This window comes from Meriones unguiculatus, chromosome 11 (genome assembly GCF_030254825.1).
Source record: "Meriones unguiculatus strain TT.TT164.6M chromosome 11, Bangor_MerUng_6.1, whole genome shotgun sequence".
In the NCBI taxonomy this organism is placed as follows: domain Eukaryota; kingdom Metazoa; phylum Chordata; class Mammalia; order Rodentia; family Muridae; genus Meriones; species Meriones unguiculatus.
In genome coordinates this window covers 71266410-71338498 of record NC_083359.1, presented here as the reverse complement: position 1 = coordinate 71338498, position 72089 = coordinate 71266410, and positions in this window count along the sequence as shown.

The window sequence follows — 72089 nt, the reverse complement described above, 5'->3', positions numbered from 1 at the left end:
TACTGCTCTTGCAGAGGATCAGAATTTGGTTTCTGGGGCCCACATCAGGCACCTCACAACTTCTGTAACTCCTGCTCTGGGGCATCTGATATCTTTCTTTAGCCTCTAGGGTACCCCCATGCATGAGCATATGCACACAAAGGCATGAAGATACACACATACATAACAGGCAAAGAAATCTTTAAAACATTAGGTAAGGTTCTGTGTTCTTCCCACGTTCTCTATCATAATACATACAGTGGGTATCTGTGAGTCTATTCACAGACTTTTTTTAAGCTTTCAGTCTGGGGGCAGAAAGGACATTTCTAAGTTACTTTCTAAAAATGGTTTCTACACCGTTAGTGATGTTTATCTCTTTGTGTATCATTGCTTTTCAGATACTTCACATCCTCTTGAAAGCTTCCCCTGGCCCCACAGTTGTGCTATGGTCATTTTGGAGTTCCCTTATTCATTTACTCAAGAAATTTGATATTCTGAAGGACCAATTGCCAGTCACACATCTTTGCATCTTAATCAAGTCCTAGAAGAGTGATTATTATTCACTTTAAAACTAATTATAATTGCTTAAAATTTTGTGTTTTGAGTGTTGTTTTCTGAATTTATCAGTTTTTTTGAATTTATTTGCTTTACATCCCAAGGGTGCCCCTCCTTCTTCACCTCTCAGTCCCTCCCATTGCCCTCCTTCTCCCTTCCCCTTTCCCTTTTCTCCCAGAAAAGGGGAACACCCCACCACTCCCCTCCTACCTCGGTATCAACCCTCCCCAGCACATCAAGTCACATGAGTACCGAGCATATCTTCATCCACTGAGGCCAGACAACACAGTCCTGCCAGTGGGAAGTGATCCAAAAGCAAACAATAGAGTCCACATTAGAAAGAGCGCCCTCCCCATCCACTAGCCAGGTGACCCACATGAAGATCAAGCCATCCATCAGCCACATATGTGCAGGGGATGTCCAGACCATGCCTGCTCCTTAGTTGATGTCTCAGTCTCTGTAAACCCCCATGGGGCTGTGTTGTTGTTTCTTTCTTTCCACTAGGAGTCCTGCCTGGCTGAAAGCTGGTCACTTCAGTTTCCATGTCCCTCTCTGTTAGGAGTCTCAGCCAGAGTCACACCCATATCTTCCCACTAGCTTACCCTGTTGGGGACCTCCAACTTGTCAAAGAGATGACCACCCCACTTAGTTCTCCTTTTTGTTCCCAGCCCTCTCACCTCCAACCCCCATTCTACCCACACCTGTGATGAAAAACAAACAAACAAACAAACAAACAAACTGAAAAACCCAAAATGCTCATATGGTTGCACACTATCCAAAAGAAGAGGGCTTAGCCGCCGGGTTGATGCCCACTGCCCATGTTCACTGTCTTCACATATGCTGGTGGTTTGTAGGAGTCTATTTGCAACAGAATAATTTGGCCATTAGTTTCACTCTGAGCACCAAGGAATGATAGTTTCACTGTTTGAAGAGAATGTCAGAAAGTCTGATTCCCAGCTAGTTCTTAGCTTTGGAGTCATTTAGCTTGAGAGATATAGCTCCTTAGCAAGGCATAGGGTAGGAGGTGATCAATAGGCATCCATGGTGGGATAGCCTGTGATAGATGTGGAATGTTTTAGACTTCATAGAATTAAACACAGGATAACTACAAATTACACCAAAACCACTTTCTGAAAACTCAAAGGAGTATAACATTAAGATTAAAACAAACAAACAAACAAACAAACAAACAAACCCACAGTCTTCTATACTGCCTGTGGGTTTATTAGCTAATTCAAATGGATATTAAAGGTAAATAATTTTCACAGATACAGATAAATCTTAATGTTTTGGTGCAATTATCTTTGGTCATTATCTTTTCTATAAAATGAGAATTTAATATTTTAAAAACCTTTGTATATTAGGATGGAGGACCATAAGGCATACAAAAACAGTTTAACATTTTTATTGCTGTCTGGTCACTTAGATGATAGAATATGCTGTCGTTTTCTTCTGGGAGATTAAGAAGAAAAATGCTTAAATTTTTCTCTAGTAAACTATTTCAAAAGAACCCTTTCCAATATTTCTGAAGTGGTAGATGTATTATCTTACTTCTGCCACAGAGATCCCTGAGCCCCCTTTCAAATGCTCTCAGTCAGTTTGGCTTATAGCTTTGTCAGAGTACCTGCAGGATTGCTATTGACCTGTTTCTTTAGCTAAGTCACTGCTGAGACATTCCACAGGCCAGCCTTGTTCTTTCAGTTAATTCCCAGGCACACATAGTCAACAGGGGCACTGTGTACCATGAGGACAATCTGTCTTTCATTGGCTGTACTTGCTAGTATAGGTCTTCTCTGATTTAGGAACTACTGTAAGCTCTTTGACAAATTAAAAGCCATATATATTGAATTGACATCCCGAGTGAATTGGCCTTTGAATTTGTAGTGAAGAACATTTTTAAATAAAACATTTTTCCCCCCTCTGGAAAAAAACAAAACAAAACAAAACCATTTAAGCTGTGTTGAAAATTAATTAATTAATTAGGATGGCCTGAGGACCAGCATTTGGAGTTCTAGCATGCATAGAAAAGCCTAGTGGCTGAGTGGGTGGGCCCTACCTGCTATTATGTGGTCCGTAGGCAGACTCAGGAGATCCCTGGGCAAGCTGGCTGGCTAGACTAGCAGAATGGGAAAGCTTCAGTGAGAGGTGCTATCTCAATAAATAAAGGGGAGAATGACTGAGGAAGCCGTTTACTGTCTGTCTCTGGCCTCTACACACACATGGACACAACTGCACGTATGCCCACAAACATGTGAACACAATATGCACACAAATATATGTGCACAAATCACGGACACATATACAATTGAAAAGTAATTAGAAAACGAAACCAGCAATAAAACTAAATGATGACAAGATATTTTTAGCATAAAGTTAAAAATAAAGGATAAAAAAATTGTTTTCCAAAACATTATTGGTATTTATATGAGTCAAGTGCCAACTGGGTGAAATACTTTTCAGTAACTTATTGTGTGTGTGTGTGTGTGTGTGTGTGTGTGTGTGTGTGGTGTGTGAGATGTATGTTCAGCAGTCATAGGACAACATCATAGAATTGTTTTTCTCCTTCAACCATTTTGTATGGTGGTCTGGGATCAAAGTCTGGCCATCAGTCTTATGCAGCTTTTACCCATCTAAACTTTCTCATTGGTCCCATTTGAGCAAAACACAGCAACTTGTTAAATAATTTTTATATCAAAGTAATATCGGATTTTTCATAGTGTGTGTATCTATCTCAGTTTAAAGCAGCAATCCTGTCTCTGGGAACAACGTTTGAAGTTATATATTTTGAGATGAGTATAGGCAAATCAATCACATCATAATAAAAAACTTTACTTATACATAAAAAAAGAGGCAACAGAGTGAAAAAAAAACCTTACAAGAATTATAGAAAATATTTACAAGTCATGTATCTGTCAACGGATGGATTTCCAAAGTTCATAATGAGTTACACAATTCACAGTACAAATACCTAGATACTAAGCTGAAGCAGAGGACAGAGGCTTAGAGGTTTCTCCAAAGAAGGAACACAATAAACAACAGGAGGATGAGGTGATGCCCAGAGCTGCCGATAACAAGGAAAGTGCAAGAGATTGCCTCGCGCCAGCCAGCCTTATTACTGTGAAAACACAACAGTGTTGGTGACAATGTAGAGAAATTGGAACTCTTGGCTGATGGGCAAAAGGGTGCTGCAGTTCCTATGGAAAGTTCTACAGGATTTCCCCAACACATTAACACTTAGAAAGTTCATGGATTTTACTCAAAATAGCTGAGAATCAGGATATGAAGAAGATATATCCTCTGCCATGTTTCAGATGACATCGTTTCGTAGAACTAATATGTGTAAATAATCTAAAAGTGACAGAGGCCGAAAGAAAATATGCCATAAAGCACACACAAAAATATTATTCAGACTTCTATGAAGAATTCCACCATAGGAGACAGTAGAGGTGAATTGTGGTGAGCAGAGTGAAACAGTGAGAAGAGAGACAGTGTCAGAACCCATGCCCATGGGAGGTGCCATCTCATCAGGAGGGGAAGCCACAGGATGCAATTGGAGGTTGGCAAGGCTGAGGAAGAGACAGATCTTTGTTGCAAGTAGAGCGTTTCTGTAGGGACGACAAACTCTGCTTTCAGCATTGAGCCTACGGTCAAGCGCATTTTACACTTGAAAAATTTTTTAGAACGTGGCTCTCATGTTATAGTCCCAGCACAATAAAGTAAAATCATTAAAAAGCTGTCACTACCCTGTCATGCCTTTGAAGATACAATTTTTGGTTCAAGTATTAGATGTTTAGATATCAGTTTGAGTTGTGCATGTCCTTTAATGAGAAATGACATTTAAACACAGCCCCTGAGAACAATGCTGCTTCTGAGCCCGGCAAATCAATGCTGTGGAAGAGGAGCAGAACATGTATGCGCTTGACTGCTCTGCCCTGAGCGTCCCTCAGCAGAAAAGCACTCTCCCCCAGACCCCGCCCCCCCAGTGCCCCGCCCTCCTCAGTGCTTAAGGGAAGGGAAGGGGGAAATCTGCATAACAGCTTTCTTCCCAGGTAGCTTCCACCCACCTCAGGCAACTGGGGAACATGCAGGGCCTTGGAGGCCTGCTTACCACACAGCCGCTGACTATATATTCAGTGAAGACCTTGTCTTCACTGAAGTGTCTGATTGTGCATCAGGCTATGTGTGTGTCTCGATCAGTTTTGCTTGGAGCGTCAGGAACAGGCTAGCGTGCGGTGCTGCAAGAAAATGCCTGTGAATCTAACTGCAACAGTGGGCTTTCTTAACTCCAGAGCCCTTTTGAAGGGAGCTACGGGGGTGGGGTGGGGTGGGGGGTGGGGGGGAAATGCTTATCACCTCAGCAAGGGACAGGATGCAGCAGGGATTTAATTGTTAAAATATTACACTATTTTCAAATTGTGATATGATAGATCCCTCCATATATTGCATATTCATATTATTTCCTGTATGCTATGAACATACATACATATATATACATACATGTCTCTATCTATCTATCTATCTATCTATCTATCTATCTATCTATCTATACCTATGTGTTGAGGAGAGAGAGAACAAGAGAGGGAAACCTACCACCTTACTTTCACGAATTGCCTCATCACATTAAGGCATTCAATACAACACCTGCTGGACCATACATTTGTTTGACTGATTGGACGAGGTCTAGGACTTAAGGCTGTATACCCTCTTTATTCAAACTCTAATGATTTTATGTTTGAATCTCACCAAAATGATAATGTTTAGAAACATTGAGAGTAACATTTGAGAAAATATTTGGTAACATGACCGGACTGAGTTAGTGCATTGAATTAACCGTCATAGCTGTGTAATACCATGATAGGAGGTTGGAGGGGACTCACCTCACTTTGGCACCATCAGTCCTTGGGAATACCCACTGAGCTATGCACAGTCATTGTCTCCTTGGTTGTGCTTCCTAGCTGTTCCAGTGTGTGGCTTCACACACTCCCGTGAGCACTAGAACAATACGCCGCCGAATCTCTGTACTGTGTAGTCAGATCAGAGCTCTCTGACTTCGTCCCTCACACGTGTGTAGCAGCTAGTCCCTGAAGGAGGGAGCCGCTAGGGGGCGTGCTGGCATTAAGCAGTGCCACTTCCTGCCGGGCCGCCAACGTTAACTTTCCTGGTTTGGAACTCTTCCATGCCTACCAAACTCCTCCCCTTTCTACGTCTGAATAACTTGCTCACAGTTTGGCCTACCTTGCTTATTATTCACACCTTTGCATTTCAGTCATCGATATTAAACAGGGCTGTTGTTCTTTGCTGTTTTTAAATATAAAATTTGTCTCTTCTCTTGTAGAACGAGTAAGACTAAAAAGAAAGAGCATGCACTTTTTGTTTGAGTCACTTCCTACATTAACTATAATGTTTTAGAAAATAACGAGCTACCGAGAACACGCTGTTGTCTGCAGAACTGATTGCTTTTTGTAGCTACTTGCCTTCTGAAAAGACTCCTCCTCAAGACTAGATAGATGACTAAGCACTTAAGAGTTCTCACTGATCTTGCAGAGGACCTGGGTTTACTTCTCAGCATCCACCACGTGGTCATCCTGTGGACATCCTCAGCACCTTGTAACTTCAGTTTCAGAGTCTCGGACGCCTGGTGCTGACCATTGAGGGCACCTGCAGACAAGCACAGGTATGTATATACATCTGTACACACACACAGACTAGCAGGTATAAATAAATAAAAAGAAAGAGTAAGAGATCCTCTGACTTTTGACTTTTATAGAAGCCCATTTGATATCTGCTCAGAGCCTGAGTCTCCCTGATGTTGAGAGTTTGTCCTGGTATTTAGAGAACGTCCCGGAACATTCAGGTAAAATTACAGACAGTTTTTCAGTTGTCCACTAGATGTCACCATTGACCATTGAACGATGACTAAGTTTCTTCAGCCTTGAAGCAGGTGTTTATAATGATTTGGTCCCTAAAATAGAAACTAGTCAGAAACAAGTCAGTAGACAAAGGTCATAACATGATTTTGAGTAGGAAGTAACAACTCTCTTCAGTGCAAGATAAACCACAGCCATCCTGCCATTACCTTCTGTCCCACAAAATCCTGCCGAGGAAGCGGGGGCTCTTGTCTGCTCTTTAGCAGGTAGACTACCAGAAGCTTGTAACCTCAGCTTTGCATTCAGAACATAACGTTTTCTTCAAAAGTTTTGTGTGTGTGTGTGTGTGTGTGTGTGTGTGTGTGTTTGATGTACACGTTCTGGGGGTGTGCACACATCATGCATTCCTTCGTACACGGTTGATGTTGGGTGGAGATCCAAACTCAGGTCTTCAAGCTTGCATAGTAGGTGGTTTACTACTTGAGCCATTAATCAGCTTCACTAGTCAAAATATCTAATTGGTCTTCAGTTCTCTTACCTGTGAGATGAGTGTCTTAACAATCTCTTTCAATTTTGAAGTGTAGTGTGTCTCAGAAGTTCCTTTCTCAGATCATAACTTCTTTAGAGTCTCTTCTAGAACTCATTCTGGAGTCCATCGACACACCACACTCCTTCTTTGTGCATACGTGATGGAGCCATTGGGAACTTTCACTTCTGCGGCCATTTTTTTCTATACTCTGAATAATGGCAGCAATGGAATATGAACTAGGTAGCTTTGTTCTCCTTTTTGTTTTAACGGTGACAATTGGATTGTCTTACTTTTAGTAATCTGGGCATTTATACAAATATACACACACCTATGTGTGTGAATGAACACTCAGAACTCCTTCTCACATAAGGAAATCTACTCTTTTATGCCATCTAAATTACACCAAAATTTTAGTTTACTCCCTCAAATATTTTTCTCCCAACCAAAAAGTTTCCCCCTCAGGTTTCACCTTTCAGTTACTTCACAGTCTTGGTTCATGGAACAGCCTCAGCAGGTAGAGGAAAGACTGTGCATTTTCTGCCCCCACCACACCATCATACCTTTCTCAGGAAAGTCAATACTTATCCTGCAATGTTCAAATGCCCCCAGTCTCTGTGGAAGCTAGGGTGTTTATGAAGTCTCATTAACATTTAAATGTAAATTATTTACTTAGGTTCTCGAGGTTCTTCGAGAAACAGGGTATAACTGTTTCTCAAGAGAAGAAGAATTCAGAGCGGTTGCGTTTGGAGAGATGGCTCAGCGATTAGAAGCGCTGTTTATGAAGGGGATCCCGGCTAACTTCCCAGCACCCACATGTCATGACTCACAGCTCCTGTATCTCCAGCTTCAGCAATTCTGGTGTCCAGTTCTGGACTCTGCAGGCACCTGCATTCACATCTGTACACATCCTCCCTGCAATACATGTATACACATAATAGCTTACAACTAAAATAAATCCTGAAATAAGAAGAGTGGCCAGAGAGGAGAATAAGCAAGCCACACTTTTGTAATGAGATGAATGTTTTCAGGGAATTTCTGCACTTTGAATCAAAATATGTAATATTTGTATTTACTTGTTATTTTACTCATGAAATTTCTCTCTTTGTGACAAAATGCTAGATGAAACAAATCTATAAGGCGTTTCTTTGGCTCATAGTCTCTGACTTTCCAGTCCACATTAGTTCCTCTTTCTTCGTACCTACTGCGGTACAGTATGTCATAAGCTATTTTATTTTTCCTCAGGATAACCAGAAAACAAAGGAGGGGAATGGGCATGCTCCTAAAATTCTAACTTCCTTCTACCCAGTTGTACTCTGGGAAGGTTCCACCCACTCCTAGTAGTACCTCAGGCTGGAGGCCAAGCCTTTGCTATGTAACCCTCAGAGGGATAAATCAGATCCAAACTACAGCAGCCACCAAGGACATACATTCCCTTCTTCTATTGCACATGGATTGAACGTGGTGTGAGGTAAGTTTCAGGGGGTGAATGAATGAGGTCAATGCTGGAATAAGACTGAAAAAAGAAAATTTAGAAGAAGAGAATTTGCATAAGAAAGGATGAACAAAGTGTCAATTCTTCCTTTCTCAGTTTGTTGAGGTGCATTTCATTAGTCATGTGAGTTTGAGTGTTACTGCAAGGCTCATTTCGATTGTGTTGAGACCTGAGACACACAGAGAGCTGATATCTAAGGTACACACGTACAGAATTATAGCAAGTGCTTATTGGAAATATCAGTCTTGCAGCTGACATGCATGAGCAGTATAGTTCTCTAATAAAAACTTTTGATTCTCTTTGAAATTCATGTTCTTTTATGCTTCTATATGGGTTGCAATTCTTTCTATATAATTTCTTGGCAACTTCAGATGATCAGGGACATTTCTCAGACTGCTTTCAGCTTGGAGAGAAATAAAGCAGACCTGTAGCTTCTCTGTGATGGCCCTTTGGCAGCTCCAGTGCCACCCTTTCAAGGGGTTAAGAGAAAGTCCAGGCTGGAAATGGAGCAGCAATTACATACCGACTGGGAAAATTGCCAGTTGTTCCTGGTCTCTGACCCTCTCTACAAGGTCCCAGCTGGTATGCATTTGAAATTTATACCTTAATCACACTTCATTTTTGACATTGTTTTGCATTTTTCAAAGAACGTTTAAATATATCCTTTCCCTTGGATATTATGTCCACTGTAGACCTACATTGGTAGGGCAGATATTATCAACTCTGTTTTATACATTGAAATCTAGTACAAAAACAAGCCAAAATTTTGTGTAAAGGTCACACAAAACTATGTTTCCTGTCTCCACAGTCGATGAGTGTTCAGAGGCAAAAGCGTGCCTGTCTGTTTAAAAACACAACCTTTGTCTCATTGTTGAGAGTATAACTCACCAAATCCTCTGAGCTCCAAATTAGAGACACAGCTGTTTCCCCCCCCCCCGTACCTGTTATGCCAGATCCTCCCCACCCCCAGCAAGTACGCCTTGGAAACACCTCCGGGGAAGTGAGAATAAAATGATGAATTAGTTGTTTCCGCAAAATGAGTAGTGAAATTTGTGATGGGATTTTGAGCACAGCTTCCAAGTTCCTCATTTAAATAGAAACTCCAAGATCATTATTCAGAGTGGCATGAAGTATCACAAATTCCGATCTGCATGAGATGCAAATTTAGAATTTCCCCAAGTGTGATTTTTATGAGTGCTTTATGAAAAAAAATATGATACTATGTTCAAACTAGTTGAAGTCCTTCATCAAAGGACCTGTCCCAGCATCTCAAATGCCTGACATTTTTGCTGGGGATTCTTACTGATTAAAGAGTATAGTATTACCTTAATGTATTCCCTGCTTCCAATTATACCTTGTGGAAAGCTATACTAGAGAGAAAAATGCTCTATTTCCTCTACTATTCTTTTGTTCTCCCAACACAGTATCACAATTTAAAATATTTCCTAATAATGTTAAACCAAGTGGTAGTTACATAATATACATGTCCATAAATTGTTTAAGATTTAAAGCACTGATGTTTGCATGTTTCTTCACCAACTAAGGAAGACTGAGCAGGGGAGTCTGATTAGCAGTACGAGTTTATGAGTCACAAATGGCCAAGCTCAAACAGGTAGATGCAGCAGGGTGCTAGTACACATCGAAGGAAAGGGCTGTGAGAAAAATTGAAAGGTGCAAGGTCACAGAAAAATGTAATTTCCTCAACCATCCTCAGCGGAGAGGCTGCATCTTGAACAATCAGAAATCCTGATGGGCCTGCTTATTCCACAGCTGCTCTCTCTGGCTGAAATTGAATTTCCCTTGGCACTCATGAAGCCAACTGGGAGCTTACATTTTTCCCTCTACAGCTTGCTTTGCACTGACTCCAGAAGCAAATGAAGCTGTTAACTGCCAGATAAAATGGATAACCTGTAGCTTTGAAAGGCGAAATGTGTTAACCCTTACTTCTTTGGGACACTTAAGGGTAGACTGGAAAGAAACCAAAGAATAGAGCCTCCCAGGTTCCATATCTGGTGCGTGAGGTCTTGATGACTCCTAGGTCTTTCTAGGACTTTGGGATTTTCAGAGAATATTCATTTACAGTAAATTTTTCTTTTCGTTTCACAGGAAGTTATGTACAAGGCAGGAACCTTGTTCACAACCTCTTTCTATAAGATATCCAGTGACTTGTGGATGAGAATATGGATTGTTGGTGTTTAAAGGGCTGGGATCCATGACTGGCCTCTCTCTATCAGTTTTATTTTTTTAAATTCCTATTACATGGAGTAGTATACCTCATAAAATGAAGTGCCATTTTTTTCTTTTCCTTTTCAGACTATAATTTTATTACATTTCTTCCTGCCCTTTTCTTCCTTGAAGCCCTCTCATATATTTCTCCTTGTTCTCTTTCAGATTTATGGCTTGCCATTCATTTTATTAACTGCTGTTACGTACATATATGATATGATATATGTCATATATATCATATATTCTTAAATTCATAAATAAATAAGTCTGGATAATGTTATTTGTATATATGTTTTTGGAATTGAGAGATTTGGTGTTGGGTAACTAATTGTTGTGCTCTTTCTTGGGGAAGACTATTCCTCCTGATTGAAACATTTCTTAGTTGCCTGTAGTTCCTTGGGTAGGGTTCTATACACTCACGGCCTTTCTGCCATCCACTTTAGCATGCCCATTGTCATCCTTGTTTTGGCAGTTGTGTTGGTGAGACATTATGCATGTAGCTTCCGTTATTACTAGGAGACACAATCTCACAGGAAACTCCCTGCTCATTTGGCTGTTACAATCTTTCTACTGCCTCATCTGTAGTGATCCTAGAGCCTAAGGTGTTGGCATTGTACTGTAGATAGATCCACTGGGCTCTGCAGCTTTGTATTTTTTTTTTTTAATTAGTTGTGGTTTTCTGTAAGTTTCCATCTGTTGCAAAGCGAAGTTTCCTTATGAATGTTAATGAATGTTATCTGTAGGTTTAAGGACAGACATTTATGTTTGTTGGTTTTCTTTTTCCTTTTTGGCAAAGTGGTGGTTATAGGTTCTCTTCCAAGATCCATGACTTCATTAGCTCTGTTAGTTGGAAACATGTATATACATAGACATACATGTACACAAAAACAATTAATAAAAATAATGTCAAATTTGAAAGAGAAAAAGAAGGGTTGTTCATGGGAGTGTGGGGAGAGGAAAGGGAAGGGAGGGTGAGGATGTAATTATATCAAATAATAGTAGACATGGTTTCATACTTGGTTTCCAGTACATGTCTTTCGTCTTGTTGAAAGGGTCTTAAGTCCAACTAGATAGCTGTGGTTATCACCAAGAAAGGCCTGCCAGCTCTGCCTCGAGGGTTATCATGCCATGCCAGTCATTTTTGTGACAGTTAAAATTTTCTTAAAAGACTGAAAAATCTTGAATAGATGCTATTACTGAATTTTTAATACATACGTTGGCATGCTTATGCTTATTTCCTTTCTCCTGTTAATATAATTGCATGTAGGGGAGAGGTGGTTCAGTGACCAAGAACACTTGCTGCTTTTTTTTGATTTATTTTATTTTATTTTTCTTTATTAATTACACTTTACTCACTTTGTATCCCCCCCCCCCCCGTGTTTTCCTCCCTCTTCCCATCCCAATCCCTCCCTGCCTCCATCCTTTGTATTCATGCCCCTCCCCAAGTCCACTGTTAGGGGAGGACTTCTTTTCTTTTCTTCTGATCCTAGTCAATTAGGTCTCATCAGGAGTGGCTGCATTGCCTTCTTTTGTGGCCTGGTAAGGTTGCTTCTCCCTCAGGGGGAGGTAATTAAAGAGCAGGCCAATCAGTTCCTGTCAGAGACAGTCCCTGTTCCTATTACAATGGAACCCACTTGGATACTGAACTGCCATGGGATACATCTGTGCAGGGGTCTTAGGTTATCTCCATGCATAGTCCTTGGTTGGAATAGCAGTCTCAGGAAGGACCCCTGTGCTCAGATTTTTTGGTTCTGTTGCTCTCCTTGTGGAGTTCCTGTCCTCTCCAGATCTTAATGTTTCCCACGTCTTTCCTAAGATTCCCTGCACTCTGCCCAAAGGTTGCCCATAAGTCTCAGCATCTACATTGATAGTCTGCAGGGCAGAGCTTTTCAGAGGTTCTCTGTGTCAGGTTCCTTACTTGTTCCCTCTTTTCTCCTTCATCTGATGTCCATCCTCTTTGCCTTTCTGGATAGGAATTGAGCATTTTAGCAAGAGTCCTCCCTCTTGATTAGTTTCTTTAGGTGTACAGATTTTAGTAGGTTTGTCCTATATTATATGTCTATATGAGTGAGTATATACTGTGTGCATCCCTCTGCTTCTGGGATAGCTCACTCAGGATGATCTTTTCCAGATTCCACCATTTACCTGCAAATTTCATGATTTCCTTGTTTTTTATTGCTGAGTAATATTCCATTGTGTAGATGTACCACAATTTGTGCATCCATTCCTCTGGGTTTGGTTCCCAGAACCCATATCAAATGGCTAAGACATTCCTGTAACTATCTGTAAGGGAAACAACACTGCTTTCTAGCATCTGCATATATCAACCAACATACAAACTACACACACACAGACACACACACACACACACAGATTTAGAAATAACCACCTTCATTATTTATTTTTGTGTTAAAACAACTTCTGCATTCCTCAACACTTCATTGGAAGTTTATGTTTTGGACATGCTATTTGATTCTTTTCCTTCCTTCCTTCCTTCCTTCCTTCCTTCCTTCCTTCCTTCCTTCCTTCCTTCCTTCCTTTCTTTCTTTCTTTCTTTCTTTCTTTCTTTCTCTTTCTTTCTTCCTGTTTGAAAAAGCTTTATTTTATCTTGGTCCAAGACTTGGAAGGAAATCCAGGTTGGTTAAAAAACTTCCTAGTTGCTGGTGTGGTTCAAGATGGCATCCAAGGCTGGCTGGTGCTGAGCAGGAGAGGGAGCTTCTTAGATCGCTTCCTTCCTAGTTGAGCTTGATAGTGAGCCTCTCAAAAAGACACTTGCCCAGAAATGGCTGGGGCACCCCAGTCTGCATTGCTTGTGGCCTCTGTAGCCTGCAGAGGTTGACCATCCATCATCTTATTGATGAGCTTCATGTCCTCAAGGAGAAAGTGGTTTCTGGAAAGTGACAGAGCTGTGGGTCTGGAAGAGCAGAACCCAGAACATTAAGATACAAGAGGGTCTTCTGGGCTAAGGCAGCATCTCCAGCCTCATGGGTTTCACTGCCGTCAGCTTGAGATAGCTTCTGAACATCCTGGAAGAGCATGCAATCCCTGAGATCATTTTGCAAATTGAGGAGACTTGTGCTTCTCAATTTGTAGAAGTGGCCTATACCTTCCAGAGCCACGTCATCCTGATGAACTAGTAGCCCAGAGTGGGGTAGGTAGAGAAAGCCAGCAGGTACAAGTTGACAGGCAGTTAAAGGAGACTTCAGCGGCAGAATCATTCTGACAAATATACCAGGTCATGGCTAATTAGCAGTATGGAGCTAACCCAAAAGAGGTGGTGCTGGCTGGGCCTATAAGCCAAAGGTGGAGGAGATGGTCCCAGAGCTTCACCTGTAGAGACTGGAAGGCTGTTGGAAGCTAACAAAGAGAGAATCCCTGCGTCTTTCCTGTCCTAACGCCAGAGGATCTCCAGGGTACCGCCTTGATTGTTTTCTTAAAGGCTTCCTTTCATGAGAACTATGGAAACTATGATTTGTTTTTCTGTATTATTGCTTTGTTGGCACAATGTCCTGTACTGTCCTTCAGCTTCAGCTCTTGTGCTGTCGGCTCAGCCTTGGTATACTCTCCCAGAGGGTAGGTCAAAGCATTCAGGAAAACATGGGAAAGAAGGCAGGCTCTGAGTCCGGGTGTCCTTGGAAGTGACCATGGTAACCTGGATGGAATGACTGACAGTGTTAGGAATCTGTCTGTGTGCTGGCACTCCCCTTTGCCACATCTCTTCCTCACCTCCTAGCAAAGTCACATTACTTTCTGTGGCTGTTGAATTAGACATCTTGATAGGGGCAGCAGTTGAATGGTTTTGAAAGTCATGGTGTTTATGTGTAGCCTGACCTCTCTCTTTGTAAAGGGAGAAGTGATGGTCTCATTGAATTTCTGTTCTCTCTCCAGAAGACTAGTTCAGAATATACTATCACTCTAATAATGTGAATGAAGAAAGAAGGCTCTAGGTCTTACAGCTCATAGCTGGTATTCATGAAATTTAATTCTTATCAAGTTCTATTACCTATTCTTAACAGATTATACAGAGTCCATACTTGTTGCTTTATATTTGTAGAAATACAAAGAGCAAAATACCCCAGTCTTTGGGAGGTTACCCATACCTTCAATTCCGCCTTTTCTTGAGTCATCCTTGTGATACCCGGGCAAGGGCTTTCTCAGTGAACTCTGCATTGGCTTTTCCTGGTCTCCACAACTTGAAGAACTGTTTCCACAAGAATCATTATTTCTTCCCATTGAACAAATATAGGAAAGAGTCAGCATCCACTCTATCCAATTGTGTTGCAATAAGCTGAGCTCTTGTGCAGCTTGAAGGATGGAAGCCAGAAGTGGTTGTTTGAAAGGGAAGAAAAATCTCTTCTTATCTCTTCTTTGCCAAAGTTACAAAGCCCATGTCATCTGTTGTGTGCCTCCACACAATTGGAAACTTCTGTCAAATAATCAGAACAAAATACAATGTTGGCATGTGTTATATGGAAGACAAAACATGACAGGATGATATGCTGTACAGGTCTGTGTTCCGTATGCTGTGTTCTCTCTGTGAGAGGTTAAGCAATGGACTCTTTTCTTCTCATTATAAAGGACCCCTGAGTAATTTTGCCACAGTCAGTGAAGCCCCTTTTCATGCTAGTTGAGACACTACTTTTTAATCTTAAGTCCCCTGAAAATAGGCTTTTTGACATCAATTTCTTGTGTGTTGAATACTAAGGTAATTGTTTTAGTTTTCTAAGATTCACTGAAGAGTATAGAAAAACAGGACTTTGGAGAGATGTCTGAGTTGGAGACTGGTTAAAATTACGAATTTAGATAGCTAAGGGAATGTCAAATATAGTTCAGTTGGAAAAAGCTGGAAAGATTTCACATGAGTAAATACTGTGGAAGTTTCCCTAGTACACAATTTGTCACATGAACAATCTAGAATTGCAGTAGGATAGGTATTCTAGGTGTTTTCACTAGCTTCTCTTTCAAAAGCTGACAGTATTGGTGCTTCAGTATTACACTAACATCCTTGTTCTCCTGTTCCTAATCCTTGGCTCCATCTCTTTCTCTTCTTTTCTCTTTAAAGCAAAAGCATCTTTACAGAGTAGTTCAGTTTTGTAGGCTTTTCTTCTCAGGATAGTGCTATCCAGTACAGTTGTGGTACATTTAAACGTTGTTTCATTCTTCAAATCAATTCATTCAATTAACCACACCTACTCATGATTGTAGGGCAAAAGATTTGTCTCGGACTTTAAAGTTACTGCAGAAGGGGTACATAAACCCATTTCTAGTTGTGGAGTGCTTTTTCAAGAGTTGGACACAGGCAATCTATTAGAATGATAGTCTTCAAAGTTTATTATTTTTAGTAATCTCTTCATCTTCTTGATTCTTTCTATTGGTATATGCAAAATTCTTAATCTGATATAATCCTATTGGTCTATTTTTGCCTTTGTTGCCTGTGCATTTAGAGTCTTATCAATAGAATCATTGCTTATACTGATGTGTTTCAATATTTCCCTTATGCTTTCTTTGAGAATTTTTGTAGTTTGAGGCCTTATGTTTTTATCTTTGATCTATTTTTGAGTTGATTTTTTTGTGTATTTTGAGAGATAAGAGTCTATTTTTTTCTAAATATAAATATAGATCTTCCTAAAAATCGTGTATTGAAGAAGCTGCCTTTTATGCCTGGTGTGTTTTTGATATGTTTCTCAAGAATCAATTAGTGATAGATACACGGATTTATTTCAGAGTTTCTTTATTTAATATGTTTCCTTTTAACAGCTAACTATACAATCAGTTTCCTAGTTCCAAAATATAAAAACATTTAGGTTAGCTTCAAATCTTTAGAAAAACACTACCAGCAAGGTTTTGAATATTGACTGTCTAAACCAGAGCAAGACTTCACATCATAGGCAGCTTGACTCAAAGTGTTACTTCCCCCTGAGATGTGACTTTTATATCCTTCTAACTTTTCATTTTTATTTTTAAAAGCTAATTGAGGCTACAAATTCAAACTAGCCTCAGGCTTCTGAGCTCTTCAGAAATGGGATACTCAGATATGTTGTAGTAGGAAAGGCATTCAGATTCCACATAGTTGTTTCCACTAGTGTCATAGTGATTTGGTGATACTCATGTGAACATAGAGTACCTAATGCCTGAAGACTAGCTAATACGCTAGGCAAAGAAAAACTAGGGACTAGATTACACTTTCTTATTTAGAAAAGTATCTACTTTTTTATCCTCACATCTCTTTTCTTCCCCTCTATTTCTTTATCTCTCTTTGTCTTCCAAAGAACATATAGTATCTATGTGAAATGTGACAATTAGTGTGACCATTATTTTATTTGCTTGAAAAAATATTGACATGATAGCATATGTACCCGTTCCTTGTAAGTCAGATTCAATATGTAAGTTAGGAATAACAGCATGAGGCGAACATTCATGCACATTAATTGGCATAATCTCATGTAAAGTGGGTCATTACCTAATTGTTCTGTTCTACTTCTTATGCAGATTGCATTTTCTGATAGTACATGTTCTATTTCATCCAACAAGATGTGAAAGGCAGAGAATTACAATAAGAGTATAGACAGATCAATTTATTTTCAAAGAAGGCCTAGCCAAGATTTTGAAATAAGGTAAAACAAAACGACAGCTGCCACCACCAAACCCTAAAAATACTGTCAGGTTGAAAAGTCTGTAGCCCAAGACAGAGAACGAAACTAAGAGTTTTTCTCTGGGCTGGGTGCTGTGGCACATTCTTTTAATGCCAGCATTCATGGAAGCAGAGGCAGGCAGATCTCTGTGAGTTTGAGCCCAGCCTGGTGTACAAAGAGAGTCCAGGATGGCCTAAAGTGCACAGATAAACCTTGTCTCAAAAACAAACCAAAAACCAAAAATCCTTCAAACCAGCAAACAACTCTTTAACAGTGGAAACCAAACAAACAACTCCCTGATGAAAATAATATTTTACATGTTCTTCTTCATAAGAACATGTTTTTTTTTTTAATGGCCACTAAACAGTGAAGTGATCTCATCATCAGAAAATAGAGATAAATTAGAAAAAGGCTCATAAGCTGAAAGATAGACAAAGGTCTGTGGAGTTTATCCATTAGGAAACATAATTGAGAGAAAATATAGTTTGATTTACCACTAATGTAAGATAGAGTCTCTGAGAGTTTGATAAATGTAAGTAACTCAGACTCATGGAATTGTATGGCTATCTCTTAGAAGCATGGCCGGGTGAATAGATTTTCTGTTTAATGGACAGCATTACCAGTTGAGTATATGCCCTTAAACTCTCATGAAAGAGACCAGAAATGTTAAGCCTATATGTTTAGTACCAGAAGACACACAAACCCATGAAGATCATCGGCATTCTTGATATAAAAGCTCTCTGACAGTGACTGGGTAAGAAAGTTAGTGTGGGGCTGTTGACACTGGGTATAGGAGAGAAAGGATTTCCCAAAGAATGTCACTTCCAGTATAGGACGTAATCAACTCAAGATAAAGGTCATTTTCTCCAGTATAGGAAGTGATCAACTCAAGACAAATGTTATCTTCTCTCCTGTTGGAAGTGATCAGCTGGAGATGATGTTTTGGAGACCAGAGAACATAAGGATGTCTCCCAAGCCTTTCTAATCCTGCTGAACAAATCTTTTGCTAAGGAGTGAATTCATGTGGGAACCATGATAAAACAGTAGAGAATTTCAAAGCTCCAGTTTCAAAACAAGAGAAGTTGTATCAGCAGCAGCAGGCAAAAGTGTCAGTGATGTGAGTCCCAACCTGGAGGATGTTAAAACCTAGAAGAATAGTGAGCAGGATATTTGTAGGGTAAAATTATAGATCCAGAAAGAAAACTGAACAAAATGCAACAGCAGTCAGTACAAACTACTCTTCCCTTAGGAGTTTTAGCAGACTGCCAACCATAGATCTGCAGTGGAATTTGTTTTGGGATGGTGAGACAAAGCTTTGGGGTGCAAGAAAGAGTAACACAGAAACTTTAAGAAAGCTTAACTCAGGCATTGGGGAAGCAATGACTTTGCCTGACTTTTATTGAAGTCATGAACAAAAAATTGTCTTGGAGTCTTACATGCCAAAACATGCCTGGTCTGGGCATCTGTCTTCAGGGAGACAGTTTTGTCTACCTTCAGGTTTGCAGGTGGAGAAGAAAAAAGGCCACTTTACTAGCTTCAGACAATGTGGTTCAAGCAGAAGGTTGGCGAAAAAAATCATGTGCTAATCTGAAATAGTGCACATCACATATATTTACAAGATGTATGCATTATATCTGTAAGTTGGTTTTTGCTTTGTTTTGTGACAGGCTCTCACTACATAATTCTGGCTGGCTTTTAACTCATGATGAAGAACAGACTACCCTCAAACTCATAGAGGTCCACCCACTCTGCTTTCCAAGTTCTGGGATTAAAGGTTGTTGCTACTACAGTCAGCCTAGAGAGATATTTAAATATTTAATATTTTAATTTTCTCAAGTTCAGAGGTCATACTATCGTGTTAAGAAGATAGTAATATATACAGCATGCTGATACAGTGCCATGCATAAAAATATAAGAACAGTATTTACTATTACAAGAGCCTTTGCATCTTTAGCTTCAAATTGGGCTGTTTGTTTATACATATGAAGTCTTTGGTTAGTGATGATGACTTATGTAGAAGGTGAAAATGATGACATTAAAAGATCATTTTAAAAATATGAAAACAAAATCCATGGTCAGCCTTATAATTTTATACACATTGATATTTCTCTATGTACAACCAGTGATGCCAAGAACTTGGAAGTCCTACTAGTGATAGGTGTACAATTATAGGGACATTACATTTATATGCTATATTAATATGCAGTTATACCATATATTGAACTGTGTGCTGCAGGACAAAATCTGTTCATACATATTGGAATCACCTAAGCATGTACACAACTGCTAAGGGTTCATTTGTTCTGAATTAACCTTAAATCTAAATGTCATCCAAAAAAGTTACTGAGACCGAGTTTAATACTCAACATTCTTGGTGCTTATTGATCCTCCCCAAGCAACACATATGGGAGAATACACATACACACACACATACACACACAGACAGACACACAGACAGACAGACAGACAGACAGACACACACACACACACACACACACACACAGAGAGAGAGAGAGAGAGAGAGAGAGAGAGAGAGAGAGAGAGATGAAGAAAACCTGATGAATCTCAGCGACAAAATCCAATTCACTAGATCAGGGAGTAAGACAGAACTTTGAATTGGTTTATGGTCTTTGTTCTGTTCTGTACATAGTTCTATCAAAATCAGAGGATGAGGAAGGTGGGTTTTTCTCTGGCTTCCTATTTTTCTGGCTCTTGTAATACAAGAATTTAAAGACTCTATTCATGCTCTTATGCATGTGATGGACACAGGACCACTTGCATTGTTGGCAACCAAAATAGGATGGCTTCCAGCTCTCTGAGAAGTCACTGAGTAACTGTGAGATGGTTGTCCAAGACTGGGAAACCTCAGGGTCCCATGTTGGGGAGACTCTCAGGTGGCTGCAGAGTGATATCAGGTAGGGGTGTCCCCTTTAGGTTCCTCTAGCATTTTCCACTTCCTTCACAGACTTGAATTGCTACATTTTCTGATTTGATTCCCAGATTAGGAAAAAAAATTAAAAAAAACTTCTCTGGCTTCATATTTATTCTACTCTTCTCTTTGGTTTTTTTCTTCCTAGGAAGTGACCAGGGTGCTCTGAGGTTATATGAAACCTTCCTCTTTTGTTCTTTTCTGTACTGTCTGTTTTCTGTAAGAGCACTGACTGTTATAATGGGTGGCACATCCTTAATTCCTAGAGTTAGCCACCTGGAGTATGGTGTGGCAAATTGGTACAGATATGCTAATTGTTACATCAAAAAAGACAAGATTGTATGTAGTTGTAATGCCATTTGACCACTCTGTACATTTGGTTTTGGGCAAAGAATGCCACTGAATGATTTTCTAAATAATTGTCTTAGTTGGGGTGTACATTGCTGTGCTAAAACACCGTGACAAACACACCTTGTCAAGGAAAGGGTTTATTTTATAAGTATAGATCATATCCCACCACTGAGAAAAGTCAGGGCAGTAACTCAGAATAGCAACCTAGAGGAAAGAACTGAAGCAGAAACCATGAAGGAAGACTGCTTATTCGCTTGTTCCTCATGGATTGCTCACCCTGTGTTCTGTACCATCCAGGACCTCCTGCCTACGAGCAGCACTGTCCAAAGTAGGTGGAGCCCTTCCACATAAACCATCAATAAAAATTACAAAGAAAATGCCGTAAAAACTTGTCTACAGACAAATCTTTTTTTAAATTTTTTTTTATTTTATTAATTACACTTTATTCATTTTGTATCCCACATAAGCCCCTCCCTCCTCCCCTCCCAACCCCACCCTCTTTCCCCTTTCTGCATGCATGCCACTCCCCAAGTCCACTGATAGGGGAGGTTCTCCTCTCCTTTCTGATCTTAGTCTATCAGTTCACATCAAAAGTGGCCGCATTGTCCTCTACTGTGGCCTGGTAAGGCTGCTCCCCCCTCAGGGGGAGGTGATCAAAGAGCAGGCCAATCAGATTATGTTAGAGGCAGTCCCTCTTCCCATTACTATGTAACCCACTTGGACACTGAACTGCCATGGGCTACATCTGTGCAGGGGTTCTAGGTTATCTCCATGAATAGTCCTTGGTTGGAGTATGAGTCTCTGCGAAGTTCCCTGTGTTCAAATTTTCTTGTTCTGTTGCTCTCTTTGTGGAGGCCCTGTCCTCTCCAGCTCTTACTATTTCCCACTTCTTACCTAAAATTCCATTCACTCTGTCTGACAGTTCCCATCAGGCTCAGCATCTGCTTTGATAGTCTGTAGGGCAGAGGCTTTCAGAGGCCCTCTGTAGAAGGTTCCTAGGTTGTTTCCTGTTTTCTTCTTCTTCTGATGTCCATCCTCTTTGCCTTTCAGGATGGGGATTGACGGTTTTCGTTAGGGTCCTCTCTCTTGCTTAGTTTCTTTAGATGCACAGGTTTTAGTGGGTTTGTCCTATGTTCTGTGAGTATATGTGGAGGTCAGAGTACAACTCAAAGAAGTTGGTTCTCTCCTTCCACCGTGTGGATGCCTGGGATTGAACTCACTAGGCTCAGAGGCAACATAGTCATCAACCCCACTTCTTTAGTATTTTGTAGTGAAGCCATCCACTTGGTAGTACAGACAAATCTTATGGAGCTATTTTATTTTTACAATTTCTTCTTTTTAGTTATGCCTAGATTTGTGTTAGTCTGAAAAAAAAAACCAATCAGCACAATTGACCCTTTGTCAGCTTGACACACAATTACTTATTAATCTCTAACTTTTCCTTTCTTGATCATCCCTGAGAACTCACATTAATATTAACTTTGAAATATAAAACATTTCTACTTTTAAAAGTCCAAGTCTTTAAATATTCAAATAAAGTCTCAGTTTGTTTAAAATATCCAGTCTTTAAAGTCCAAATCTTCTCTAAAATAATATCCAAAGTCTTTCTAAATTATATAAAGTCTCTCTAAAATACCCAAAGTCTTTCTAAAATTCTAACATGTTTTTAAACATCCAAAGTTTCCCAACTGCAGGCTCCTGTAAAATTGAAACAGGTTATTTTTTTCTTACTCCAAAAGGGAAGAAACAGGGCACAGTCACAATCAGATCAAAGCAAAACTTAAGTCTACCAGTGTAAAACTCACCGTTATATTCTCTAACTCATAATCATTTAGGCCTCAAAGACTTTCCACAGCACACATAGTGCATCTGCTTCATCTAGCTGGGCACACATCTGTAATCCCAGTAGAGACAGAGGCTGGTAGATCTCTGTGAGTTTGAGGCTAGCCTAGTCTAGAAAAAGAGTCCAAGTCCAGGACAGAGAAACCTTGTCTGGGAAAAAAAGAGATTCCTTCATCCTAGATATGTCTAGGTTTGTGTCAAGTTGAATCAACATGGTCACTATTTCTCAGTGGGAGTTGTTTTGAAAAGGAAGAAGAGAGGGGGCTGTTCTGGCTTTTGTGGCCATACACAATCAAGATTCATCTCTGACTGGAGGAAAAGTGATGGCACAGATAGAAAAGCAAGAAGTTGTTCCAGAAAGCCGGAGCCAGCAAGGGACAAAGAAGAAATAGATGCTGTCCAGCTGACAGAACAAGACCCTCAGTGTTAGCACAATTAGCATTAGTTAATTAGTTCTTTCAACCTAAGGGAGTCTGGAGAAGATGACAAGAAAGAAACAAAGGTGACAATAATGTCCCACCTCTTGAGCTCTATAGGGTGTTCCTATTGATGGAGCTTCTACTCAGAACCAGACAGAACAATACTCAGAAAACTTTTTGATACACGAGACTATGGCCAGTTTCTGGGACACTACTGGGTCCATATTCCCTTGTCTACCTCAGATCTTCTGTAATGATATATTGTAGGACCATCCTATTGAGATGAACACTAGAGAGTTGTTGTTTCACTTGTCCTTACCTTTGCCAATCAGCTCCTAAGGTGGGCAGATACTCAGGCCTTGATGGCTATCCTGATTAGGAATAAAAACAGCTAAAGCCAGGGAGGAAGGATGGCAGATGCGTTGGACAATCCAGCAAGAATTTACCCCCAATCAGGCTGTTACTTATAGAAAGCCTAATCAGGCTAGCACTGAGACTAGATTACTACATTTGGAGAGATGTGGGAGATGCATTTTGGAAGGCCTTAGGAGAGAAGTGCCAAAACAACAACAACAACAAACTCAATATGACTCAGGCAGCATCACAAAGAGATGGTGATAATTCATCCATCTGAATTCTAAAATGAATCAGTCAGAAATATTAAAAAAAATACAATGATATAGACCCAGGGGCTGCAGAAAATGTCAGCATGACCCATATTTCACAGAGTGTTTCTTTTACTGTGTCCCTATAACTAGGTCTAAAAACGTACTCTCTGCTACTGAATTATGCTTCCCCAATCACTCCACACGCATCAGCAAAGAGAAAAGATACTATTCTTATAAGTGAAGAGGACATTGTACTTGATTCCTTAGAATAGTTTTTAAAAGCTATTTGGCAGAAGAATAAGCTGAGAGAGTAGGATACTTGAACATTTTTTTTTTTTTATTTTTGGAAGTTAAAAATGGGAAGGATAACAGCATGAAGCTTATGTGCTTAGAGCACTTTCCCCCAAAGAAGAATATATGAAAGGGAATGAGAAGACAGAGCTTACCGCCTCACAGATGTGCCAGTTCAGCTTATAAGACGAAGGGATTTTGATGACTGATATGAGGCTTACAGAACACTTACTGCTTCTTGTGCTTTTGTGGAGGATTTCTTTGGAACTTATCTTGAAGCCTAAAAATATTTTGCAAGAAAAGCAAAGGGAACTTTCAAGGTCTTCAACAGTCAGGCTTGAGAGATGTTGGCATATACATAATGCTTTAGGCGGAGCATTTGATAGGTGACAATATATTATTCTTATTAAGTTAACCTCACAAATAGTGGAGAAACGGAAACCATGATAGACAGACGTTTAACATTAAATTGTCTTTTAAAGCTGACCTTGGCAAGCACAGGTTTGGGGATATCATCACCCTTTCCACATGTTCTCTTAGAAGAAGGGTGAGGTATGAAGAAAGATTCATTTTGTCGGGAAACAGATTTGCTCTTGGTAATAAACCAGCATCTTTAATAAAAGAAAACCCCATCAAACTAAAGAAAAATAATTGCTTTCCCCAGAGGGTTCCCATCAGTCTTTCGCTGTTTTATTTATTCTACAAACGAAAGAAAGGACATATTCAAGTCAGGGTTATGAAATTAAGGCGTATTGTATAATCTTCTGCTTTTCCACATTTTTTCAAAACTTTACAGCTGTAAGACATGTGGTTGCCCATCAGAACGATTGTATTAAGGTCTTATACTTCTCACACCTGCACTCTGAGCTTGCGTGTTTAGATAGGCAAGATGAGATAATAGCAGACACCATCAAGAAAAGTATAGAAAGGGACTTAGAATAGCCTTTTTATTCATGCTTTGTACCACTCAGAATGATAGTCAAATATTTACAGTATCTCATTTTGCTTTCTGGAAAATATAATTATCTTAAGATTTTTTTATATAATAGTGAGGCAATTTCAGCAAAAACCTATAAAGTATGTCTTATATTGTTGGCCTGGGTGTACATCCCATGTGCGAAGCTGGATGGCTCAGTGGGTAGACTTGGGAAACTCTTGCTGCCTGGCTTTGAAGCCTGGCTCATACCGTATTTCAGTTTACTCTGTTGTTGCTCATGATTGGTAGCTCAGTTCTTTATCTATGAAATGTGCAGGTGTAAAATTAGCACCTACCTTCAAAACTGCACAGCTTGAATTGTTAGGAAGTGTGATGGTGCTAATATGTATTTAGTTGTAAGGAAAGGGCCTGACTCATAAGTGTTCGTATTTTTATCACTGTGGAACAGGCGCCTGTTCCTAAGGAGATGCATCTAACAGCTCTGGTGGTGCACAATCCTTTTGGCACAGAAATTATTTTGCTTGGAAAATTTACATTCTTTCAGTATGCTAAAATAAATAAATAAATAAATAAGAATGAGCCTCAGCAGGAATCTCTCTTAGATCATTCTCTTTGAGAGTGTTGGAGGACAGAGTGGTTGAAAACAGAAAGAAACATTATAAGGAACTCAGGACCTTAAAGGAATTAAAAACATTAAAGAACATTGAGAAGGGCGCTAATCTGATACATGTCAGAAAGTGGCAGCATGTGCACGAGGAAAGGGACTGAGTGTATATCATGAATAATAATTAAGCATTTTAAAGGGCTTCCTATCTTTTAGAAGAAATATCAATGAGGAGGAATAGGCCATGCAACATTCTAGAGGCTGTTTTAGGAAGAGAAAAAAGAGGGAAATGCAATTGGCAGGAGTGAAGAAAACAAGAAATAAGAATTTGAAGCAGTTTTGATTCTCCTCTTAAGGGGAAAGTTGAATAAAATATTTAAACAAAAGTGGTGATAATCACCTACTATTTTTGCTATAACATATATAATAACAAGGTGCAATCTGCCCAGTCTGAATTACCAAGTGAGTAAAAACATTTATTAATACATCACAAAAATATGCTCTTGGAATAGAGGTCCCCAGAAATGCTGGCCAGTATCCAGCATAATGTGCCAGACACTGGCATGTCTATTCGAAATATTCTCATTTTAAGGGTTAATTGAGAGTACATTAAGGATCATTTTCCTATTGTCATTTAAGGGTTAATTGAGAGTACATTAAGGATCATTTTCCTCATTGTCTCTTTTTCTTTCTTCTCTTCTTTATCCTCCTCCTTTTTTTTCCAATTACCACCCTGTACACAACTCTACAGATGTGATTTTCCGGTGTATGACAAAATGTTCTGTGTACAATTCTGTGTATGACAAAAATGTTAATTTTTCCAGGTGGTGGTGCACACCTTTAATCCCAGCACTTGTGAGGCAGTTATATGTGAGTTTGAGGGTAGCATGGTCTACAGAGTGAGTTCCAGGACAGCCAGAGCTACAAAGAGAAACCCTATTACAAAAACAAAACAACACAACAACAACAACAAAACCCCAGCTCAAACCAAAACAGAACAAATCAAACCATTTTTATCACTTTGCAGAGAAACTGGGGTGGCTTACACTGTTCAATTGACATGTTCTTGACCTCTTTGTTTTCTCTTCAAATTTCTACTTTTTCTAAGACTATAAATTCCATCTTGCATGAATACCATGATCATCTGAAAGGATGTAACTATTGTCCCTTCAAAACAAATTTTCTCATTCTAAATCATCAACATGTTTGTCTCATAGCTATAAATCCCTACATGATTCTGTAAGTATGTGCTTTCGGATCTTAACTTTTTTCCCCTACAGTGCAACATGGTCTTCGTTTTTTTTTTTTTCTTCTTTTTAAATTTAAATTTTTTAATTTATTCATTTTACATCCTGATCGCAGCCCCATCCCTCCCCTCTTCCCGGTCCTATTTTTCCTCTTCCCCCCATTCCCTTCCCCTAGTCCTCAGAAAGGGGGAGCCCTCCTTTTCCACTATCTGACCCCAGCCTATCAAGTCTCATTAGGACTGTCTGCATCCTCTTTCTCTGTGGCCTGGCAAGTCCTCCTCCCCTCTCCATACCCTGCTGCCCACCATTACCAGGGGTAAGTGATTAAAAAGCTGGCAACAGAGTCCAAGTCAGAAACAGCCTCTGCTCCCCTTACTAGGGAACCCACATGGAGACTGAGCTTCCTATTGGCTGCATCTGAGGGGAGGGTCTAGGGCCCCTTCGTGCATAGTCCTTGGTTGGTACATCAGTCTCTGCAGGCATCCATGGGCCCAGATTTGTTGACTCTGTTGGTCTTATAGAGATCCTAGCTACTCTGGGTCATTTTATTCCCCTACTTTTTTCTACAACTCCCTGCCCTCTGCCCAAAGTTTGGGTGTGATTCGTAGCCTCTGTTTCCATCCCCTGCTGGATGGAGCCTTTCAGAGGACATTTATAGTAGGCTCCCATCCTGTTCCCTCTCTTCAATCACTTCCAGTGTCTATCCTGTTTGCCATTCTGAATAATGAGAATTAAACATCCTCCCTATGGACTGCCTTGTTATTTAGCTTCTTTAGGTCTGTGGATTGTAGTATGGCTATTTTGTATTATATGGCTAATATCCATTCATGTGAGTACAAGTTTGCACTCCCACCAGAAATGAAGGAGTGTTCTCCTTTCTCCACATTCTCGCCAGCATGTGCTGTCACTTGAGTTTTTGATCTTAGCCATTCTGATGATTTTAAGAATCCCACAGTCGTTTTGATTTGCATTTTCCTGATGGCTAAGGATTTTGAGCATTTTTTTAAATGTTTCTCTGCCTTTCCATATTCCTCTATTGAGAATTCTCTGTTTAGTTTTGTACCCCATTTTTTCTTTTTCTATTTATTACAGTTTATTCACTTTGTTTCCCAGATGTAGCCCCTTCCCTTGTCCCCTCCCAATCCCACTCTCCCTCCCTTTTTTCCCATGGCCCTCCTCTAGTCCACTGATAGGGGAGGTCCTCCTTCCCTTCCATCTGACCTTAGCCTAGCAGGTCTCATCAGGACTGTACCCCATTTTTTAATTGGATTATTTGGTTTGCTGGAGTTTACTTTCTTGAGCTCTTTATATATTTTGGATATTAGCCCTCTAATAAAATAGATTTTCAACCAAAATTAATCAAAAAAGATGAGGAAGGGCACTTCCTTCTCATCAAAGGAAAATTCCAAAAGGAGGACATCACAATTTTGAACATCTATGCCTCAAATACAAGACCACCTACATTTGTAAATGAAACATCATTAAAGCTGAAATCACACATTGATACCAACACCTTAATAGTGGGAGACTTCAACGTTCCACTCTCACCAAGGGACAGGTCGTCCAGTCAGAAGCAAAACAGGAAAACAAGGGCACTTAGAGAGGCCCTAAATCAGTAGATCTAATAGATGTCTACAGAACTTTCCACCTAAAATCAAAAGAGTATACCTTCTTTCCAGCACCTCATGGAACCTTCTCCGAAATAGACCACATAATCGGTCACAAAGCAAACCTCAGCAGATACAAGAAGATTGAAATAATCCCTTGTATCCTATCTGACCATCATGGTCTAAAGCTGGACCTCAACAACAAACAGCAAAGAAAGAAACAAGAAACAGCAAAAAGCCTGCACATACATGGAAACTGAACAACTCGCTACTCAATGACAGGTTGGTTAGGGAAGAAATAAAGGAAGAAATTAAAGACTTCCTAGAATTCAATGCATGATGATTCTAATATCAAGAATGTATGTAAAAACGCCACGTGGTATACTTTCTAGATTTAATTCATTTAGTTCTTAAGAACACCCTGCAGTAGCTGTACTGTTACTATCCTGATGAGATCACAGAAAGGTAGTTTGTCTGTGATGACACAACTTGTGAGGAACAGAGACAGGATGAGAGCTCCTTCTTACTTTGGTACTGAACAGCTCCTCAGCAGGAAACCTCCACAGCCTTTTAAGCCCTGGCGTCTTTTCACATTTAGTGCGCAAGCTCAGGTCAGCACCAAATCCCCTCCAAGTCATCAAGAGAAATCTGATTTATTTAAAGTTTTTATGGGAGGGTTTTACAAGCTAGACATCCATTATTTTTCAGGTTAATAAAATAATTCTTTGGAAATCATTTGGGCCTGGATTTGTGAAGATTTTGTGTGCGTTGGACTCATTATGACTTTTTCTGCTTTTACAATAAGTCTAAGCTCAGAGAGCTTTTAAGAATTACATTATTCGGAAGGATTTTCTTGGCAATGAACATTGTGAATATAATATCGATGAATAGACACCAGATCATCAGTATCTTAAAGCCAAGATGGCAGGGACCTCATAGCACTACCTCAGGGAAAACACCTTCATTTGTGTATGCCTAGACTAGCTTGGGTATTTTCAGGTTTCCTTTTTGATTCTAGAAATAAAAGTTATGCTGCTATTATTAACAGATTTGGAAACCTTGTTTTGATGAATTATTAAATATGAGCAAGAGAAACAGGGGAATACTGGTAAGAATAGATAATCTCAGGAGGGTTTTTTATAATTCCTTTGGCCCACCTGCCAACTAGAAAGACAGAAATGAGGCAGCAAGAACTGACTCTGAAGAGCGATTCACAAGACAACAGCTGTCTCCGTGAAAGTAAAGCATCCCCTGTTTCACCTTCTAACTTCTCTGATAAGTTGTCTTCTCCTCTCCGCATCTCAAGTGTGTCATGTTTTATGACACATGGGTCAGTCATCCTCCTCTTTTTTATATGAGTATCTCATTTTTTATCACCATATGCTCCAGGAGGAGGATCCTCACTTTCCTCCACCAGGACATCTTTTCCTGTCTATGTGTCTGGTGTGTGACAGTCTTTCCATTTAATGTGTTTAGGGAGGGACATTTTTTTTCAGCGTGCATTCCATTCGTGACATCTTTATATCCTTAGGGCATCCACATTTCATTTTTTTTCAGGACTGTGTACTTTTATTTATGGTTGTTGTTTTTAACTTAAGTTTACTGATTGCATTTTTTTCTAAGCTCCTGTGTCCTTAGTGAACTCTCTTATATTTTGGTGGGTACAAATTTGCCATGTACTTCTGGAGTGCTATGCTGAGCATTTGGCAAAGAAAATCAGGTGTCTACTCTTTCTATTATGTGGAGATTTTATAAATCTATCTAATGCATTGGGATTTTTTGTTTTTCCTTTTTTCTAGCCTTAACATCATTTGGAAAAAAAAACACTGTTTTCTCTTAGTAATCTCATGTTCAGAGAGACAAATGTATTTATGTGGTGTATGTGTGTATGTGTGTGTATAAGCAGTTTTATTCATTGACAATTAGAGAAGAAGAAAAAAAGAGATTTATTTAAACACTTTCAGTGTGATATGCCAAGGAAATATGTGTTTTTAAATATTAATTCACATCTAATTGATACACAGTATAGTATAATTGAGAAAAACACAGAATCAGAGGCTACATATTTGGGTTAATATACTATCTTCACCATTTACCACCTATTTGGTGTTGGCAATGTCTCTTAATCTCACTGTGAGCTGATTTTCTTATCTCACTTGTGAGATTTTTGTTGTGAGTTGAAACAAGCTAAAATTGCTCAAATTTTGGCCCCTTTCATACATATTTTTTTAGCAATTGTTCTGAATATTTAGTTTTTAAAAATAATTTTTAGGGCTGGAGAGATGGCTCAGAGGTTAACAACACTGGCTGTTCTTCCAAAGGTCCTGAGTTCAATTCCCAGCAACCACATGGTGGCTCACAACCATCTATAATGAGATCTGGTGTGCAGACATACATGCAGGCAGAATGTGGTAAAATAAATAAATAAATAAATAAATATAAAAAAATTAAAAAAGCAAAAAACATGTTTAAAAAATAATTTCTAAAGTGACAGAGAAATAGTACTTGGGTCCATTTCTGAGATAAGTACATTTTAGTACATATCCACTTAGTTGAGATTAATTTTACCAAAGTAATTCAGGCCATATGTATCCAAAATGAAATAGCATAATCTGACTCTGAACAACACTTTAATGCATAAGACAGCATTAAGATCGATAAAACAGAAATAAAATTATTAGAATTCACATTCACCAAATGGAGTTTCATTAAATTCCAGCTTGATGGTCACATAACTAAGAACATATAGGTGGGTGGAGAAAGGGCTGTTTACACAAAGGTTTAGAGAGATACTTCATGGAGAAAACCAATCCTGAGTAGATGTGAAGTCAAGTGATAGGTTATTTTATAAAAGAAGGAAAGAGGTTCTGATGGACAGAATGGCATGTATCAAGTCTTGGGGCAGTACAATAATTTGGCTTTGTTGAAGAAGCACAAGCTGGAAAATTACTTATGAGTTGTAGAAGGGAAGTGGATAAAAGGAGATATCACACTACAGATATTAGAGTAGATTATTTTATAGGTGAGAAAAAAACTATTAAAGGCAAATGAAATTATGGGTGATTTTGTCAGAAAGGATAATATGTGGTCACTGCCAACGATGAATATTGAGGGTTGTAAGACAGAAGTCAACCTGTTTAGTTATGAGGCTGTTGTCTAAGAAAGACATAGGCAGGGACTCAACAATAATATTGGAATTGGTGATGGAAAAGAAAATGTTTTTCCCTGATCAGAGATAGTTCTGAGAAGAGATTCTGAGAATATGGGCAGAGTTCAGGCTCTGAGGATGATACCCCAAGTGACAGAGCCGTGTACTCTCCATGGTGGCCTTATTTATTGTTTGCAATGAAAACACAGTCTCTTTATAATCGTGAACTTTTAAGCTCCCTTCTTCCTCAAGCAGTATTTTAGTGTAGTATGTCAATATCATGTCTTTTAGGTAAGAAATACAGGTTTACATTAGCAGCTACTCTTCCAGCTATCTATTGACTCTGGTTTGTAGTAGCTACCATCTTCAGAAGGCTACAATAATAAGTTACTTTGCCCATACACTATTTTTTCACGAAAGGTTGATGCACGGAATTGAAATTTTGGTGACTTTTTATGATAGCCACGATTGCTTATGTTTCTGTAACTGTCTTAGTTAAGGTTTCTATTGCTGTGATAAAACTGTATTACCATATATAGGGCTGGTGAAGATCCCAATCTGTAGGCAGTCGTTTTGTTCTGATGACAGTGTCCTTTGCTTTACAGAAGCTTTTCAGTTTCATGAGGTCCCATTTATTGATTGTTGCTCTTAGAGCCTGTGCTGTTGGTGTTCTGTTCGGGAAGTTGTCTCCTGGGCCAATGAGTTCTAGGCTCTTCCCCATTTATTCTTCTAATAGGTTTAGTGTGTCTGGTTTTATGTTGAGGTCTTTGATCCACTTGGACTTTAGTTTTGTGCAGGGTGATAAGTATGGATCTATTTGTATTTTTCTACATGTAGACATCCAGTTAGACCAGCACCATTTGTTGAAGATGCTGTCTTTTTTCCATTGAGTGGTTTTGGCATCTTTGTCAAAAATCAGGTCTCCATATGTGTGTGGATTTATGTCACGGTTTTCTGCTCTATTCCATTGATCCACCATTCTGTTTCTATGCCAGTACCATGCAGTTTTTAGTATTGTTGCTCTCTAGTACAGCTTGAGATCAGGAATGGAGATACCTCCTGAAGATCTTTTACGGTAAGTACATCTACACAATGGAATATTACTCAGCAATAAAAAAAAAAAAAAAACCAAACAAACAAGGAAATCATGAAATTTGCAGGTAAATGGTGGGATCTTGAAAAGATCATCCTGAGTGAGCTATCCCAGAAATAGAACGATGCACACAATACATATACTCACTCATACAGACATATCATTTAGGATAAACCTAATAAAATCAGTACACCTAAAGAAACTAATCAAGAGGGAGGACTCTTGCTAAAATGCTCAATCCTTATCCAGAAAGGCAAAGGGAATGGATATCAAAAGGAGAAAAGAGGGAACAAGTCAAGAGCCTGCCACAGAGGACCTCTGAAAGGCTCTGCCCTGCAGACTATCAATTCAGATTCTGAGACTTATGGCCAACCTTTGGGCAGAGTGCAGGGAATCTTAGGAAAGAAGTGGGAAGCAGTAAGATCTGGAGAGGACAGGAACTCCACAAAGAGAGCAACAGAACTAAAAAATCTGAGCACAGGGGTCTTTCCTGAGACTGATACTCCAACCAAGGACTATGCATGGAGATAACTTAAGACCCCTTCACAGATATAGCCCATGGCAATTCAGTATCCAAGTGGATTCCATAGTAATGGGAACAGGGACTGTCTCTGACATGAACTGATTGGCCTGCTCTTTAATTACCTTCCCCTGAGGGAGAAGCAACCTTACCAGGCCACAGAAGAAGACAATACAGCCATTCCTGATGAGACCTAATAGACTAGGATCAGAAGGAAGGAAAAGAAGACCTCCTGTATCAGTGGACTTGGAGAGGGGCATGCATGCAGAGGGTGGAGGAAGGGAGGGATAGGGATGGGAGGAGGGAGGGAACCATAGGGGGGGGATACAAAATGAATAAAGTGTAAATAATAAACAAACAAACAAAACAAAACAAAACAGTATTACCAGAAGCAAATTGAGGAAGAAAGGGTTTATTTTATTTATACTTTTACATGACAGTCCATAATCATTGAAAAAAGTCAGGGTAGGAACGCAAGGCAGAAACCTAGAACCAGGAACCCAAGCAGTCCTAGAGGAGTGCTGCTCATAGGCTGGCGATTCCTGTGTGCTTTGCCTGCTTCTTATATGATTCAGGACCACCAGTCCAGGTGTGGCACTGAACTCCTTCCATAGGCTGGGCCAACTCCTATAAATCATTAATCTGGAAATGGCCCTCCGGATATGCCTACAGATCTTCTGGAGGCATTTTCTCAATTGCTGTTTCCTGTCTCAAGTAACTTTACCTTGTCAAAAGATGACACAAACTCACTTGTACAATTGACGCCTTGTCAACTTGACATATAACATATCAATTATTAAACCATAACATTTCCTTTCTTATTTAGCTCCCAAATCTCATATCAATATCATTATTGCAAATGTAAAATGTGTTCCACCTTTTAAAGGAGCCACATAATTTAAAAAAATTTCAAACACTTTAAAAGTTAAGTCTCTGTTTAGCTCTGTACCCCATTTTTAAGTGGATTACTTGATTTTATTGCTGTTCAACTTCTTGAGTTCTTTACAGATGTTTGAGATCAATTCATGATCCTCTGGATTCCAAAATGTCTTCACGACTCCATTCAACTGTGTCTTTGATTCACAGTATACACACAGCTTGTCTACTATGCTTCGGCAGCTTCAGGCTATAGCTTCTAGACTGTTTGGTTGTTAAGTGACGGTATTAGCATCTCCAAAATGCTGGTATCTCCTTTGCAATTGAGCTGAACTTTCACCAATAGCCTCTCCTGGTCTCTCTTCAGAGACTAACCATGCTACATGGTGCCATTCCACAGTTTCTCTCAATGACTTTTCCAATCCAGGGATCTCTAATGCAAAAGAGGGTACATTTTAACCAATGGCCCTTCCTACTCACTCTTCAGGGACTCCAGTCAAGTCACACAATCCCAGTCCCCAACCACCCCATGCTCATACTATGACCTAATAACATTCTATTACTAGCATATGTACTAGCATTCCTAATTAAAATACTCCTATATTTCACGCCTTCAAAACCAGTACCACCTTGGTGAATCTACGTTTTACTAAGTGAGCTGAGAGAATGGAATGCAGCTTCAGCCCCATACAGACCATAGCATCGTCTGTATGGTGGCTCTGAGAAAATACACCCAGATTCATGATCCTCAATATTAGTCTCTTCTTAATCACTGCTAATTTCTTTGCCACAGCTAACCAGCATTAATTATCCCAGAGAAACAAAGGTTTCATCTTAGTGGCGATTGTCTCTATTTAACCATGGCAGATTATTCAGTCCCAGTTATCCAGAACTAAATTTATTTATTTATTTTTTCAATTTATTTTTTCTTCTGAATTTTTATTTTTTATATTAATTACAATTTATTCACTTTGTATCTCAGCTGTAGCCCCTCCCTCCCTCCCTCCCTCCCTCCCTCCCTCCCTCCCAATCTCCATTCAATCTCCCTCCTCTCCTCCCAGTCTCTCTCTAGGTCCACTGATAGGGGAGGTCCTCCTCCCCTTCCATCTGACCCTAGTTTATCAAGACTGGCTGCATTGTCTTCCTCTGTGGCCTAGCAAAGCTGCTCCTCCCTTGGTGGGGGGGGGGAGGTCAAAGAGGCAGCCACTGAGTTCATCCAGAGACAGTCCCTGTTCCCCTTACTAGGGTACCCACTTAGATACTGAGCTGCCATGGGCTATGTCTGAGCAGGGGTTCTAGGTTATATCCATGCATGGTCCTTGGTTGGAGAATCAGTCTCAGAAAAGATCCCTGTGCCCAGATATATTTGTAGAGCTCCTGTCCTCTCCAGATCTTACTAACTCCCCCTTGTTTTATATGATTCCCTGTGCTCTGCCCAAGGTTTGGTTATGAGTCTCAGCATCTGCTTTGATACACTGCTAGGGAGAGTGTTTCAGAGTCCCTCATTAATTACAGTTTATTGACTTTGTATCCGAGATGTTTTCCCCTACCAATTTCCATCCTAATCCCACTCTCCCTACCTCTATGCCCCTCCAACAGTCCACTGATAGGGAAGGTCCTCTTCCCCTATCCTCTGATCCTACTCTATCAGGTCTCATCAGGACTGGATGCATCATCTTTCTCTGTGGCCTGGAGGCTGTTCCCTCAGCACGGGAGGTGACCAAAAAACAGGCCACTGAGCTCATGTCAGAGGCAGTCCCTGTTCCCATTACTAGGGAACCCACTTGAACACTGAGTTGCCAAGGGCTACATCTGTGCAGGGGTTCTAGATTATCTCCATCAATAATCGTTGGTTGAAGTATCAGTCCCAGAAAAAAAAAAACAAAAAAACCCCCCCAAAAACCATGTACCCTCCCTTTTTTTGCTCTCCTTGTGGAGCTCCTGTCCTCTCCACATCTTTCTATCTCCTCCTTCTTTCATAAAATTCCCTGCACTCTGCCCAAAGTTTGATTATAAGCCTCAGCATCTGCTTTGATATCCTACTGGATAGAGTCTTTCAGTGTCCTTTTGTGGCAGGCTCCTGCTGTATTCCCTGTTTTCTCCCTCTTCCAATGTCCATCCTGTTTGTCTTTCTGAATGAGAATTGAATATCTTATCCAGGGTCCTCCTTTTTGATTAGCTTCTTTAGGTCTAAAGATTTTAGTATGATTATCCTATAAGTCTAATATCATCTTATAAGTGAGTATATACCATGTGTGTCTTTCTGCTTCTGGGATAGCCAACTCAGGATGATCTTCTCTAGTTCCATCCATTTGCCTGCAAATTTCATGTTTTGCTTGTTTTTAAGTGCTGAGTAGTATTCCGTTATGAAAATACAATTTCTGTATCCATTCCTCAACAGAGGGACATCTGGGTTATTTCCAGCTTCTGGCTATTAAAACTAAGCTGCTACAAACATAGCTAAGCAAATGTCCTTGTTGTGTACTTGAACATATTTTGGATATATGTCTAGGAGTGCTATAGCTGGATCTTGAGGTAGCACTATTTCTAATTGTCTGAGAAAGCACCAGATTGATTTCCAAAGTGCTTGTACAAGTTTACATTCCCACCAGCAATGGAGGAGGGTTCCCCTTTCTCTACATCCTCTCCAGCATGTGTTGTCAGTTGAATTTTTTATCTTCGCCATACTGATGGGTGTAAGGTGAAACCTCAGGGTTATTTTGATTTGCATTTCCCCAATAGCTAAGGATGTTGAGCTTTTCTTTAAGCATTTCTCTGTCATTTGATATTCCTCTATTGAGAATTCTCTATTTAGCTCTGTACCCCATTTTTTAAAAAATATATTTATATATTTAATTTTAATTTTATTTTTATTAATTATAGTTTATTCACTTTGTATCCCAGCTGTAGCTCCATCTCTCATCCCCTGTTAATCCCACCCTCCCTCCCTCTTCTTCTCTTATATAATATAGGATAATCATACTAAAACTGTAAACTTAAGGAAGCTAATCAAGAAGGAGGAGCCTGGGTAAGATGTTTCCCTATCATTTTACCCCATTCTTAATTGGATTACTTGATTTGTTGCTGTTCTTGAGTTCTTTATATATTCTGGATATTGGCCCTCTGTCAGATATAGAGTTGGTAAAGATCTTTTCCCAATCTGTAGGCAGTTGTTTTGTTCTGATGACAGTGTTATTTGCTTTACAGAAGTTTTTCATTATGTCCTCTAAGAAAATAAAAGCTGTCATAAAAAGTCTCCCATCCAAGAAAAGCCCAGGGCCAGATGTTCTCCATGCAGAATTCTACCATACCTACAATGAATAGCTAACTCCAATACTCTTCAAAGTATTCCACAAAATAAGGAACATTACCACACTCATTCTATGAAGCCACAGTCACCTTGATACCTAAACCTCACAAAGACCGAACAAAGAAAGAGGATTTCAGGCAATCTCCCTTATGAACACGGATGCAAAAATACTCAACAAAACACTTGAAAATCGAATCCAAGAACACATCAAAGATATCATCCACTATGACCAAGTAGGGTTCATCCCAGGTATGCTGGGGTGGTTCAATATATGGAAATCAGTCAATGTGATCCACCATATAAACAAACTGAATAAAACAAACAAACAAAAAAAAACATGTGTAAAAATACCACAATTTCTGTATTCATTCCTCCGTTGAGGGACATCTGGGTTGTTTCCAGGTTCTGGCTATTACAAATAAAGCTGCTACAAACATGGTTGAGCAAATGTCCTTGTTGTGTACTTGAGCAAATTTTGGGTATATGCCTATGAGTGGTACAGCTGGGTCTTGAGGTAGCACTATTCCTAATTTTCTGAGAAAGCACCAGATTGATTTCCAAAGTGGTTGTACCAGTTTACATTCCCACCAGCAATGGAGGAGGGTTCCCCTTTCTCCACAACCTCTCCAACATGTGTTGTCACTAGAGTTATTCATCTTAGCCATTCTGATGGGTGTAAGGTGAAATCTCAGGGTCGTTTTGATTTGCATCTCACTTAAAGAAATGTTGAAATGTTGAGCATTTCTTTAAGTGCTTCTCTGCCATTCTGTATTCCTCTTCAGAGAGTTCTCTGTTTAGCTCTGTTCCCCATTTTTTAAGTGGATTACTTGGTTTGCTGCTTTTCAGCTTCTTTAGTTCTTTGCATATGTTGGATATTAGCCCTCTGTCAGATATAGGGTTGGTGAAGATCCTTTCCCAGTGTGTAGGCTGTTGTTTTGTTCTGACAACAATGTCTTTTGCTTTACAGAAGCTTGAAATTGTGGTATTTTTATACAGTGGAATACTACTCAGCAATAAAAAATGAGGAAATCATGAAATTTGCAGGCAAATGGTGGGATCTAGAAAATATTATTCTGAGTGAGCTATCTCAGGAGAAAGACACATATAATATATACTCACTCATATAGTTCTGTAAGATATGATAAACATAATGAAATCTATACACCTAAAAAAGATAAACAAGAAAGAGGACCCGGAGTAAGATGATAAATCCTCACTCAGAAAGACAGATGGGAGGTGCATTGAACACAGGAGAAAACAAATACCAGGACAGGAGCTTACCACAGAGGGCCCCTGAGAGACTCTACCTAGCAGTATATCAAAGCAGATACTAAGACTCATAACCAAACCTTTGGCAGAGTGCAGGGAAACATATGAAGGAAGGGGGAGTTAGTATGACATGGAAAGATAGGAGCTCCACAATGACCAAATATATCTGGGCACAGGGGTCTTTTCTGAGACTGACACTCAACCAAGGACCATGTATGGATATAACCTAGAAGCTTTGCGTAGATGAAGTCCGTGATATCTCAGTAACCAACTGGTTTCCCATAGTAAGGGGAACAGGGACTAACTCGGACAGGAACTCAATGGTAGGCTCTTTGACCTCCCCACCCCCCAAGGGAGGAGCAGTTTTTCTAGGCCACAGAGAAGGACTTTGTAGCCAGTTCTGAAGATACCTGATAAGACAGGATCAGATGAAAGGGGAGGAGGTCCTCCCCAATCACTGGACTTGGAAAGGGGCAGGGAGGAGACGAGGGAGGGAGGGTGGGATTGGGAGGGAATGAGGGAGCAGGATACAGCAGGGATACAGAATTAATAAAATGTAACTAATAATAATAAAAAAATAAAATAAAAAAATAAAAAATTAATAATAAAAAATAAAAGTCCTTTCATATAAAAAAAAGAAAAAAAACATGTTAATCTCCTTAGATGCTGAAAAAGCATTTAATAAGAAAACCAACATTCATTTATATTTAAAGTCTTGGAGAGATCAAGGATACAAGGCATAGTAAACTAAGCATAATAAAGGCAATCTACAACAAGCCTATAGCCAACATCAAAATAAATGGAGAGAAGCTTAATTCAATCCCACTGAAATCAGGGACAAGGCAAGGCTACCCACTCTCTCCATATCTCTTTAACATAGTTCTTGAATTCCTTGCTAGAGCAGTAAGACGTTTAAAGCCGATCAAGGGGATTCAGTTCAGAAAAGAAAAAGTCAAAGTGTCACTATTTGCAGATGATATGATAGTATACATGAGGGCCCCCAAAAATTCTACCAGGGAACTCCTATAGCTGAAAAACACCTTAAGCAAAGTGTCTGGATACAAAATTACCTCAAGAAAATTAATAGCCCTTCTGTATACAAAAGACAAAGAGAAAGAACTTAGGGAAACAACGCCCTTCACCATAGCCACAAAGAACATAAAATACCTTAGTATAACTCTAACTAAGCAAGTCAAAGACTTTGTATGAAAAAAACTTCCAGTCTTTGAAGAAAGAAATAGAAAAAGATACAGACGATAGATCTCCCGTGCTCATGGCTTGACAAGATTGACATAGTAAAAGTGGCCATCTTACCAAAAGCAATCTATGGATTCAATGCAATTCCCATCAAATTACGAACACAATTCTTTACAGACCTTGAAAGAAAAATTCTCAACTTCATATGGAATAACAAGAAATTTAGAATCACTAAAACAATCCCCTACAATAAAAGATCTTCTGGAGGTATCTCCATCCCTGATCTCAAGCTGTACTAGAGAGCAACATTAGTAAAAACTGCATGGTACTGGCATAGAAACAGAATGGTGGATCAATGAAACTGAAGAGAAGACCCTGAAATAAATCCACACACTTATAGACACCTGATTTTTGACAAAGATGCCAAAACCATACAATGGAAAAAAGACAGGCTCTTCAACAAATGGTGCTGGTCCAACTGGATGTCTACATGTAGAAAAATACAAATAGATCCATACTTACCAGCCTGCACAAAACTAAAGTTCAAGAGGATCAGAGACCTCAATATAAAACCAGACACACTAAACTTGTTAGAAGAAAAAGTGGGGAAGAGCCTTAAACTCATTGGCATAGGAGACAACTTCCTGAACAGAGCACCAACAACACAGGCTCTAAGATTAACAGAACTAAATTCTTAATTCAAAATATCACTTGATCAGCCATGGCAGGGTTGATATTTCTCCCAAAATGCTAGTTTTCCTTAGTATGCACTGCTTTTATCATTATCTTCCAAGTTCTCACATTATTTCCTTATGTTTGAACAGTCAAGACCTTTTCCAACTTAAAGTTCCAAACTGCTTTCACAATCCTCCCCAGTCTTGCTAAGACTAGGTATTGCCCCATTCTTTGTACCAATATCTATTTTGGTTAGTTTTTCTCTTGCTCTGATAAACCACTGCTGCTAAAAGCAAGTTGGAGGAGAAATGATTTATTCTGCTTGTATTTTCACATCTTGGTCCACTATTGAAGAAAGTTAGGGAAGGAACCTTGAAGCAGAGACTGAAACAGATTTCCTGGAGGAGCAATGACAATTGACCATAAATAGATCATAATAGATCTCATCATAAATAGATCAATTTGCTTTGTTAGACACTTCAGAACCACCAGCCTAGCTGTGACATCAACCACTATGGACCGTGTTTGCCAAAATCAATGATTAAGTAAGAAAATGCCCTGCAGACTAGCCTACAGACAACTTGATGGTGGCATTTTCTCAATTGGCTCTCATCTTCCTAAACAACTCTAGCTTGTGTCAAGTGGACATAAATTAATTATCCTGTCTCAAAAGAAAGAAAGAAAGAAAGAACGAACAACCCCAAGCAAGCAAACAAACAAACAAACAAACAAACAAAATAAAACTAATTATTGCGGTCACCTAAACTGATGAATGTTATTTATGTTAAATATATTTATTCATATTCTAGGTACATGATTGGTTCCATATTTCAAAATTTTCTGTGTCTTCTTTACAGGTGGTATGTCAGCTTGGGAATACTATGGAAAACTCATTTCCTGATTTTAGAATCTTTCTGGCCCTCTGCTGCAAGGTACAGGAATTGTGTCGGAGATAGACGCTTTGGAGGTAGGGCCTCCATGATCCACTGATCTCTGCATCATGTCCACTTGTGGTTTCTAGCAGTGTTCTCTATTAGCTGTAAAGAAGAGCTTTTTGGGTGGTGGTGGGGGAACTTACACTTATCTGAGGGCGTAATTTTAGAATGAAGGTATTTATCATGCTGGTCTAGTAAAATGGTGGTAGTAGATTCTCTTCTAAGGTAATGACCTCACAAACCCGAAGAAGTGGTATAGGTTTCTATTACTAAGAATAATTATTTCCCTTCTGTTGAGTGAAGAGGTGAGTCCCTGTATCATACATATATATTTTGAATCTCTATTTATCTATGTTTCTATCTAACATTTTTCTATCTATGTATCATATATCTTTAACAATAACAATAAAAAAGAGGCCATCAATTTGATAAGGTATGAGGAGGGCATGGGAAGAGTTGGTGGGGGGGGGAAGGGAAGGGAAGATAGTAAATGAAAAAATTATAAACTAATTAAAATATATTAATAATCTCATTTATTTCTGAAACATACATGAATATCCGATATAAGCTTTTTATTTTTGTCATTTAAAAATAAGAAAACAGAACATGTAATAGAAGACTCTTAAAAACTGCCCTAGCTAAAAATAACCAAATTATATTCATATTTATTTTGAAGTGTAAACATTAAATCAATGTTTACGTTTTTCTTGGTTTAGCCCACGGATAATACTTAGACACTTTTCAATGTTCTTTAGATGCATTCTGTGTTTTGCCACTGCATTGCAAAGTTTACTTTTGCATTTTTAAATTTTCTCCTTTGTAAGCATTTCTTTTCTTTTTCTGGTTCCCAAAATAAGCTCTGTGCTCAGATTCTCTTTCTCATGTTTCCTTCCATGTGCTCAGAACACAGCTGGGATGGGGTTCTTATTATTCACGTTATCTCCAATGCACAGGACATATCAGCTTCTCTTCTTGCTAAGTTATTTTTCCCATTTTTGACAAAGTCCTTCAGGATCCATTTGTACCAATACTTCCCTACCAATTGTTTACATTTCCATCAATGATCACAAAGTACCTCATTTTCTCCCAGAAGACCCACGTTATTTATCGTTCCTCAGCGTTCCCCAGAACACCTCTTTGCTCACAGTCCTTATCAACACATCAGTTCGTGCAGCTCCTCCTCCGGTCCTCTTCCCCTGCCACAGATGTCTCTGTTGACTCCAGAGGCGGCTTTCCCCCATATGCGTCATCTGTTCCCAGTGTGATCCAGATACCCGAATTTCCTTCCAGGGAAACTTGGGATCCATAATAGGACCTTTATAAGCCATCCCCGGCGAGCCATCTTTCTGTCGTTTTGCCTGAGTCTGTTGTGTTTTTCCCCAGTGAGGTACCGGTGCATATGGCTCTTCTTCTTGGTGCAGATGTGCAAAGCTTTTGCCTTCTGTTCCTGTACTGTGGCTGATTTATGTGCCCCTGCTACACCTTTTCACCTCCCACGGTGCCTGCCTGTTTCCTTTGTTCATTGCCTGTATCTATCAATATTCTTACTTTAGGAGACCATGTTACTTTTGGAGATCATGTTACTTTAGGGGAACATGAGACACCTCTGCTTCCCCCAGCTTAGACACATTTGAAATTTTTCTTAATGCACAAAATTAGGATTTAATTTTCAGCACTGTAGAGCTTTTACAGTCTTGAAATTCCAAAAGTGTCACTAATGCTACCCCTCTTTTTAAACGTAATCTATGTGAATATTTTTCTCTTCATTCACATTCATTATTGCATAAGGCAAACAATTATTTAGAGTTCACGGGGAGCAAGGCTTAACTCTGAATCCTGCTTTTTAGAACAATGGAGACAGTAGGCTGACTGATAAGCTTCATATAACATCATGTCTCAGCTTTTGGACAAGTGGGATTTCTTATGTAACAATCTGTGTTTATAAGAACATATAAACAGGTCTGTGGGTCTGCGATTTACCTGATCTGTAGCTGTTTGTTGTCATAAACTAGCGAGGCAGACTTTTTCTTAATGGACCCTTAGTCAGGAGAAGTCGATTGTCTTTTCTCCCATGTTTCATGGTGATAGCCTTCAGTATTCCCAGATTCAGTTGCCTCTCAGTGAATCTCAGTATTACGCCAAAGACATGAAGAATCCCTCATGATAAGCATGGCTGGTCCTGTCATGGTAGGTGCTTATAGTTTTCCTTTAAATTATCACAGTGCTGTTCTTCATGGTGGTTCTAACGGATAGTTGTCTATAAAAAAAAAAAAAGCAATGTGTCATAGTGTGCTGGTGTATTCCTGTGGTCTCAGCATTTGGGAAATGGTGCCAGTCAGTTTCAGACCAACATTTGCTATTTGAGACCCTGTCTTAATAAGGGAAACAAAAATAGAATTGTACAATATAAATCATAGTCATTCACCTCTTTGTTCACCTGTCAGGTCTCTTACTAGCATGTCTCCATTCATAACAACTCTACCTGAGAACATCCTTTCTCCTTGGGTTCAGAAAATATTTCTGAACAGTTGTCTTCATCACCTTCAGTGCTGCAAAGAGAACTTATTTTTTTCCTTAAGTAAGATTTTATAGAACCTGACTTCCACATCAGCTTTTGCCTCTGTGTCTGGCATTGATTTAACTAAAGGATCTAGCTGGCTAAATTGCTTTCATTCTGGCAGATAACTAATATTCTTTTTCTAACCACGTGCTCTTTAGTATTTTCCTACATGAAAATTAAAATAGTATGTTTTTCATCTTTCTGCTATTGTTACTTCCAAACATAATGCTGTTTTGCAGGGTTGGTGGCAGAACTTAGGATTTCACACACGCCAGAAATCTGGCACTGAATTGTGCTCACAGACATTTCCTCCGTTTTGTTTCGAGACAGGTTTCCATCAAGTTGCCCAGGCTAGCCTTGACTACCTCTGTGACTTAAACAGGATTTGAACCTCTATCCTCCTTCCTTAGTTTCATGTGAAGATTGGATTACAGGTCTGTTCCATCAAGCCCATTGTTCTTCATTTAAATATTCATTTTCTGAATATTTACTGAGTACATAAAATATATTAGGAAGTATTCCTGGCAGTTTAATATAGAAATGAAGAGGCTTGCCTTCATAAATATTATATATTAGACAAGGAAATAAAAAATAAAGAGTAAAGTATAGGCCATCGAATTGAGAGTGGTAAATACTTATGGGAGAAATGCAAAGAAGTGATAAGAAATGTGGATTTGTGCTTGGATGTAAGATGCTGCAGGTTACATAAAAGTCTAAGAAGTCCTCACTAGGATAGGGACATTTGAGGGATGAGTTGGGTATGTTGGTATCTGGGAAGAAAGAAACTCAGATGAAGGAAATAGATATTCCAACGAGGCAACCGGGGAACATAACTAGATGTGCTTAAGAACCCCAGAAGATGACAGTGTTCTCTACTTTATAGAAGCTTTTCAGTTTCATGAGGTCCCATTTATTGATTGTTACTCTTAGAGCCTGTGCTGTTGGTGTTCTGTTCAGGAAGTTGTCTCCTGGGCCAATGAATTCTAGGCTCTTCCCCACTTTTTCTTCTAATAGGTTTAGTGTGTCTGGTTTTATATCGAGATCTTTGATCCACTTAAACTTTGGTTTTGTGCAAGGTGATAATTATGGTGATTGCATTTTTCTACATGTAGACATTCAGTTAGACTAGCACCATTTGTTGATGATACTATCTATTTTCCATTGAATGGTTTCGCCATCTTGCAAAGAGGATGGGCATCAGAAGAAGGAGAAAACAGGGAAAAGGACAGGAGCCTACCACAGAGGGCCTCTGAACAACTCTGCCCTGCAGGGTATCAGAGCAGATGCTGAGACTTATAGCTAAACTTTGGGCAGAGTACAGGGAATCTTATGAAAGAAGGGGGAAAGAGTAAGACCTGGAGAGGACAGGAGTTCCACAAGGAAAGCAACAGAACCAAAAAATATAGACACAGGGGTGTTTTCTGAGACTGATACTCCAACCAAGGACCATTCATGGAGATAACCTAGAACCCCTGCACAGATGTAGCCCATGGCAGTTCAGTGTCCAAGTGGGTTCCATAGTAATGGGAACAGGGACTGTCTCTGACAGGAACTGATTGGCCTGCTCTTTGATCATCTCTGCCTAAAGGGTGAGCAGCCTTTCCAGGCCACAGAGGAAGACAATGCAGGCACTCCTGATGAGACCTGGTAGACTAGGATCAGAAGGAAGAAGTGGAGGACCTCCCCTATCAGTGGACTTGGGGAGGGACATGGGTGAAAAAGGGAAAAGTAGGATGGGATTGAGAGGGGGAAGGGAGAGAGCTACGGGGGGGATACAAAGTGAATAAACTGTCATTAATAAAATAAAAATAAAAAATGAAAAAAGAACCCCAGAAGAAGTCCTGGATTTCAGCTGATGAGTAGCAAAACATGAGAACAGGATGTTAGCTGCATGATTGGGGTTCCCATGGGAAAATGCTGTTGAAGGCATTTTAAGTTTACAAAATTTATAAATCTATATTATGATCATCATTCTTTATGAGTGCTGAAGAATGACTGGTTCTTATCATTTTTTAAGTTTCTCAAACTTTCTCCCAATTGTCCATGTATCCCTGTCCCATGTCTCTCGTGTTCTGTCCCCTTTCTTTGTTTCTCTTCTTGTGTCCCGATGACATTATTTTTGTTATCATGATTTATCTTAATAAATGACACCTCACCCTTATTTTATGAAGATTTCATTCCTTCTGCTGACATAAGCGCTCATATAGTTATACTTATTCCAGAGTATCATTTTTACATTAATCAGTCAATCTTTTTGCTGAGGGACATGCTGGGAATTGAACCCAGGTATCTGAATAGGCTAAGAAATAACTCTGCCACCCCCAATCCTCATTCAATTTTAAATCACGAAAGAACATGGATGCTTGAATATTTGCTATAGGATTTCTGGAAGGTCCTTTAATCTTTATTGTACTTCGGAACCATTATATGATTTCTAGGTGTTTCTATGTTTAGTTTTTTTTTCCTCCATTATTTAATCACACAACACATTACGTTCTTTCCATAGGCTGTAACTTCTGCTTATACATTTCTAAAGGTGGATTCCTCAGAGAAGGGTGCCTTTCTCCTCACTTTCATGGGTCAGATTCTCTCTGAGATGATGCAGCTTACTGTCCATTGATTCATATTTTAACTGTGAATTTGTTTCTCTTCAATTTTTCTATCTATTAAGGGACACTTTAACTTGCGCCTCTCTAACTTGTTATACAACCACTATTGTCGTCTCTTGGCTTTAACAAGTGCAAAATGAATGTATGCATCCTGACAAGGAGAGCTGGGAAGGACTCTCTAGAGGGCATATGTTCTACAGTACTCAATGAAACAACGTGTACCCATTTGTCCCACCAGAAAGGTAGCATGTGTGGAATCGTCATCATGCCGTCGTCCTTCTCATGTGCATGGGCATGGTGATTCCTCTATAGAACAGTAATCGTGATTATAAACTCACGAAAGGTGTGCTATCATAACGACTCTCATGTTAGTGGTCTAAATGATTTCACAATTGAGTTTCCTGTGTGGACAGTCTCTGGAGAACCCCAGAGCTTCTCCTTTTCATGGTCTAATCAGCTTCTTTCCTGACAGTAAGTGTAATTTGACAGGAACCAACACTGTATAATGTAGTTGCACCCATGTTTATATTTACAATTTATCGACTCCTCTAGATGGATAATCAGGTAAAGAATCATCTCTCTCTTTTTTTTGAAATCCACTGTAACCAAGCAACATGTTTCTAAAAGACCATGCAATATGTTCTAAAGAGCTCACATTACATAACTCTTTTTACCAATCTTTTCAGATCACCTATTTGCCACCTTGCCCACACCTTGTGTGTCATCTCATGCAATTCTGTAATTATTGTTACTGAATAATATTTGTTTATTGTACTAAGGATTAAACCATGCATACAAGGCAAGCACATTACCAGAGAGTTCTATCTTTAGCCCCCTGGAACCTCCTAGTTTTAAGACAGGATCTCATCAAATTGTCCAGACTTGTCTTTAACCTCTCATCATAGCTGAGTGAATACTTGAATTTGTAATCCTGCCTCAACTTCCCAAGAAGTGGAGATTACACTGGCTGCAGTACCAGGTCTGGCTTATTTTCTACTTACGGTAGATTTCTACTTTGAATTTAATCTCTAGGCTATGATATGTTTTTCCACTTTTATTACAGACAGTAGTGCCTCTGTCTTCAAGTACTCAGAGTTTTAAGTGCGCATTCATTGCTGAGCATTTGCTATTACAGGGTTTTGTTATTCCTTATGGTTTTGTCCCTCTAAATGTTTTTCTAAGTTGGTTGTTGTAACAGACAGTTAAAACATGTTGTAAGCTTACGTTTCTGGATGAAAAAAGAATTTTGAGCTCTCAGAAAATGCTCTGGACTGTGTGTGTCTTCTTTTGTGTATTACCCATTCAACATTGATTCTGGCATTTTTCTTCATTGTGGAGAGATACTTTTATATTGAAATTGGTAGTCCTTTGTCATGTAGACTGTAGAAGCATGTATTTTAAGTTGCCCTTTATATTTACTCATGATTTTTGATAGGGAAATGTTATATTTATTCAATATGTGGAATTATTTTTACACATGGACACAAAGAATGTATTCTATATCTGAACATGCCTCAACAGTCACTGTATTTTCTTTTGCTTTTCACTTATTTTACAATATATTTATCACTGTGAGTTGGATAATGGGAAACAACAACAAAACTCTCTTTATTAAAAAATGGCTCCCATTTTTCTTTAGTTTATTATTCTTATTGTGTTGATTTTTAAAATTTTAATTAATATACTTTTTATTAATTACATCTGATTCACTTTGTAGCCCATCTGTAGATACCTCCATCATCTCCCAATCTTACACTCCCACTCTCCTATCATCCCATGCCCCTCCCTAAGTCCACTGATAGGGGAGGTCCTCCTCCCCTTCCCTCTGACCCTAGCCTATCTGGTGTCCTCAGGAATGGCTACATTCTCTTTCTCTGGGGCTTGGTAAGGCTGCTTCCCCCTCAGGGGGAGGTGATCAAAGAAGCAGCCACTGAGTTCATGTCAGAGACAGTCTCTGTTCCCATTATTATGGAACCCAATGGACACTTTGCTGCCATGGGCTACATCTGTGCAGGGGTGCTAGGTTACCTCCATGAATGGACCTTGATTGGAATATCAGTCTCAAAAAAGACCTATGTGCCCATATTTTTTGGTTCTGTTGCTCTTCTTGTGGAGCTCCTGTTTCCTCCAGACCTTTCTATCTCCCACTTCTTTCATAAGGTTCCCTGCACTCTGCCCAAAGTTTGACTATGAGTCTCAGCATCTGCTTTAATACTCAGATGGATAAAGTCTTTCAGAGGCCTTCTGTGGTAGGCTCCTGTCCAGTTTCCTGTTTTCTCCCTCTTCTGATGAATATCCCATTTGCCTTTTTGAGTAAGATTGATCAGCTTACCCAGAGTCCTCCTTCTTGGTTAGCTTCCTTGGGTGTACAGATTTTAGTATATTTATCCTATATTACATGTCTAATATCCACTTCTAAGTGAGTATATACCATGTGTCTCTTTCTGCTTCTGAAATAGCTCACTCAGGATCTTTTCCAGTGCCCACCATTTGCCTGCAAATTTTCTGATTTCTTTATTTTCAATTACTGAGTAATATTCCATTGTGTAGGATTGGAATAGGTGAATCTTGAGGAAACACTATTCCTCATTTTCTGAGAAAGTGCCAGATTGATTTCCAAAGTGGTTGTACAAGTTTATATTCCCACCAGCAATGGAGGAGGGTTCCCCTTTCTCCACATCCTCTCCAGCATGTATTGTCACTTGAGTTTTCATCTTAGCCATTCTGATGGGTATAAGGTGAAATCTCAGGGTCATTTTGACTTGCATTTCCCTGATAGCTAAGGATGTGAACATTTCTTTCTGTGTTTCTCTGCCATTCGATACTCCTCTATTGAGAATTTCCTGTTTAGCTCTGTACTACATTTTTAATTGGATTACATGATTTGTTGCTTTTTAACTTCTTGAGTTCTTTATATATTCTGGATATTAGCCTTTTGTCAGATGCAGAGTTGGTGAAGATCCTTTCCCAGTCTGTACACTGTCAATTTGTTCTGATGACAGTGTCCATTGCTTTACAGAAGCTTTTTAGTTTCATGAGGTTCCATTTATTGATTGTTGATCTTAGAGCCTGTGTTGTTGGTGTTCTGTTCAGGCAGTTGTCTCCTATGCCAGTGAGTTCTAGGCTCTTCTCCACTTTTTCTTCTAACCAATTTAGTGTGTCTGGTTTTATGTTGTGGTCTTTGATCCACTTTGACTTTAGTTTTGTGCAGAGTGATAAATACGGACCTATTTGTATTTTTCTACATGTAGACTTCCACTTAGTATAGCACCATTTGTTGAAGATGATCTTTTCCCATTATATGGTTTTGGCTTCTTTGTAAAAAAAAAAATCAAGTGTCTGTAAATGTGTGGGTTTATTTCTGGGTCTTCTATTTGATTCTATTGATCCACCATTCTGTTTCAATCCAAGTACCATGCAGGTTTTATTCCTATTACTCTGTAGAACAGCATGATATCATGGATGGAGATACCTCCAGATGATCTGTTGTTGCAGAGGATTGTTTCGGTAACTCTGGGTTTTTTGTTTTTCCATATAAAATTGAGAATTGTTTTTTCAAGATCTGCAAAAATTGTGTTAGTATTTTGATGGGAATTGCATCAAATCTGAACATTGCTTTTGGCAGGATGGCCATTTTCACTATAATAATCCTATTGATGCATGAGCATGGGAGATCTTTCTATCTTCTGATATCTTCTTTAATTTCTTTCTTCAGAGACTTGAAGTTTTTTTTTTCAAACAGGTCTTTCACTTGCTTGGTTAGAGTCATACCAAAGTACTTTATGTTATTAGTGGCTATTTCTCAGTCTTTTGGTCTTTTGTGTACCAGAGGGCTACAGATTTTTTTTTTTTTTTTTGTGTGTGTGTGTTAATTTTGTGTCCAGACACTTTTCTGAAGGTGTTTATCAGCTGAAGAAGTTCTCTGGTTGAATTTTTGGGGTAAGTCATGTATATTATCATATCCTCTGCAAATAGTGATACTTTTAATTCTTCCTTTCCGATTTGTATCCCCTTGATCTCTTTTAGGTGTCTTATTGCTCTAGCTAGGACTTTAAGTACTATGCTGAAGAGATATGGAGAGAGTGGACATCCTTGTCTTGTCCCTGATTTCAGTGCGATTGATTTAAGTTTCTCTCCATTAGTTTGATGTTGGCTATAGGCTTGGTGTAGATTGTCTTCACTATGTTTATGTATGTATCCCTGATCGCTCCAAAACTTTACACATGAATTTGTGCTGGAATTTGTCAAGTGCTTTGTTGGCATCTGAGGAGATGATCATGTGGTTTTTCTCCTTCAATTTGTTTATATTGTGGATTACACTGTTGGGTTTCCATATGTTGAATCATTCCTGCATGCCTGGGATGAAGCCTACTTGGTAATATCTTTTATGTGTTCTTGGATTCAGTTTGCAAGTATTTTATTGAATATTTTTGCATCAGTATTCATAAGAGCGATAGGTTTGAATTTCTCTTTCTTTTTTGGGTTTTTGTGTGTTTTAGGTATCAAGGTGACTATAGCCTCATAAAATGAGTTTGGTATTGTTCCTTCTGTTTCTATTTCACAGAACAGTTTGAAGAGACTTGGAGTTAGTTCTTCTTTGAAGGTCTAGTAGAATTCTGTGCTGAAACCATCTGGCCCTGGGCCTTCTTTATAGGGGAGACTTTTGATGACTGCTTCTATTTCCTTGGGGGATATAGGACTATTTTATCTAATTACCTGATCTTGATTTAATTTTGGTAAATTGAATCTATCAAGAAAATTGTCCATTTCATTTAGACTTTCAAATTTTGTGGCCTTTGTAGTAAGACCTAATGATTGTTTGGATTTGCTCAATGCGTGTTGTTGTGTTCCCTTTTTTGTTTCTGATTTTGATGATTTGGATAGTTTCTCTCTGCCTTTTAGTTAGTTTGGCTAAGGGTTTGTCTTTCTTGTTGAATTTCTCAAAGAACCAGCTATTGGTCTCATTGATTCTTTTATTGTTTTCTTTCTTTCTAATGCATTGATTTCAGCTCTGAGTTTGATAATTTCCAATTTTCTACTCCTCTTGGGTGTGTTTGCTTCTTTTTTTTTTTCTTTCCCCTAGGGCTTTTAGGTGTGCCATTACGTTGCTTGTATGAGATGTTTCCAACTTCTTTCTTTAGGAACTTAGTGCTATGAACTTTCCTCTTAGTACTGCTTTCATTGTGTCCCATAAGTTTGTGTAAGTTGCGCCTTCATTTTAATAAGTCTCTAATTTCTGTTTTCATTTCTTTGCTGACTAAGCTGTCATTGAGTAGAAAGTTGTTTAGTTTCCATGTGTATGTAGGCTTTTTGTTATTTCTGTTGTTGTTGAGGTCTAGTTTGAGGCCACAGTGGTCTGATAGGATACAAGGGATTATTCCTATCTTCCTGTATTTGTTGAGGCTTGCTATGTGCTTGACTCTATCATCATTTTTTTAAAATTCTTTATTAATCACATTTTATTCACTTTGTATCCCCCCGTTTGGTTCTTTCCCTCCTCCAGTCCCAATCCCTCTCTTCCTCCACCTTCTGCATGCATGCCCCTCCCCAATTCCACTGATAGGGGAGGTCTTCTTTTCCTTCCTTCTGATCCTAGTCAATTAGGTCTCATCAGTAGTGGCTGAGTTGTCTTCTTCTGTGGCCTGGTAATGCTGCTTCCCCCTCAGAGGGAGGTAATTAAAGAGCAGGCCAATCAGTTCATGTCAGAGACAGTCCCTGTTCCTATTACTATGGAACCCACTTGGATACTGAACTGCCATGGGCTACATCTGTGCAGGGGTCTTAGGTTATCTCCATGCATAGTCTTTGGTTGGAGTATCAGTCTCAGGAAAGACCCCTGTGCTCAGATTTTTTTAGTTCTGTTGCTCTCCTTGTGGAGTTCCTGTCCTCTCCATATCTTACTGTTCCCCACTTCTTTCCTAAGATTCTCTGCACTCTGCCCAAACGTTGCCCATAAGACTCAGTATCTGTATTGTTAGTCGGCAAGGCAGGGCGTTTCAGAGGTCCTCTGTGTCAGGCTCCTGACTTGTTCCCTCTTTTCTCCTTCTTCTGATGTCCATCTTTCTAGTATTTTCTGTAGGGCTGGGTTGCTATGTAAATATTGTTTAATTAGTTTTATCATGGAATATTTTGTTTTCTCCATCTTCTTTGATTGAAAGTTTTCCTGGGTATAGTAGTCTAGGTTGTCATCTGTGGTCCCTTAAATTCTGCATGATATCTGCCTATGCCCTTCTGGCTTTCATAGTTTCTGTTGAGAAGTCTGGTGTGATTCTCATAAGTCTACCTTTATATGTTACTTGGCATTTTTTCCTTGCTGCTTTTAATATTTTTTCTTTGTTCTGTAGATTTAGTGTTTTGACTATGATATGACATGAGGAGTTTCTTTTCTGGTCTAGTCTATTCGGTGTTCTGTAGGCCTCTTGTATGTGTATGGACATCTCTTTGTTTAAGTTGGGAAATTTTTCTTCTATGATTTTCTGGACTTGCAGCCTGAAATCTTTTCTTCTATTCCTATTATTCTTAGATTTTTGTCTTTTCATGGCCTCCTTGATTCCTTGGATGTTTTGTGTTTGGAACATTTCTGATTTTACTTTTTTTGAGAGTTGTATCAATTTCTTCAATTGTATCTTCAGCACCTGAGATTTTCTCTTCCATCTCTTGTATTCTGTTGTTGATGCTTAACTTTGTTTTTCCAGATCTTTTCTCTAAGTTCTCCAGCTCCAGAGTTTTCTCTGTGTTTTCTTCATTTATTCCAATTATGTTTTCATGTCATGTACTATTTCCTTCATCTGTTTCAATGTGGATTCTTGTCTTTCCATGATGGCCACATTTTTTTGTTTCTTTCCTGTCTATATGCCACTTCTTGTGCCTTTATGTGTGCCTCTATTTGTTTGGCTGTATTTGACTGTATTTCTTTGATAACTTTGTTATTTCCTTTCTATATGCCTGTACTTTTGCTTCTACATGTGCCTCTATTTGTTTTCTGTATTAGCCCATATGTCTCTGAGAGCTTTGTTTGTTTCCTCTTTATGTGCTTCTAATAAGTGGATAAGCATAGAGTTGAGATAATTTTCCTGTGTTTCCAATGAATAAAATATCCATGGATTTTTTTTGGTTGCTGTTGAAGCCATGATTTCCTGATTTTTATTGGACGTATCCTTATGCTGAATTCTAGCCATCTGCTTATCTGTAACCTTGACTATTTGTTTCTTGAGTCTGTAGTTCAGAATGGGTCCATCTGTCTCTTTTGTCTGGAGTATTTTTCAGGAAGATGAAAGGCATCCACTGGTTAGAGAGTGGGTGTTGGTATTTCAGCTGTACCTAAAGGAGGATGGTTGCAGGTGCACGTGTGTAAGTGAGTACATGTGCGTGGAAGTGTGTCTTGAAGGACAGGGTGCTAGAGAGTGTAGATGCCTGGAAGGGTGGAGGGTAAGCACAGGAGGGGGTGCTGGTGCTGTTGATGGGGACAATGTGCTTGCTCAGGTGCCCTGAATACCTCAGTGGCCTACAGACCTGTTGCATTTCCTCCTGGTATTCAGATCTGTCTGGCCTCCAGGAGTTGTTTGCTTAGACTCCACTGGCAGACCCACAGAACAGTGGTTTCAGTGTTGGGAACGCTGTCTCAAGGATCCCTAAGTTGTCCATGGTGGGGGTGTGGGTGAGAGGGATCCGAAGTCTGCTTTGATTGTAGAGGGACCCATCATCTGGTGCTCTGCATGGACTCACTTGAAGGTTTCCTTGCTTTCAGCCTTTATTCAAAAGCACTGTTCTCTACTCTGTTCTCTGCTCTCCGATTTGGACCCGCCAGGGCAAATGAGAATATAGAAGATCCATCAGCTCAGTGGTATCCACTGTTTATCCACTGGGCAGGGAGAGTCATACTTGGGACAGCCACCTCTGCTGTCTCAGACACTGAGCAAGGAGGCTCCTGCTTGGGCTAGCTGCCACCTACCCTGCTACAGCTGCAGACCTGGGAGGTCAGTACAGCTGCCTGGGGATCTGGGAGGCCTTCTCTGCCGCTGCCTCTGCTCTTTCAGTCACCAAGCATGGAGGCTCATGCTTGAGGCAACCACTATTGCTTTTGCTGTGTAGGGAGGCCAGTGCTTGGGGCAAGAGTAAGTGCAGGGGGCTTGACTATTCACCTTGACTATTCAGCTGCCCTTGCATTCACCAATTTCGGAGTTTCGGATCCTGTGCCCAGCAGATATGGTGCACGCTGGTCGCCACTATCTTGGACTCCCTTAGTTTATTATTCTTCACAAGTCAGTTTAATGTCTTAGACTTCGCAGAATTTGTTTTCTTGAGTCTTACATGTGTAAAATAGTCACATTTTACTTTTTTCTTTTGTTTATATATTTTGCTTATTTAACCCAGCTTTTTCTCTAGCTGGTTTATTTCTCTCACCTTGAGTGAAGATATCCTTTTGGCATTTTCACGGAATGCTGTATTTCTGCACTCTTTGTCTTTTCCTCCTTATTGCAGAGTGGTGTCATTGTTTACTAGAACTGGAAGGTAGCCTGCCCTTTCCACCCTCTGGATTCCATGACTTCATTTATTCCTGCCTTTCCTTAAGCTCTTTCTGTCCCCGTAAGTGCTTTCTTTAAACATATCTTATATCTGTTGCATTCATTCTGACTTTTCTTATAACTCTGAAATATTAGTTCTGCTAATCCGAAACTTAGGTTGTTGTTTAGGTTTCATTTTTACATTGGCCTCCTGTTCTTTTCCTTGACCATGTTGTGATGTCAGCTTCCCTGTCTTATCTTCCCTATGTATGTCTTGGAGTTCAGTTCACCTCTCTGGCTGTCACAGAGGCTCACAGCCCTGCACTGCCCATGCTGAATGTCTGATCGCTTGCTTGACTGTCTGAGAATTATGATTTCTTTGACATATGAATCACTGTAACTACATTCTCATTTTGGGCCGCACAGTGCTGTCATTTTTGTCCAGTTCCCTTGTATCTCACTTTGTTTTCCAGCTGTATAAAGTCCCCAGGTTTATCACAAGTCCCTTTACATTTCTCAGGTACTTCACTTTGCTTCAATTTCTATCCTACGTGTATCCATAATCTTTTTGTTTATTTGTACCAGACAACTCATATGATTTAAAATAGTTTCCTTTTGCTTGCGTTCGTTCTTTACACTCTTGAGAGAAATGGCTTTTCTCTTGTCTATCCAGTTCTCCGAATTTTGTATTTCACTCTTCAGTAAATGTTTTTGCCCTTAATTTCTGGCTTCTTTTCTCTGTTATTTTTTTTTATCTGTACGGTGAAATCTTATCTCTGTCATCTCAATTTTCTTTTTATGCTGTGTCTCTTGCCACCTTGTATCTGGGGACCATTATGTTATTCTGTAATCCTGCACTTGTTGCCTCAATAAAGTCGAATAATCTTTGCTTTTGACAAACAATTTGCTTTTCCTTTGAGAACTACTGTAATACTCTCCGTGTTCAATTTTAAAAGTGGTGGTCAGTCTGCTCTTGTTTTCGTTTCCCATAAAGCTCTCATTTTCCTCAGGCTTTAGTTTTTTTGCGTCTGTTATACTTTGTTTCCCCTATTGTTTAAAGGACCGGTAGTTTTTTCTTTATAAGTGGTTGAAGCATTTATTCTCATAGATTCTATGTATGTTAATATTTTCTGTTTTACAAAAACTAAATTCCTTTGGTAAATTAAAAAAAGGACTCAACATACATTTTTGGAAGAGTTATTTGTTAATCCCTGTATCAAGAACTAAAAGGAGTGCATAGAAGGTGCTGGAAGCAAATCAATTTGGACTAGGTCAGCAAGAAAGGATTTGGGAAAAATTTAGGTTTAATTAATTAAGTAAACTTGAGAGGTCTCCTGGGTTTTGGATTCTTTAAGAAAATAGCAAATACCACAATCTGTTACTTAGAATTTAAGTATATTGCTTCAGTTTGGGAGATAAACCAAAATGAAGTGAGTCAAAGACTATAAAGCTCTGACAATCACTAGCATATTACACTCCATTTGTTTCAATACAGAGAAAATTGAGCTGAAAATGACCCTTATAACCCTTCCACCAAGAAGAATCTTGATGAAGGATTGGAACAATAAACTCTGAATGATTAAAGCAAGTTATTCTCCCTTCTATTATCAGGATTTCTTTTAATTTGAACATCTTTGCCACAATGTCTTCATTTTTAATCTCTTACATTCAATTCATAGTGCATTCTGTAACCATAGTACATTCTGTAACCATCAAGTCTGTAGATTAAATAATGGAATTGATTAAACTGTTATGAGATACAGTATAAAAAACTATCCCCATTCAAGGTGTTACAGCCTTAATTGTTATCACTGGAATGTTTTTCTCATGTTAGCATTAATGGTTGCTTCATAAGAACAACAAGAGAGGCCTGACATAGCATCCCAACTCTGCCTTGAAATGTATCCCTTTTCCTGGGCATGTTATTCTTATTGCTATGCTGTGGGGTTTTCTGGTTTATATAGCCATAGTTGCAAAGACCCCTGGTCTTTAGGAATTACAAGTTATTCTATGATATTCAGTTATAACAATAGAAAATTGACTTAGACATTTATACAGGAGCAAATAACTGAACTAATTTTGAGAAGGTTAAAAAATAAAGTAATAAAATATGATGCATCTTCAAAGTTATATGAATTCAGATAATTCAAAAAATAAGTGATAGTAAAGCTGTAATGTAGGCAGAAAAGTGCATTGGTGTTGAGTGGTACAAATAATTACAAGAGAAGAGAATATTCTAAATGCAACTCTCTGAGAATATATAAAGACAGTCATTGGCATTAGCTCATGAACTCAATGATGTGCATATCTACCTACAATTCTATCTACCTGTTGACTAACGGAAGATATTAAATACTAGAAGGGCTGTGAAATGAAAACGTGTGACATGACAGAAAGAGATGGGCCAAGGAAGCTAATAAGTTTTGGGAGTTACTATCTGCCTGTAAAGGATGAGATGCTGTTGGTCACATGATCATCTGTAGAGCAGTAGAGCTGTATACAGGTAGAGCTTAGGGCAGAGATGGGTATGGCTTTATTCTAAGAGTAGAAATAATGTTCATGGGTGTGGCAGAGAGTGGTAGGAAACGAGGCCACAGAGCAAACTTCCCCAGTGAAAAACATTGCTCATCACAGTAAATTGCTTCTCAAGGTCAAGTACTTGTTCAAATGCTGTGCATGTTTTTTTTTTTTTTTTTTTTAACATTTAGATTTCTTACAGTAATCTTGCCTGAGAGTCATGCAACTAATTCTTTCTTTTATCAGTATTGTTCTTGGGTTGAACCATATGGTTGTTAGGCAAGTGCTCCACTACTGAGTTATATGTCAAGTATTCCCTACAGCTCTTTCTTTCTTTGCTTTTTATTTTAAGGCACGGTTTCACTCAGTGTTGTTTTTTTTTATTTGAACATTTTTTTTTTTTTTTATAATTTATGTTATGTGCATCAGTGTGAAGGTGTCAGATCCCTTGGAACTGAAGTTACAGACAGTTGTGAGCTGCCATCTGGGTACTGGGAATTGAACCGAGGTCCTTTGGATGAGCAGATAGTGCTCTTAACCACTGAGCCTTTACTCCAGTCCTCACTCCGTTTTTAAGGCATATATTTTAAACTCTTTTCTTGTTGAAGTGATAAAATACTCAGACAAGACCCACTTAGACAGAGAGGGTTCATCTTTTCCTAGATCAAGGCTATAGCCAATCACTACAGGGACATCTCAGCAGCAGGAGTTAGGTCTGCTAGTTGTATTGTGTCTACAGTTAATAAGCAGACAATGAGTGAATGCTTGTCCTCAGCTCACTTTCTCCTTTTTATAGAGTCCAGGATCCCAACCCAAAGAAGGTGCCACCCACATTACCCAATGGAGATATCTCTCCCACACATAAGCAGAGGCTAACCTAACTTTGTCCTTCACAGGTATGTTCTGAGGTTTGTTTCCTAGTGAGCAGACCCTGTGACAAATAAACTATCAACACATACAATTTCGTATATCAGATGTCCTTAACAGTAAATTTCTTTGACTATTCCTTCAGTCCTTGAACTCTTTGGAAGATGAACTGTTAGGGAACCCTCCTGGTAGAAGAAAAGTCCTGCCAGGTATTTGTCTCAAGCTGCAGGGCCTATGTTTCAGGTTTGTAGGGCAAGGAAGAAGCTAGAAACTTGTCATCTCTGTCATCTGTCTGTGGCCCCCTTCCCATCATCCACCCTACCAGGGATATGTCTCATTCCCAGTCCTTCATTAGATGCAGTTATTATTTTTAAGTACTATCCATTGAGGCATGCCTGGAAAGAAAGTTGCCTCTGTTTGCAACCATCTCTCAGACCTGAGAGAAAAATAAATGAAGGAGTAACAATGATCCAAGATGCTGGAGCAAAAGAGAACCACAGATAAATGTAAGCTAAAAATCAGGATTAAACTGCTTCTAGAAGCAGTCATCAGTTCCTAAATTTCACTTATACATGGACACCTTTCAAGAAGCCAAGCAGAAAAGTCCTTTAAGAGACTAAGGTGTCAAACAGGAAAATTGGCAACTTCTCAGTGTTGAATAAGACCTTTAAGATCCACTGACTGAGGAGTGATGGTAAGGATGGCCTAGGCCTGTACTCAAGAGCCCTAATAGGCTCGACACTAAGAAAAAAGGCAAGCACAAAATGCCCTGAATGGTTGATTGGGCCTCAAAATAAAAGTCAAATCTCTTCTGAAGCAGTAGAATGTGATATGGGAATATAAAATTGACACCATGTCACATCCGCCATTCAGTGGAAAACTACAAGATAGACATGAAGTAGACTATATAGCCTAAAAGTAGGGAAATAAATATAAATACAGGTAGACCAACAGATATTTATGACACAAAGGTTGAACTTTAACATAACTGTAAAATATGCTTAGAATGCTTAATGTGCTCTGTAAAGGTAGTAAGTTCAAGGATGGAGCAGCACAGGTTTACCAGAAGTATGAACCCGCCGGCTTTCCTCTTTTCTTTATTTTTATTTTTAAACTGACCATCCTAAAATTATGGGGAGAAGACTTCATTCCAGCCCAGCTCAGATCCTTACATCTCCTAGCTACCTGGGAGAAATTGGGACTTGACTTCCTGAGGCCCTCTCTGCTTCTCAAAGCTCTTTCTCTCTGTGTGCCTTGCTGTGTGTATGCACAACTTCACCTTTAATAAAAGTAGTTTGCCTCTATCTATCGTTTCTTGCAGCTGTGTCAAGGGTTTCCCTGCTGCACCTAAGATTTTCCCTGTTTTTTCCCTTTATTAATTGACAGGGAAAATGAAAGTGCTCCGCACACTTCTATGTTAACAGCAAGGTTACAAATCTGTGGAAAACTTCTAGTTCTTTGGCACAAATGCCTCTTTTTAAAATTTTAGCTGATTTATCTACTCTTTGATGTGTTAAAAGAGTTGATTCTTGGTTCCAGGAAGTTTTTTTTTTTATGAATTAGTAGTAGATATTCCATCATACCTAGAAATAAAATTACTTGTATCTTTAAAAATAATATTGCTATCAACATTACTTAGTCCTTTTGTATGGTGTGCATTGGACTTCTAGATGTCTTTGATTTTGGACATACATCAATATGACCAGGAGACCTCATGACATGAGTGGAAGAGCTTTTGACAGCCTGAATATGTATCTTAATAACCAGCTCCTCTTGGATTGAGATGAAAGCCATCATGGCAGACATTTTGTTTTCATAATAGTGATTGCTTTTTGGATTTATAATAATAGCATACCACTAAACTAATTAGCAAATTCTTCCATTTTCAAATTCTCATCTTAGTGGAAAAGATAATATAAAAACACATTGTCTAATGAAATGTTGGACACATGGCTGTTATAGCAAGAAGCAGTGAAAACATTGCATGGAGTAAGAGAACACTGGAGACTTAGTGCCCAGAGATATCCAGTGTGCCTCAGGAAGGGAATACTGAAAGAAGATGCAAAAGTAATGGCTACGAATCTAACTTTTTAAGCCAAATTCAGAGCCCGGACTTTGACATAAAGGCAAAAGCAAGTCATTTCAATGTGCTTTAAATAATACTTAAAATTTTAAACAATACTTTAAAATTTAAAGAATCTAGTGTTTTTTTTTATTATTTCAGTGTGATAAGTCAATTAGAGAGAGAATAGAAGGAGGCAGTTTAGGAGTCTAGAACTATTACTTATGATCACATTGGTATCAGTGGTGAGAAGCAACCCCATTGAGAACTTTTGGGGGGCACGTAATGGATTTGATGGCTGCAATGTTTTATCTTCCTTGTCACTGTAGCTGGATTGAGAGCAACATAGGAGACAAATCTCTGTGTGTGGGTGTAAGGGTGTTTCCAGAGAAATCCAAGCGAGGAAGAAATATTCCTCCTGAATGTGAGCTGTATTGACCTGTAGACTGGAGACCAGACCGAATTAAGGAGAAGGCCAGCTGAGTACAACGTTTATCTCTGTCTCCTGTGATGCAATGTGACCAGTTGTCTTACTCTCCTGCCACCGTGCCTCTAAGTAGACAGCATCCTGAAGTAGCTAGTCAAATAAAAATATTTCTTTCTTAAGTGTTTATTTATTGGTTATGCTGTTATAACTTATTGAGAAAAGTAAAAAAAAATTAGTGGCTGATATTGAGATTAGGAATCACCATACTGTGACTCTCACAAGGGAAGAGAAGACTCCAACACCTACACAAAAACTTCCAAAGCAGGAACAAGTCTTAAATAGACAGTTTCATGTTCAGTGTGCTGGGTTTGAGAGCCTCTGGGGATAGTCAAATGACCAATTACTAGGCTTATATTTTCATCATTGGGAGAAAGATCTAGGGCTTGGATAATTTAGATTTGTCATGACAGGGATGATAGCTGAAGCCACGCAGAAAGAGTTTTTTTTTTTTTTGAGCAGACATAAGTGCCATGGAGAGCTATGTGGAATTAGGAGGAAGGATAAAGAGGGGCCAAAAGAACTCTGGGAAACACAATCATAGCAGGCACCATAGTAGTCACGAAGAGAAGAGAAAGGCGGTGACAAGAGTATTCTACCATGAATGCTGTGTCCAGTTTTAAAAGCTGACTTACTGCAAGTTAACAAGGTAGAAGGTTGTGGATTCAAGGATGCTGAGAGTAGACTTGAGATCCTTGAGTCAGAGTCAGAGGACTGTAGTGAAGTGTGCCTGAGCCAGTCCACACTGAACAGGGGTTGTGAAATTTGTATCTGGGTAAATGCTGTTCACAGCTAGTTCATATTCCAGCTCTGGACATCTGAACTGGGGTTCCTGAGTGCTTTATTTTACTTTTAAAACTTTTATTTTATGAGTAAGAGTATTTTGCCTGCATTTGACTGTATGTATAGGGCCTGCATGTGTGACTGGTTATGGAGGTCAGAAGAAGGCTCCAAATCATCCAGAACTGAAGGTAGCAATGATTGTTAGCAGCTTAATTATGGCGGCTCCTAAAGCTGGGATCCCTGCAAAAGCAACAAGTGCTCTTAGTTGATGAGCCGTCTATCTGGCCACTATCCCAGTGTTCTAAATAGGCTGCCACCAAATCTATCCAATTTCCCTGGGAGGAAACATTATCTTCCTTTTAATGTTCAACAATTACTATGTCATTTATCTTGTAAGTGTCTCCCAGTTCTAAGAAAAAAAAAAAACTATGTTCAAAAATTGTTGCAAAGTTATTTTAAAAGAAAAGATTATTAGAGACTCTGCGCTTATTGTGTACAATAATGTGAATACTCCCCAGAGGCTTGTCTTCATGGAGGAAGTGGATTATAAAGCAAACTACCATTTATTCAGCTTGCATCTGTGGGGTACAAGAAATCATTTCTCTTATTTGCTCACCAAAACAACACTATTGTTTGAGTCCTTTCTAGTTCTAATTCTTCACATAAAGTCAGATAGCAGGAGATTAACCAAGCTGCCTAGAATCACACAGCTAGCTGTCTTGAAGTCCTGATTTGAACTAGATATTACAACTTTGAAGCTCTACCGTACTCTCACTTACAGTTCCAGAAGAAAGGGGATAGCGTTAGCTGGCTGCATGTATTGAAGTGATAGTTACCTGTGACGTTCATAAAAGTCATTTCAGTGGAGCAAGAATCATAGTTAGAGTAAACTGCAAACATTTTGGGAAAGGTGTATAGGCATCGATAGTGAGAATGAAGAACCTATTTAGGTGTGTTACTGCAAAGAAGACATATGACAAGAATTGTGAAAAGGTTTAAAATATATCCAGGAAGATTTGTGTTTCCTTATGTGTGGGAAAGAGCTAAAAAGGGGGATGGAGGACCAGTATACGTTATTTGACATGGGGAAGAAAGAACAGTAAATAATATCATAGGTAAAGTGGCCAAAGAAACAAATGCAGTGTCCACATGTGTTTCTGACGGATGGGAGTGGCTCCTTTATTATGACTTGTCTTTAAGCTCTGAGGTGGAGGGTGGGATCTCTGCCTGGGATACAGTTGCAGGTAACTTGAAAGGCGTGGTCTGACTTCTGAACACAGTTGTTTCCTGTAGGACAGAATAAAAAAGGAGGCAGAGAGTTTCATGTGTGTTCAGTTGGCAGGTTTTCAATTGACTTGCTAGTAGTAGAAGAATATGGAAAAGAAGGACAATGAAAAAACACATGGTTGATGTGGTGGGTCATGAAAGCTCAATGCAGGGCATAATGGAATTTATAGCACTCTTCAAAGTTGGCTTGCTCTGCTTCAGTGATTCTTCTAATATCATTTTGAAAAAGATAGTCATATAATCTTATTCACAAGGAGGCCTGCCATTTTAGTACTATCTTCTTTTCACCACACACTATCATCTCCATTAGCCTGATGCACCTTTCTTGAAGAGCTGTCGAATACACAGCTCCTGTTATTTGGAACACTTACTATCCATCACCTGATTAAAACACGTTCACAAACTTCTGTAGGTCATGACTGTCTTTAGGTAGCAGTTTGTGTTGCCGTGTTTTCTTAGCAACTTAAAGATACTACAGTTCCTCAGATTATTCTCAGTTAGTTATTTTTCAATTTTTGCCGTTCCTCAATCAAACCTCTCCCAAGGCTCATCCTTCTCATCCTCCCAACTCTCAAATTGGCAGCTTTTTTTTTTTTTTTTACTTTGGTTGTTATTGTTACACACATATGCATGTGTGTATCTGTATGCAGGAATATATAACTATAATCTGCCTATTCTACTTTTGTTATTTGTATGTAGATGGTTTCACAGCTCACTTGTTTGTATTGGATAACCAGTTGGGAGCTCATCTCAGGAAAGGACTAATTCTGACTCTCTCTGTAGTCATTTGTTGCCCATGGTTCTCTGTCTAGGGTTGGGACCCTATGAGATTTTTTCTCCTTTATGTATTTATCATGTCTATTGATATTGCTATTGTTGAGTTCTTGTATATGCTACTGTTTCTGTGACAGACCTTTTCATAGCAGATATTCTGGGATTCTGGCTCTGGTAATCTTTCTACCCCCTGTTTATACCCAGTAATGATTTTTATTAACCACAACAATGACCGCCATGGTAAAATATCTGCAAAGGTGCAATTAGTGTCACTCACCGGTTGATAACCAACAGCTGTCTAAATGGACTAAAAGTTTATTCAACAGGAGGGAAATCATCCCTGATACCAAGCACGTTTCCAAGATCCCAGGGACAATTAGGTCATGTATCTTAGAAGAGAGTCTGTTACTACCATTTTTCTAGACCAGCACAATTCTTAACTATATTCTAAATCTTGAGCTTACTCCCACAGATGAGTGTAACTATCACTCCTCATCAGAGGATCTTCTCTTTACAGCAAATGGATCCCATCATAGTAAAACACAGCTGGACATAATGATCCACGGATTGTGGGGGAGCCCATACCAAAAGGATTCATCTACTTCACATCTTCTGTGCCCAAGCCTCAGGGACCATTGTGGGTGAGGCTCTGGAAAGATTTTTAAGAGTCAAAATCACAAGATCTTTGTTTCAATGGCTTAATATACCTGCATATTTAGGTGGGGATCAGGGATGTTTACTGAACACTGTTGAAAAGAATGTTTTAAGATTTATTCTTTCATTAAAAAGTATTGGTTGTTATGGTAAGTCCTTATTAGCAAGTCCATGAAAGCTGAGAGTCTAAAATCCTTTTTGTAGATTTCATTGTCAGTCTAAAAAATTAACATTAAATACCTGAATTTAAAGGATGGGCTGTGTGCTGGAGGGATGGCCCAGTCACTAAGACAGTTTACTGCTCTTCAGAGAACCCAGGATCACTTCCCAGAATGCAGACTGGGCAGCTCACAACCAGCTTTTGCTCTATATCCTGGGTACATGAGCTCCTGAGGGCACTGGCATGCACATGGCCTACATAAACTCATGGAGGCACACACAAGCAAAGAAATTTAAATAAATGAATAAGTAAAACAAGTGAGTTAAAGGTAGAATCTGCTTGTCAGACTTTTGGAAACAGTTGAAATTAAAGACAAAAATATAAATAACATGAAACCCTCCCTTCTGCTAAAACAGCATCGCAGTGAGTGCTGGGGCACACCTCTGAGATCACCCTTGAAATGAAAGGCAATTGGTATGAGACACTGAGGTGTTTGACTGCGGATGAGCTCATGAGACTTGAACTTGAACTTTACACCACATTATGACCTCATACCAGGTGTGGGTCAAGTACATTGACTGCTTAGAATAGCTCTATCACATGGTAGGCCCTGTCTTACTGAGGGTTTTATTGCTGTGAAGAAACCCCATCACGATGGTAACTCCTATTAAAAAACACATTTAAATAGGACTGGCTTACTGTTTCAGAGGCTTAGTCCATTCTTGCTATGGCTGGAAGCTGAGCAGCACACAGGCAGACATGGTGTTGGAGAGCTGGCAGAGTATTCTACATCCAGACCAGCAGGCAGCAGGAAGAGAGACTGGCACTGGGCCTGGATTGAAAAATCCAGAAAAATCCTGCCCCCAGTGACACACTTGCTCTGACCTCCTAGTAGTGCCACTCCTCTGGGCCAATGGTGGCCATTTTTATTCAAAACACCACAGGCCCCTTGCTTAAATATGAGACATCTTGTCGCATTGGTGGTGCAGAGGTCCCTGAAGGACTCACGTGACTGTAAAAAAATATTGTTTTTGCTCTTTATGCACAGAGTTTAGTCTGAATAGTGTTCCTCAGTACACGTCTTTCACACATTTTTATCCCAAACCAGTACAAGAGAACATGACCCCACAAATTCTTCTGATGACTACATGGAATATCTTTTGATCAAATACTATTTTACTAATGAATATTCCTAAGGAATTGTTTTAAGTTCATTTATTTGACTCTGTCCTATTTAATTACTATGCCACAATACTATACAAAGCTTAAACTCTTAGATAACGGCAAGCCAAACTAATTTCCCAAATAGATTTGCCAAAATTTTATTATTCATGTTATGATAAAATACCCAAGACATAGAATTGTACTGTTTCTGACATACCTCTCCTTTCCAATAAAAATGAACATACAGATCCCAAGATACAGGAAAATTTATGACACTGGAAACAACCCACAGTATCTTTTCCACTTCATCGTTTAACAATATCGAGTCTAAAGGTATCATTTTCTCAAGGGAATAAATTGTTTTGAGCAGATTTCACAGGTACAAAACATATACCAATATCAGTGCAAGGGGTTTCCCCCTTTATTTTATTTCTGTTCACAGACATAAAACCATAGTGTGACTACATTTATGTAACATAGCCTTATAACTTGAATAAATATGAATTCAGAATTGTTTTATGTTTTGAGTTCCGAAGGTTATGTGTTTCAGAGCTGGGGAGCAGTGCTGTGCACTCTGTGGCTGTCAGAGGGGGGCCCTATTCAAAGTTTGGGAGAAAAGCCATGGACAGGGAGGAATGCTCAGGGCTAGATCGCAGACTCAGAACTGAGGAGTGGTAGTCATGCATTGTCATCTGGTGCCTTGGAAGGGATCTTGGGTCAGTTTGTGCTAAGGTCTGGGCACACTGGGCTTCCAGAGAGTTTGTGTATCAGGAGTCTGGAGTTTTGGGATATGGTGAAAAGCAGGAGGGCTATGGAACTATATAGCTTACCTGCTTGCTTTTAGTGTATTGTGGAAAAGAATATGTAATTGGCTTTCTCAAATTTCCAAGGGTTAATTTTCTTAAAAAGATATGATGATGCAGCTCCTTCAATTTTATGCACATTTGAGCCAATTTTGGAACAACCACTTACAAAGTAAAAGTTAAGGGATAGCGATTTTTTGAAGAATTTTTAAATTTATGATTTGTTTTTGCCAAGAGATAGTGCTCCTGTATCTGTTAAATCTTTTTAGGGAGTGAATAGGAAGAGGACATGCTTTTCTTTGAATGAGTCAGAAGATAGGAAAACCAGGACTATAGAATGAAGGCAATATACTGCCATTTTTACCAACTTGCATTTGAAATGATGAAAATTTAAAAATACACTTCCCTGAAAGTGCATTATTAAACAGCAACCTCTAGCAAAGAGTTAGCACACCAGACTATCCTGTGTGTAAAGCAAATACAGGGTGTTGTGGCCATCTGATTTTCTCTATCCCGACATCAAAGTTGGCACAAGAGGGTAAGAGCGACATAAAGGTGCTGTTGTTAGGGAAAACGACGGGTTGATATTTGTAATGGGTTAATGGTTGTAGATTCTCCTCCAGTGACACCCACTTCACGTGTACTGAGCAGTTACTTAGGCTTCCATTGCCAGGCATGGTATCCCTCTTGTTGAACGGGTCTTAAGTCCAATTAGAGAGTTGCTGGTTGCTGCCAAGGTATGTATGCCATTGCTTTACTCTCACTTTTATCTTGCCTTACTGGTCATTGGTCTGGTTCATAGTGGTCATAAGTGCATAGGACCATTGATTACCACACTTTTTGGATGCTTGCATGGTGCCTTCTGGTATCATGAAAGCTAGTCCTAGGGAGGAGTCATCAAGAGCACACCAGTGCCAAACCATCAGACATGAAAACACAAATACAAATAACATTATAGGGACTGGACAGGTTATGTTTAGGAATATATATATATATGAAACTGTATACATATATGTATGCAATACACATTAGTGAAAAACAAGTTCATTAATCTGGAGGAGAATAAGGAGGGGTGCATGATAACTATTGGAGGGGAGGAAAACAAAGGGAGACATGTAATTACAATCTTACATAATGTTGACAATAAAAATAGTGACATAGAAAGAAGTAAAACTGCATTAAGATCATATTTTCCACACATTGAAAACTCCAAAGTTTAAGGTATTGATATAAGAAATGAAGAATTGGCTTGTCTATCTGCAGAAGATGTGCAACTTAGCATCTTCGCTCATTGAGTTTCTCCTCTACTCCTGAACTAGGATAGACCAATCCCTCCAGGGTGGAACATGGGGTCCTGTATATGCTAGGGAAACTGGAGCCCCAGCCCTTGGCTTTATGAAATAAGGTTTCACAGAGTAATCAAGACTTCAAGACTAACCTTAAACTCATGATCTTCTTCTCTCAGACTCAGAGATTTTCAGGTTGCCATGACATCTCTTTTGACAAATATTTTGTATTCTCGGGACTTTATTTTACTCATTTCATGGACACACACACACACACACACACACACACACAAACACACATTTACACAGAGACAGGTACATCACATATATACATATATATTTTGAAATTAATCTAAAATACAGTGCTATTAATAATGGCAAACACTGTCAACCAAGATTGACTATACATGATCTTATACCAATTCTAACACATGAATTACAAATTTATAAAAAAAATACTATTTCTAGACGCAGCGGTTTATACATTAAAGAATTATCATTTGAAAAATTGATTGTCCATGATGTGAGTTTAGGGCTATCCTATGTAACATGAGACTATCTCAAAAGCCTAAAAAGAAAGAAACAAACAAACACAAAACAGAAAATACTATTTAAACTTTCTGATTGTTATTCTTTTATATGTCAATTTTCATAGAAAGATTTAAAAATGATAGGCTTATGTAGTTGAAAAATACCACACAGTAGAAATAACTATAATTATCTAGAAATACATATAAAAGGTTTAAATTAAATGTAATAGTAGCCAAAATACAAAAATATGCAAAGAAACCTACATATTTCAACTGTATGTAAATCATTCACCAATCAAATTAAGTGTATTCTCATTATTTCCAAGATAACTGTAGTTTGATGACATTTTGGGACAGAATGGCAAGAAAGCTAACCATTAGTGGTATCATTTTGGAGAAATTCCTAGAAAATGGTACATATAAAATAAACCGTAATGCTTATTCCAAAGGCAATTGTGAAGTATAGAAATAGGAGACAGATAGTGTTTGTGTGCAGCAAACTTTCAGCTTATTAAAATGATTATTTTTGGACAAGATCTAGTAAGATGTATCCTTAGTCTATAGATGAACTCTAAATTATTGGTGAGACAAGAAAGTCTTACCTAGAAAATCACAAGGCAAACATTTATCCTCTGGGAAAAATCAGAAAATATATTTTTGCATAGGTATGTTCAACTCTGAAATATTCATTAAGTATATAGCCTTAGAATTATTCATATAAAGATGATTTTAAGTTACAAAATAATTCTTTACTAAGAGACTCATAAAATGACACATTTCGAAGTTGCAATTTGTTCTAATGCATTCATAATGTTATATAACTGATGTGTTTTGTAAAGTAAATTCCATAAAATGAGATGAGAGCTAAAACCATTATTCCAAACCATCAAACCCTGCTACTTTTATTACAGAACCGAGATTATGTCAAACTCTGTGGCATTAATTATTCTGCATTTTTCTTTTATGCATAAAGTTTTAGATTAGTTTATCTCCTGGGAAAAGCCTGAAGCCAATCCCTCCACATCAAAATCTCACCATACAAAGTTATCTTGGAAATAACGAGAATACAATTAATTTGATCAGTGAAGGCTTTACAGACAATTGATATATGTAGGTTTCTTTGCATATGTTTATATTATAGCTACTATTACATATAATTTAAACCCATATAGGTACTTCCAGATAATTATATTTATTTCCATTGCGGTTTTATTTTTCAACTATAACTCTCCACTATAATTTTAATTTGAGTGTCCCCTAAAGTCATAATACAAATGTATATTTAAAAATCTAAGGTCCCCCAGTGAGTTTATTTTAACATATCACCTCCTGAATTTCATTACATGGATTAGTCTGGAAAAATGGAGAACAGCTGGCCCTCGTCTGCTGTGTAACATCTTCCTCTCCTCTTCTCTAGGCTAAATCACCCCAATTCCCTCAGCCTCTCATCCTAAATCCTATTTTCTAACATTTAAATCACTCTGCTGATCAACCAGGCCCTCTTCAAATTTACTCACCTCTCTGTTATGCTAAGCAGTCATAACTCATTAAGCAGCTTTCAATCAGCAGTAAGTCAGCCGCCATACACTTTCCTCCCAGCTGCATAGGAAACGGATTGTGCACGGTGGGCCCTGACATACACATGTCATATCTGATTTCCAGGTGCTCCTTGGACTTCCAAATTTGTTTATAGCCTTTGATACCTACTGACAGATTTATGCATCCTCAACCATGTGCCGAGTCAGTTTCTTTGTTTCATTCCTTTCTATTGTTGGCCTCTGTCATGTCCCTGGCGAGTGCCCTTGACGCAGGAATAAGAATATAAACCCGTTTGTTTGGTGCTTCTATGCTAACATGGCCGACATAATATAAATGAATGGAAACAAACAGTAAATAATATGAAAAAATAAAATGGTATAATTTTCAAGAAGAAAAAGAAACTATTTAAATATAGAAGAACGTTTAAGCACAGGACGTTGATGATGAATAAGTTAAAGCTGGTCCTATCTTTTCTCTTTTGGAGCAGATAAAAGTGAATCAGTCTTAGCAACAATAATGATGCCAATAGCAGCCAGTGCACATCAAGTACGGTGCTGCATGCCTGCAACCCTGGATTAAGGAGGCTGAACCAGAGCTCTGATTAGCCTTGGATGCACAGTAAAGCTATGATTAAAGAGCCAACCCAAAACCAAGCAAATAAAAATGACAAATAACAATTGATCACAGAATCCTTACATCAATTGCTCAGCAAACATGATCTCATTTTTATGCCATTAAACCATCACACACATTTTACAGATTCATTATAATTTTATGCCCCCTCTTAATAGAAGGCCTGAGATTTCTTGGCTTCAAAACTCTCAATTTTAAATTTGTTTTTGTGCAAGTAGACACTGAACCCAGGGCCTTATGCGTGTTAGATACATCATCTTCCACCAAGCTATGTTCTCAGCACAATTTTTACTTTTTATTTCAAAACATTCTCTCACTAAAATATCTAGGCAGTAGTTGAATATGTAATCATCTTGTCTCAGTTCCTAGGAAGCTGATATTTCATTCCTTTTTTTCTCCTCAGGTAAAATTTTTATTATTTATTTATTTTTATTAATATATTTTTTATGAATTACAATTTGAATATCAGCTGAAGCCCCCTCCCTTGTCCCTTCCCAATCCACTCTTCCTTCCTCTTCTCTTCCCTTGCTCCTCCCCAAGTCCACTGATAGGAGAGGTCCTCTTTCCCTTACCTCTGACCCCACCCTATCAGGTCTCATCAAGACTGGCTGCATTGTCTTCCTCTGTGACCCTGTAAGGCTTTCCCTACCTCACAAGGAAGTGATCAAAGAGTCAGCCACTGATTTCATGTCAGAGACAGTCCCTGTTTCCCATGCTAGGTAACCCATTTAGAGACTGAGCTGCAATGGGCTACATCTGTGCAGGGGTTCCATGATAGCTCCATGCATGGTCCTTGGTTGGAGTTATCAGTCTCAGAAAAGGTCCCTGGACCCAGATTTCTTCGTTCTGTTGTTCTCCTTGTGGAATTCCTGTCCACTCCAGGACTTTCTATCTCCCCCTTCTTTCATAAGATTCCCTGTGCTCTGCACAAAGTTTGACTATGAGTCTCAGCATCTGCTTTGATACCCTCCTGGGTAGAGTCTTTCAGAGGCCCTCTTTGGTAGGCTCCAGTCCTGTTCACTGTAGTCTCCCTCTTCCAATGTCATTCCCGTTTGTGTTTCTAAGTGAGGATTGGTTATCCTAATTTCTTTATCAGCCCTTTGGTCTTTCTTATACAGGAGGGCTACAGATTATTTTTTAGTTAATTTTGTATCCAGCCACTTTACTAAAGATGTTTATCAGCTGAAGGAGTTCTCTGGTAGAATTTTGATGGTCACTCATGTATACTATCATATCCTCTACAAATAGTGATATTTTGACTTCTTCCTTTTCTATTTGTATCCCCTTGATCTAGTTTAATTGTCTTATTGCTCTAGCTAGGACTTCCAGTACTATGTTGAAGAGAAATGGAGAGAGTGGGACATAGCTTTGCTTTGTCCCTGATTTAGTAGGATTGATTTAAGTTTCTCTCCATTTAGTTTCATGTTGGCTACAGGCTTGCTATGTATTGTCTTTACTATGTTTAGGTAGGTACCTTGTATCCCTGATCTCTCCAAGATTTTAAACATGAATGGGTGTTGGATTTTGTCAAATGCTTTTTTGACATCCTTTAAGTAGATGATCATGTGGTTTTTCTCCTTCAGTTTGTTTATGTGGTGGATTACATTGATGGGTTTCTGTATAATGAACCACCCCTGCACACTTGGGATGAAGCCTACTTGGTCATAATGGATAATATCTTTTATGTGTTTTTGTATTCAGTTTGCAAGTATTTTATTGAGTATTTTTGCATCAA